The 68,935-nt window shown below is 45.8% G+C and overlaps 2 protein-coding genes across 3 annotated transcripts; one reads left to right on the plus strand and one right to left on the minus strand.

Annotated features, from left to right (window-relative positions):
• Positions 1–21,819: 21,819 nt before the first annotated feature.
• LOC144158582 (uncharacterized) lies at positions 21,820–33,412 on the minus strand. Of its 2 annotated transcripts, none has more exons than XM_077689566.1 (3): positions 33,354–33,412; positions 29,556–29,664; positions 21,820–25,405 (listed from the first exon to the last, which is right to left on the minus strand). In XM_077689566.1, the coding sequence occupies exon 3, from the start codon at positions 25,246–25,248 to the stop codon at positions 24,631–24,633; it is 618 nt and encodes a 205-aa protein (XP_077545692.1). In that variant the 5' UTR covers positions 25,249–25,405; positions 29,556–29,664; positions 33,354–33,412; the 3' UTR covers positions 21,820–24,630. The 2 variants fall into 2 exon arrangements, with proteins under 2 accessions (XP_077545692.1, XP_077545691.1); XM_077689565.1 differs by having other exon boundaries at positions 29,556–29,667.
• Positions 33,413–43,970: 10,558 nt separating this feature from the next.
• On the plus strand, positions 43,971–63,059 carry LOC144159849 (uncharacterized). Its single transcript, XM_077691513.1, has 6 exons — positions 43,971–44,011; positions 47,805–48,044; positions 50,509–50,589; positions 50,657–50,719; positions 59,069–59,129; positions 62,917–63,059. Exons 1-6 carry the CDS (start codon positions 43,971–43,973, stop codon positions 62,926–62,928), a joined length of 498 nt encoding a protein of 165 aa, XP_077547639.1. The 3' UTR covers positions 62,929–63,059.
• The last annotated feature ends 5,876 nt before the right edge of the window (positions 63,060–68,935 follow it).

The raw sequence follows: 68,935 nt of genomic DNA on the forward strand, positions 1-68,935 counted from the left end.
GCTTTATGTAATCTATGCAACTTTATTCGAAAACAACACTGTTGCCGCATACGAGCCGCATACGACAAACCCACGCGACCTGATTATGGGGTTTAACGAGCCAATGCTACACAGGCGATGAGGCACACCGCAGTGGAAGGCTCTGGATTAGTTTTGACCACCTGGGGATCTTTAACGCACACTAAAATCTCGAACACAGGCATTTTTGCATTTTGCCTCCATTAGAAAAGCGGCTGCCGCCGCCAGGAATCGAACTCACGTCCTTGGGCTCAGCTGCACAACGCCTTAGCCACCCACTGCGATGTAGTGTTTGCTTAAAATGTCAGAAGCACGCTTGTCATCATCGTAAAGTACGTGTGAAGAAACCTTCAGGGCTGCCAGACCACGCACGTGACACTGCACGTGGTCCAGCATTCGCTGGAGCCCGCCAACATTATTCGATGACACCACTGAAGGGAGCGATCGAAGCTGTACCAGATATTCCTGTAGAATCCGGCGTGTCACCAAAGTGTCGCAATAGAATTTCCACGGCGTCTGGGTAACGTCGGTTGCAGTCTGGCAATGGATGCAGCAGCGACCAAAGGTAATGAAACTTTTGTCTACTGTTAAGGCTGGGATTTTTGTGGATAGCTGCTTTAAAGGAGCCATGAAGAGAAAACACAAGTTTGGTTCATTCAAACGATTGCCTCGTTAGAATCATACTGACACCACTTTACATAAACTTCGCTCAAAAAGCTATGTAATTAGGAAAAAAGAGAATGGCCATGCGACTCACTAGCTCATTTTCCACAACAAAACCTATGATGTCATACCAGCCAGCTCTGGGATTGGTGGAGGCCGGCAAAAGCAAACGCAAATTAGGTAGAGCTTATAAGCTTGGTGAACGAGCTATTTGCGCTTAATTTTAGTGCACATTCTTTTTAAAGTAGTAATAATGGGCGGACAAACAGTGGAAGTTATGAAAGCACACAGAAGTACCGATGCGTACTGCTGTTGGTACTGTGCACACTATGCTTGGTGTAGCTGCACAGGACTGCGAGGCTTGACGACACTGGCCGATTGACGCAAGCAATGGTGTCTTATGCAACCATATCTGTCAAGCGAGCACTATGTTTCACGAAACGATTCTTTTCTCCCTGAACAAAAACAAGCCCGGTTTAAATGCGGTCAAAAACAAACCAAAGGCAGAAAATGGCCAGCAACTGTATGATGGTGCCATCTAGGTTCAATAACCGGTAAACAAGGCTTCCCAATCGGCTGCACAGAGGACGGCTCCTGTGATGTCTATGCAGACCACGAAAACGCACAATTTTGCGGGAAAATCAAAATTTTAACTTAATTTCTCAGTGAATAAAGCATCGTTCACATCCGGACAAGCGCTGGGGCACGATAAAACACGAAATCTTTCGAATAAAATAAACTTGTATTTGTCTTCATCACCAGCCTGTCTACGCCCACTGCAGGGCAAAGGCCTCTCTCATTATTCTCCAATTCCCCTGGTCCTGTGCCAACTGTGACCAATTTATCTCTGCAAACTTCTTGATCTCATCTGCCCATCTAACTTTGTCTTCGTATTTGTCTTCATGGCTCCTTTAAACTGCGTCCAAAAGCTGAGCCACTGGCACAACTCCCCACTAAATGTTTGGAGCTGCAGCATTGGGAGCTTCATGGAGCTTCCATGGAGATGACACTCGTCACTCTGAGAATACACTACAGAAAGTGCTGGGGCTGTCGATTCCGGCAGCCGTTGACCATTCCATAGCGATCTCTTGTTGTTGTAATATGTATTTATTAATCATTAATCCTAATTACACTCCGTTCTCTTCTTAGCCTTTAGCTAGCCCAGCATGCCTTCGGTGGCGTCATCGTACCTCATAATTACAGCAGACTCTCGATAGACAGAACTTCAAGGGACCGAAAAAATTAGTTCCGTTTAACAGGAGTTCCGTTTACCGAGACAGATGTGTAAAAGTGCACATTTGTGTGCGTATGCACTCTTCATACCATTTCATGGAACTCTAAGCAGTAGGAGGTGAATGTAGCTGATAGTTTTTTATAAAGCAAGAAAACTAAAAAAAGGTTTAGGCACAGCATTTACAAAGTTGATTTGGCAACAATTAGTCGCTGTGCACTACAAAATGCATCAATTATCTTTATTTGAGTCCTTCAAACAGCGTCTTCACGGAGGTTAGAGGCCTCAACTTCGCGATTATTACGAGCCACCGAATGTAGAATACGGCAACGCGGTAATGAAGTGCGAATAGCACCACGATGGCACAAACAAGGCAGAAGGAGCTAAGCCCTGTAACCTGACCGCCTTGAACCGAGACCAAACGACTGGAACAAGAACTGCGATGTTGCATTCGTTGCGCTAACACGGCTGACCACTAATGAGACGAGGCTTACGAGACCAATGAGGTCAAAAAAACATGGAAGAAAAACTAAAACAAAAACAAAACAGCCGGAATCGTAGAAAGCTGATTCTCATCCCGATGGGTTTCATAAGAAGTTCCATTTCTAGTTCCGTTTACACGGTGGCGCGGAAATTTTAGTTCTGATTACCAAGAGTTTTTTGGCGTTATCTGAATACAAAACCAACCAACTTACAGGCGACTGTTCCGTTTAAGCGGCAATTCCGTTTAAGCGATTTCCGTTTATCGAGATTCTACTGTATGTCAAACTCGTCGTCAGGTAAACATTTTTTACCTCGGCATTCAGCTTGCTCAACTCATTGTTATTGGACTGCAGCCACTCTATGAGTGAGCCTGAACTTTCCACATCAGGAGTATCCAACACCGTCTTTGCTTCATTTAAAAGCCTTGTGTTTAGTTGCTGACAAGCTGTTCTTTACTTTCAGCTAAAGCATTCTTCTTTCCGGATTATAACAATGCCTTCTCCACATTGTGGTCACCAACGTTGGTCTTACCGACTGGACACGATAGGCCGGTTCAGTATCCCCGACTTCTTCCTTCTCGGCTTTCCAGGCACCATCCTCGACTTCCTTGTTCAGACTAAGGCTGCCCCCTTGGTCCGTCCTTCTCTTCATCTGGGTTATCTCTGTGTATCCGACAACTTAAGATGCAACAAGCGGCATGCCTGAAAGAATCCTCAGTACCACATAGATTCATAACTTTGTCTGAGCTGACACCCCGATATAACTAACGTTTTTGCGGTAGGTTTGAAGGCAATAGCTTGGAATCATAGGTTCATAAGCTAAGAACAAGCTATGTGCAATATGGTGAGAATAATGTGCCCAGGAAATCTGTGTTTAAAAGCCACATTTGCCGCCTTACACATCACAGGCAGTGCAAACAAACATTAAAAATGGAAACTGAACGTCCTAAAATATTAGAAATAATTGGTGGCAGGACAAGTCCAGCTAAACAAAATCAATAAGTGACACAAAACAAACAGGTGCTTAAGATGTACTATCGGAGAGTAACACAAGACAAACAGCTGCCAACAATGTACGCCCGTCCAATTTTTTTACCAATATCACCGGAGCATCGACCGTTCGGTCGATCAGCGCCTCGTGATGGAGTGATACGGCAAACTCGGCGAAAGTGGCCGCATGCGCACTAAGCAAAGGCCGCTGCTGCCGTCATTTTTGCTAGGCTGTTCGAAGAGCAGACAGCTGCCCCATTTTTTGTTATTCGCTTATCACACTGCCTGCCATACTCGAAATTTTTCTTCAAGACCGGGCACGTGGCGCCAACAGAAACCAGAGTAATCAGAAACCAGGCTTTCAGCTAACATAAAATTGTTTTTGCGAGACTGGTTGCTTCACAAAATTCACACCCTTATGCACCAAACGAGTACTTTGCAATGGAGAGCTCCAGTCTAAGCATGCTCAGAGAACATGTAACTATGCAGTGGTACCCAATTATTTGATATGCATCAAAATTTTTTGTGCATGCCTCAACAAGTCTTTGGCTGTATGCTAGGGGCACATGGTGGACACTGTAAGAACTGATGTGAAAATTGTGAAAACGGTATCGGATGAGCAGCATTTAAGGGGTCATTTCAGCAGTTCTTTTCACTAAAAAATTCAATGACGAGAAGTGTAACAGTGTTAATGTGTCAGCATTCTTTGGCAAGTCGGCCCTTAATGAAAAAAAGGGGCAGTACGTAATACATGCTATGTAAACACATAATCAGGCAAATTAACATGCGTAATTATGATAGACTCGTACCTTCAGACCCGGTAGGAATAAAAAGCGTGACGTAATGCACTAATTGGGCATTTAAAAAAGGCTTTGGAACCCCACATTTTGTTGTCACACTGCTTATATTTCCCCTTATTAGATGTCTTTCTAGCAATGCGTTTGTGCTTAGTGAAGCCGGTTTTACAGGGCTGGATTTAAATAGCTCAATTGGTATTTGTTTGGTAACGCATGAGACAAATACAGAGAAACTTAGTGGGAAGCGCCGATTAATATTAGACAATACAGGTCCACTGTTGACATGTCGACCTTTTGGGTACAGCTTGAAACACATCGGCAATGAAAGCAATACAGCTGTTCGTCATCTAGAACAGTCAACGTCAGGCACGGCACCTGCCCACTGAATGCCTCTATCCCACAAAAAAAAGAAGCGTTCGCACAAGATAACAATGCTGCGCACCACTTTTTCAGGAGTTACGAAGCACAGCACGATATTTGGCTTTCCACAACTGCCGGTAAGAGGATCACCCACCAACAGTTGCTTGACAGAGCTGGCACACTACATTCCAATTCCCGGACAGAAAGCAGGCAGCTTACCAGCAGTCAAATTACATGCCTGAAGCACCAGAAACTGGAACGACACAGCGGTTCCCACCGCAGGCATGCCACCGCAGCTGACCGCAGCCGAAAGCCTCGTAGCACGCATTTTAACGCAAGCCGCAGTTTCGCAAAAAGCTACTAATACATTGTTATTAGTAACTTCATGCAATTTAAAAGGGAAACAAAAGCATATTCAAAACTGGACAATTGTGCAATATATTTTAATTAAACAAGTGTGCTTGCTACAATACGAAAAAGAGCGGCGCCGGCGTCGGCATTATCTTTTAATTTAGGAAGTACAACACGCTATTTTTCGTCTTAAAGGCATTGTTAAAGGCATTATTCAACGTATTCAACTCGTGGGAACCTTGTACGCTTGATTAGCCTGAGATGATAAGCTTTGTTTGATGCTTGCAGAGAGGATACACGAACACAGTGTCACTCCGCCTTGGTCGGTAAGAAAACCATAAGGTAAGCGGCGATGCGTTTGGGCATACGAAACATGCTCGCTCAGGCGTCGAGCACACCGTGATGCGTAAATAAAAAGCAAAAAAGAAGCGAACACATCAAGTCACGCAGTAAATTCTTTGACGATGAAATGGACGATCGCAGGTTCGGAAAGTTGGGCTGGGAATCTCGCACGGTTTCTCAGCATCTCACAATACAACGGCTTATGAAGCACACGGCACACTTTCATCACAGTCCACCACCCACCCAACCCAGCGAGGGGTTATGTGGTAGCACAGCTGGCACAGCTCAGCGAAACTTTACGGCGCAGCAGCTACAGCATACACAGTGTACGACATTTTTCTTCGCTCAGCGGATCGGCTAGACTAGAGCGTGACTTTGCAATGGATGCGGGTGTGGATTTGAAAATTTTTCGGTGCCTAACGTAATCATCTCAAAAGCGCATATGTTCTCGTTTACAGTTTAGGAGTTCTACAGGTAAATCGTCAAATTTATTTGGGGCAGATGCTGCCACTGCAAAGCGTGCAGCGGATGTGACGGCGCCGCGCCGTCGACGTCAGAGATGTCAGCGGCCCCGAGGGCCACGCCCCCGTTGGAAAGTAGACGAAACGTAATAGCGCATACCCGCCACCTAGCTTCGATTTCGCCATCCCAAGTGCGTGGGGTACCTGGATTAAGCAGTTCAAAGACTATGCATACGCTACAGGACTGCACTGAGCTAGAGATGAGGTCCGGGTATGAACACTTTACTGCATGGGCGCTCAAGCTCGACGCACGCTAGCATCTTTGAACTTGTCTGCTTCTCGTAGACGGTGCCCCCAGTATATGACCCGTCTGGAGGGAATCAGCCAGTCGCCTTTTCCTGTCCTGTTCACTCTTTCCCTTTCCTATTTTCTTTCCTAACGCTGTACTGTCGTCTTTTCTCTTCCACATTTCTCCATTCTTCTCGAGGCGGCAGGGTTAACCCTGTGCGAGGACGTCACCTTAGCTTCCGACCATAGGGTTATAGTGGCAAGGTACAGTAACGTGTGCTTCAAAGCCATGTTCCATTGTTGGGCTCGGTGGTGGGCGACTGGCTTTGCCACCGAATTGGTTCTATGGCTATTTTCTCAACTCCCGCAAAACACCCTGATCGACCTCCTAAAAGGGGTCGCACTCTGCACCCAACCACCTCAGGCAGCTTTGAGTTGTACACTCGACCGACGAAAAACCTATCACTGACCTGTCAGTCTTCTTAATTGCAAAGTGTACTGAAAACATTGTTGGCAAAGACTACAACGCCAAAAAGATGCCCTCTGGTTATGCGAAAAAACCGAAGCGAGAACCTCATGAAGCAAGAACAAATTGCCAACTTGACCGTCACCGTTACGCCACACCGCACACTAAACACTACAAGGTGCTGTGTCTGACAAGGAACTCCTCCATGAGACAGATGATGATCTCCTGGAGGGCATGACCAAGGCGTTGTTGGCGTCCAAAGAATTATTATGAGAAGAGATGGAGCTGAGATCAAGACCCGACACATCATCCTAATATTTGCTAGCTCTATGCTGCCCGAGACAGTACAGGCAGCTTTTAGATGTCGTGTACGCGCCTACATTCCAAACCCGAGGCAATGCTTTAAATGTCAACACTGCGGTCATGGAACTCTAGCTTGCCGTGGCAAGCTCACCTGCGCGAAATGTGGCGAAAATGATCACTCTTCTGATGACTGCGAAAACACAATCATGAATTGTCCGAACTGCAATGGCTCACACGCTGCATACTCACGATCTTGCCCATCTTTCAAGAAAGAAAAAGAGATCATTCAGATCAAAGAAACCGAAAATATGTTTCCCTTAGGCACACCAAAAGGACAAGATGTTTTCGGCTGCATCCTATGCAGATGCCGCCCGCCGGGGTTTCGGCGACGTTTGGTCAGTACTGCAACACAATGCAGCCTAGCTGATGTGTCGCTGTCATTAACCCCATCTGAGCAGCCAGCAGCTCCTGCCTCTACAGTGGTTCGTCGTCTTGCTGAGCTGCCATCCACAGCCGAGCACCCCACCGCAACTTCTGCGGAGCCCGTGGAGGACGTGGTGACGGGCGCTGTTGGGACTAGTCCGGCCTCTTCCAGTCCAGCACCATTGGCGCTTATGACAGCCGAGGGCTTTGAGAGCATGAACACAGGGGGCCCTATATACACATGCTCCTTCCCTTCCCGCACCGCAATGGGAAGGGAAGGAGCATGGTAGATGGCAGGCACGATGGCAGATAAAAAGGGGATACAACATTGATACAACCTAGTTTGCTGACGACCGCGGCAAGTGAGGGCGCGACTGGCGAGCAAAAGCCGCGATTAAGTCATGGAGAGGCAACGGCGTGGAGAGGCAACGGCGTGCTGGGCTTACCTGGTGCGCCGTAGCAGACGCGGGAACGGAATAATAAAAAACAACCCTGAAATCTGTTGCGGATGGCACGACAACCATTGCACCCGTACTGGATCGCACGCGTGCCGCATGGTCACTCATCCCGACACAGTACAGCGCGCGGAGCGACTATGCCTCTCGGCAGAAAAGGGTCGACACGGTCGCTCCGTATACCATCGTAAGAGCTTGCGAGTGAAAATACGAGCTACTAGAAAGATTCGAAACATTGCGCGAACAGTCCAGGTGCGCCAGCTTTGCGCTATGGCGCGAATTTTTGAACGCACAGTGGAGAACGTACGGGTACGTCGGTACGTTCGGGCACCGCCGAGGGGAAATGCAAAAAACGTTCATGCACGTCAGTGACAGCAAAAGGGTTAGGGAGCCGCGTATCGGCAAACCGTTTTTACCGTTTCGCTTCGGTCTAAACTGTCATTCTGTTAACCAATATTCTTGCTCAGGTTTCTTGCTCCCACATATGATCCCAATATTCTTGCTCCCATATCGTCCAACATGACTGATACGAACTCCCTGACTTGACGGCCGATGGCTTAAATTGTGCATTTGCTACATGACCAGTTTATTGAAGAAATTTTGAGTACTGGGCTATTATTACCAACTCATCTTTTACTATGAATGTGCGAAAGTAGAGAGTGAAATGCAGTGCTGTGCCATGGAGCTTCACTTACACCCAGAGGAACTGTTATCTGCCAAGAAAGAAGACTGGTAATGACAGGTCGATTGGATATGGCTGACTGTAGAAGTTGTAACAGGAACCCAAGCAGCAGAAATTTCGAAGCCCAAGCATGCCAAATCATCAGTGGCCAATGTGTCCGACCTTGGCAAAACCTCGGCTGCCATTATTGGCTAGTGCCTGGTGTTGCGTGCGGGAAGGCCGACCTGAGCAGAACTCCGTCGACTCCGACATACGTGTGGTAGCGTGGTTTGAAGCGACAGGCCAGCCAATGTTGCAGCCGTGAAGAAGTCTAGAAGCCGTAAGCAAAACGTAACTGCTTACCTCATAGCGAGAGGTGAGCCGAAGCCAAAGAACAATGCCCCGACGGACGAGGTTACAGTACAGGACTCCAGCAGAGTGACAGCATTGATTCACTGCTCAAACAAGAATGAAAATACAGGCTTGGGCGGGGTCTATTTATAACCAAAGCGCTAACGGTCAAAACAGCGTTCCCTCTAGATTGTGCACACGCCACGAACGTCACAGACACACACAACGCTCTTTCCAGAGTTCGTGAGCAGTCGGTAGTAGCAGCACACGCCGAGTCCGAGAGAGGGGAGAGAGGACTCCGCTGCGGACGCGGGGCTTCCGTGTCCTTGGGGTGCGCTGAAGAAGCTTGCCTCGTCGGCAACCACCGAAGTTTGAAATGCGCCGAAAGATAGGCGCCAGAGACCCAGGCTTGTCGAGACGTGAAAGCATGAGTCACCGACCCGGGGGTGCCTGCTCGAAAGGCGCACGTAGTGGAGGCGTCGCCGCACAGCCGAGGAGAGTTTAAACAAAGCCCAACGGCGGGCTCAATCGTAACACTGAGAAAGGTGACAAGCTAACAATTGGCCAAGCTCTGGAAGGCCAATATTGGACAACGCTTGGCAAAGTATGTTGCCATGATAATGCCTACGGATGGACCCCACGCTATTTCATGCACATTTTTGGCTTTGTGGCCAGTCGTTATGGCTAATGCCTATTTTATGAGTTGCCTCCGGCGCGATTTCTCCTTTATACATGCCATTATACAGGAAATTTAGCAAGTGCGCATTATTTATTGAAAGCGCACTCGATGAATGTTTTCCTGTACAATGGCATGTATAAAACAGAAATCGGACCGCGAGGCACAATAAACTGCATCAACTTTGCGAAGCAATACGTGACTTGCCAAAAATAATTGAGCAACACAACACATCATGTCTCTTTGCTTACTTTTTTATTATAAACACCAAATTTACGAGAAACCTGTCTTAACAGTTGCAAGAATAATTGTTCAAAATACAAACACGAAAGCAGACACAAACACAATAGTCGAGAAAAATAAAAAAAGCGCTGCTCGTAAAGCGCGAACAGATAAATGCTTCGTTTAACTGTTTCAGGTGCCTACAAAACCGAAGCATTCAGGTAAATGAAAACAAAGACCCTCCTCCCCGGTAATTCGCCGACCTGCCAAGATCACAATGTAGTTCAACGGCATTATAGAATAGTCCAGCTTGGAAGGCTTGTTCTCTCTGCTGCATCCGCCACTTGTCCACGGGAAACACGTTTACGTTGTAGCGCCTGTAATAAGTAAAAAAAAAAAGCGTTCACTAAAATGGTAAAAACACCCTGTTTACTAAATACAGCACTTAACCCCATCCTTAATGCATACACGTGCAAAAATATTCAGCCTAATTAGCATGTTAGCACTCCCTGTGAAACATGAAACGTACTGCACTATCTATTTTTCAAAACTGCGTTTTACGGTAGCAGTTACTTGGGTCGTTCTTGAGAAAACAGCCCGAAATTTCACCGGAAATCGTCCTCACACTTATCGCAATCGCGCAAGCTAATATGAAAAAAAAGTCCAATAGACAAAGCAATACGCCAGCGGTTTCGTGAAATTTGGTTGAGGCTACTGTAGTCACATAATTAATTAATCGCGACTGAAATGTTGTGCCGTAAACGTTTCACTAGCGTAAGTTTTGTTTTCTAACGACGCGGGATCAGACTAGAAGGCAACGCACTACACAATGGGTTCGGAACGCACGAACGTCCCCCCTTTTTTTGCAAGACATATATATGCCAACTTGGAGGTAGATGAACAGCCTTGTAACCTTTAATGCGCTAAATTTTTAAGTGGTAACCAAATAAAGGACCATTAAAACGACGCTACAAACCTGATTGGGTATTAAACTGGTTACAGCGTTGCTGTCGCCTTCGCTCACTTCTGCCTCGTCGGACGCGCCAGATGCGAGCGAAACCGATGAAGCCCAGCGGCGGTGTAATTACTTTGTCGCTCGACAATATCTTTACGTTGCTCAAGAAAATGATGAAACGAAAGCTTAAATATTACTAGAGTTTATTGAGGCCAGCTTAATAAATCCGTAACTGTTATACTGCACACTAGTCTTGTTTAAACGCATGCTGAACGTCGTGTACCTGCAGTGGGTGCACGGCCGCTTGTTCGGAAAAGACAAAGCCGGAAAGAGGATAGTTATAAGTGGCGTCCCACAAATGGAAGCACCTGTATGTGACCACTTAATTCTTCGCAAGGACCAACACTAAGCAGCACTCACACGCGCCAATTGTTATAAACGACAGCTGAAGTTTTGGCGGGAACGAGTGCGAGCTCTCCCGTACCGCGCAAGGAAAAATTAAATGGTGTTTCACGTTTTCAGCAGCCGGCCGCAGCAGGCAAACGATGTTATTCCACTAGTCAGGTATACTTCAAACACAGCCACTGACACAAAAACGCACATCACAGACACGTACAGGACAACTACGGCGGTTTCAACGCCACAAAAGAGACGGAGACGTCGCAGCGACGCGACCGCCCGCCCGCCGAGCCGCCGAGAAAAAGAACGCGCAAAGGCACAACGCTCAAGTTGTCCGACGGACACCGTTGCGTTAGAACACACAAATGACCCATTCCTAGAGAACGTGTAACACTATCTCGCACGCTATTTTGAATACGCTGTACTTTAATTTGAGTGGGCTTTGTTTCGTGGCACGGAGCTGTGGCTCTTTCGGCAACTACTTTTTGCTGCGTTGTGGCCAGTTCACCGCTCCAACCGTCGCCGCCACGGGCTCGGCAAGCGCAAGGCCAAAATGCGCTTTAATCCGCCTGCTGAAGCTTGACCTCCGATGCGCTGTCCGTGTGACGTTACTTCCGGTCGCCATTTGCGTGGCGCTCAATCATTCTTTCAGCCGAGTTACCGATGAGTGGCCGATAGCAGGGAAGCCAATGGGGACCCATTGGTTTTCCTACCATTGGCAATCCGCCTCTGCTGCTTGGGATGTTGGTTGTTAAAGCCGGAGTGTTTTATAAATCATTTAGAGACTGAAGGGATGGACTACAAACATAAACAGGCATTTATGAATGAGTTTTCGACCACACATGCTTTTGCCTTCGTGGTCAAGTGGTTAAGGTATAACGTCGTATAAGTCTCCCTTTTCACTTCATGAGCTTAAGTTTGCTCTTGCCACTTGTAGGCCTTCAGCTCCAGGCGCAAACAACATTGCGTACACAATGATTCAACACTTACATGCAGACAGAACTGAAACACGGCTTTATTTATATAACAAAGTACGGCTTTCGGGGCAGCTTCCAAAGTCTTTGAGGGAGGCCATTGCAGTGGCTTTTCTGAAAGAAGGGAAGGACCCGTCTTCCCCTCAAGTTATCGACCCTTTGCCCTGACCAGCTACCTGTGCAAGCTTCTCGAGAAGATGACCAATAGGAGACTTGTGTAATATTGTAGTTTATTGTGTAGTTTATTGAGGTATGGCTCCAGGGCGGGAAGATCCACGAACGACCAACTCGTGGCACTTAAATCGTACATCAAGGATGCCTTCGTGCGTAAACAGTTTTCTGTAACACCGTTTTTTGACCATGAGAAGGCCTATCACCGCTTGGCTATACAGGATCCTTAATGACGTGAAAGCATTCGGTGTTCCTGGCATTATGTTAAACACCGTTGCTAGTTACGGGTCGGAGAGAACCTTTCATGTGAGAGATGGTAGTGCACTCTCAGGGTTCACGTGCTTGAAAACGACATATTGCAAGGTAAAGTTTCAATCTGTACTCCGTTCATAGATAAAATGAACTCTTGGAAAGGCACTGCCACCTACAATTACTTATTCCATGTGTGTTGACGTCTAGATATCTTTTAAATAATCCAGAGCAGCTATACGAAATCTCATTCCATGTTAGAAAAAAGGAGCTGAATCTTTAAAGCTGTGCAAATTTTGGCCTCCTGGCTTAACTATTAAAAAGTATTTTCCAAGAGCATCTCCCCTTGACAGTTCCTTTCTGCAAGCGCATTTCTAGCCGCGACCGAAGTTCACGCATGACGATTATGTTCAGCACAGCGTGGCACACGCGTTTTTGCTTGCCCTTCTGCGGCTAGTAGACTTAGACACCCTGATTAGTGGATTGCAGCTTGATAGGACTTGTATCAGAGTAAACATTGACAAAAAAATCCTCAAACCTGTATTGTTTGCACAAAAGCCATCAAATGTAATGTATGACAGAAACCCAGAAAAGCAACCCAGACTAAGCACCTAGCGCGCACCTAAGATACGATGGCGGTGACCAAGGCATCCTCGGCAGAACAGAATGCTGCGAACGCGTGAAGCGGCGCAGCAGGAAATCGACCACCACAACCGACCGTTCAACTGCTGATTCATCTATGTCAGAAGACACGAGTTCAGTAGGGAGCCACAACCCATGCATTTTGCACCCGGAAACGTACATACGCTGCCACGTGGGTCACTGAACGAGAGACCATCAAAATGTATTCTTGTGATGCCAGCCTTCTCTTAACACAAATGGTGCCTGTTTAGAACTGCTGTCAATTGACACCGTGGTTTTAATTGTTCTTGCAGATGCAGAGGTTCAGGTGGAGATCACTGGGGCGTATTTGCTAGCTCTGAAAATGAAAGGCTGACCTGCCAGCTCCGCACCATAGAGCAGCAAAAAGGCCAGCAAGAGGCTGTATCGCACTCGCCAGACACCGACAGCCAGAGGTTGGCTAGTGAAGTGTGCCTTCTAACGGGAAAAAAAAGATGGCTTTGAGGTGAAAGAGGCATTACTCCGACAAGATGATGCTAATGTTTTTTTGCAGGCATAGCCAACTTTGCGCTCCTTTTAGTAATTTTTCAGCTTGTCGAAGTTGCAGTCAGGCACACACCTTAAAATGGCTTGGCGAAATTATAGGAGTTGTTTTTTTTAGGAAGCTGAAATGAAACCTCCTTCTCAAGGACCTTGTCTACAAATTTAGAGACTTACATTCTACTATAAGCCGGATCGTGGAAAGGCGGCTTCTTTGTTCCGTATGGCGACGTAAGTCGCAAATATTGTGGCCAGCGCGGAGAGAGCTGCAGAGGACAATGCCACAGGCATTTGTGGACTTTTGGCAGCACGGTGGCCATAATAGTGCACTGCTTTGAGATGAAGCGTGAACGGCCACCATCTTTGCTGCCAAGGAGCGAGACATGGTCTCAATACAAAGGCAGCAACAGCGCAAAATTCTTAATAGGCTTGAGCCCCAACGCTCAATAACATGCATATCAGAAGGGAAGGGAGGAAGAACAAGTTACAAGCATATCACAGAGCAGTGTGGTCTGCTTGACAAGCTCACGGATGGCGACGTCGTGCTAGCAGACAGGGGTTTCGACATAGCAGACTGCGTCGGCCTGTACTGTGCCACGCTTCATATCCCAGCCTCTACCAAAGGCAAAAGTCAGTTCCCGGCGTTAGAAGCTGCCAAAACCCGCAAACTTGCCAGGAATATACGTATGCACGTTGGATGAGTTATTGGTCTGGTCCGATTTGATTAGATTGGAAAACGTTTATTTGACCTGCAGTAAAGCGCGCGCGCGCTTTAGGCGGCCTACGTCGCCTTCTTGGCGCTCCAGCAAGTGTCTCGACTCGCCTTTTCAGGTTCGCCGAGTCCCTTCCCTTGCTATAGCCCCTCGAAGACCCGCTGGATGGCCTTGAGTCGTGTTTCTTGGTCTGCGGTCCGCCCGTGTTGCCCATTCGAGCGACGGCAGGAACATTCGTCTTTGCGCTTCATCCGGATGCTTGCAATCCCACAGAATGTTTTCCATGGTGGCTCTTTCATCGCGGCATACCTTGCAGTTGTCGTTTGGGTACGTGTCCTGGTACATCTTGTGTAGTAGTGCTGGGTTCGGTAGCGTTCAATTGTTTGTAGTTGTCTGGAGAGGACATCCGGCCTCCTGTTCAGGCTCTTGTGTTGGTCGTAGTAGTTCTCTTCCTGCCAGTCTGTATATTTTGGTTATTTCTTCGTATCCTGTCATTCTGTCTTTGTTGATGTACCACAGCTCTGGGCATTCCTCTCGGATGCGGTCCGTTAGCTATCACGCCCGAGCATTTGCCGTTTCGTTGTGGTTTGTGTTTTTCTCCGATACTTTTCCGGTGTGTGCTGGTATCCACCAGATTCTGACGTCTGACGTTTTTTTTTCTGTTTCTTGCGTCTCTAGGATGTTTGCGGCCGTAGGGCTGATCCTTCCTTTGGCATAGTTCTTGTCTGCTAGTTTTGAGTCACTGATGACTGTCCTTCAGTCTTGATCAGCAAGGGCGAAGGCAATGGATATTTATTCGGCTTCTTCAGCCTTCTTACAGTCCACGCTGGCTACTGTTCTTGTGTTCCCTTCGTTGTCCATCACTACCATGGCATAGCTGTCTCTTCTGGCGTACTCCGCCGCGTCCACATATCTGACATGTTTATTCGTTGCGGGTGTATCCACCATGGCTTTCGCTCTGGCTTGCCTTCTGCCCGCATTATGTTCTGGATGCATGTTCCGGGGTAGAGGGTCCACCCCTGATGCATCTTCTGGCTTTGTCCGGTATTTATCATTTGGGACCTTGCTGCCTGTGATACGTGATGTTTAGATTTTCCAGTATTTTTCTTCCGGCCTTTGTTGCAGTGAGTCTCTCCAGTTGGACTGCACGCTGAGCTTTGTTGGGACTGGCCTTCCGAGCGCTGGTACACTGTTGGGACTGGGCCCTCTCGCCACAGCCACCATTGTGGCGATTGGCCATCCGAGCGCAGTCACTGGTGTACCGGCGTTCAGGGATTTATACACCCCCCCTAACACCCCCCCCTCCCAGAAGGACTTCGACACCTCCTCAAAAAGATTCCACAACCACAAGCACCGTGCGTAGGGATTTATACAACAACAACACTCCCCCCCAAACGTCCCACCGACACCCCCCCAAAATCTAAATTCTGCATGAACTCCTGCCGGCGTTGCCTTGCTCCGTCCGCTATCAACGCGGCGCAGAGAAGAGCGATGAAGTTCTCGAGCCGAGGAAAAGTTGAAGCAACATTTACATACAATATGTACAAGGATAACAACAGCGTTACATGACAAGCACAAAGGCGACAGCACCTGTCCACTCGGTGCCTCCGAAAAGTGCCGCCTCGCTGTGCTAGAGTGTACTTCTAGTGCACTCTAGCTGTGCCTCCGGGGGAGTTTTTATACCACCGGGAGTCCGTTGCGGCCCCGAGAAGTTTGAATCGCTCCAATCAGGACTCTCGCTGGCCGAAGTTTGAAATTCAACGAATGGAGGCGAAGCGGTTGCGTCAGCCCAGCAGCCACGATGAGGAAAGAGAAGGCGACGCCGTCGCCATCTCCATGAAGCCGTCTCCAAGCATGTGGCCGCATGACGGCCACCGGTCGTTTACCGGATACATGATTCGGCTGAGCCGACACGACAGGAAAAGGTGAGGCGACTCTGCGGCGGTGCAAGTTTGGGCCTGTCGGCCGCGGGCGGTTTGGTCTGGTTTGGAGAAGGCGTGAATCGACCCCGCTGTTGGCGCATCGCCCCGTGCAACGAAATTGGTGCCGGGCGCTCTGGCACAACGACCCACAGAGCTTGCACTTCGGCGTGCATGTTTCACCGCAGCCTCTGCATACCCGCTCATTTGGTGTTGGGCACACATCTTTCCGATGTCCTAGCCGGACGTGTTGGGGGCACACGTCTACTGACTTGCGATAAAGCTGAAACTTGATGAGGGTGTTCCATAGTTGGAACTCGCCTCCACTGAAGGCTACGATGACCGTTGTGGACGTTCCGATGCGTTTTCCGTCTACGTCTCTCGGCGTTTCGCTTTGCGGGACGCCTCCAATCACTTTTTTGACTGTGTCGTGCGGGTCATGCGATATGCACTCACCTTGTGAGGGTTTCCCCTGACGACGATGCCTTGAATACTTTCATAGCATCTTGCATTCTCTTCTTCCAGCATACTGATGACGATGATGTTTTGTAACGCGTTTATCCACGTAGTGTCTTCCTTTCAAGCCTCCTCAGTGATCCCGGCTTCCACGTGTGTGGCGGCCATTACAACTAGTCCCGTCTTCGCCACGTGTATTCCACCTCGTGGTCAGACTACAATCTTGGTTTCCTCCCTTGGCATCGCCGGCATCCTCGCTGCTTTGATTGCCGAGATCGTCGTATTTCGTGCCTGTTTTTTTTCCCGTTGCACGTCTGTCATTCCCTACGTTGGTGGCTGCCGTCTTCTGCCAACGCCTCGCCTGTCGCTGGCCTGCTCGACACACAGGCGTCACTTTGCCTCCATCAGTGAAGCAGCCACCGAGGCTGTGATCGAACCCGCGTCCTTGGGCTTAGCAACACAACGCCTTAGCCACTGAGCCACAGCAGTGCGTGAAGTGTCCATAGATGTCAATGCAAAAAAAATCCTGCTATTTCAAATGCGAGTAGGTTCCACCATGGATAATGGAACTTATACCTACTGCACTCGCGGCTTGCCGCCTGCGAAACAACCGAAAAAACACACCCGCTGCACGACTTCTGGAACTGAGAAAGCAGGTGAAATTGGGTAAAACCAATCTGAAACCCCCATAGCACATGTTATAGAACCCGAAATCTTTGCGAACTACACTGATGTGTACGCGAATGCAGTGGTATGTGGTGTTCTGAGAAGTGGGACATACTTCTCAGGTCATATGTCCAGAACACATTGCTGCCAGTGTCGGCAAGGAAGACAGGGCGAGGGCATAGCACCAGTGCAGCTGGCTGCTCGAATTGAATGGTCAAGTGGTATGCCGTCTGGGGTCACACTTGTCTGGTACTTAGAGTTTCTAGGTGTGGGACCTTTTTACAAAAACAAGGAAATTCAAAAAGTTTCCACGAATCCGGTGGGGACTTCGCTGCGGGGAAGTGGAGCACTCATGCAGCCGGATTTCTCCTATAAAGTCGCAGCGAAGGATGGGCTATGTCGTTTCATATGACCTGCAAGTACCGTGAATGAAATTTTGCTTGGTTAGACTTGCACTCTGGTCGGGCTACCAGCAGCAGCATACTGTCACATAGCGAGGACGACACAGGTTTCTTCATGAAACAAAGGCTTATTGGAGTGAAACCCGCCGCGGTAGCTCAGTGGAGGCGTTGCGCTGCTGAGCACGAGGTCGCGGGTTCGATTCCCGGCCGCTTTTCTGATGGAGGCGAAAAGCAAAAACGCGTGTGTGTACGAGATTTCGGCGCACGTTAAAGATCCCCAGGTGGTAAAAATTAATCCGGAGCCCTCAACTACGGCGCGCCTCATCTCCTGTGTTGCATTGGCGCGCTAAACCCTACAATCAATCAATATTGGAGTGAACTTGTGTTCCCCTAAGAACTTAAAAAACTACACAAGTGGCTGCAGAGCAGTCAACATGACCTGTGCAGACTGGTCTAGGAAAAATCATATGCCGCGGTAACTGTGAAGTGGACATGTACCTTTCGACGCGATTGTTTCTTGACCATGGATTTACTTCAAGAACACTGGAGATCAAAGATTATTCCAGGCTAGTGCCGTCAGGGCGAAAAACTCTCCCTATCAAACTAAGATAGCTGGCTTACCACATGCAACATTACTTCTTGATCACAGAAGTACACAGCACAAACCAGTGCTCTACCATTGAGTGTCACACTTGAAGCATAAAACAATCATCATCATCATCAGCCTATCCACGCCCACTGCAGGAATGCCTCTCCCATAGATCTCCAATTATCCCGGTCCTGCCCTGACTGCGACCAATTTAATCCAGCAAACTTCTTGATTTCATTTTCCAATCTAACTTTCTGCCGCCCCCTGCCACGCTTGCCTTCTCTAGGGATCCACTAAGTTGCCCCTAATGACCAACAGTTATCTGGCCTTCGCACTACGTGCCCTGCCCACACCAATTTCTTATTAATTTCTGCTACTATGTCCTTAACACGCGTTTGTTCCCTCACTCACTCCGCTCTCTTCTTGTCCCTTAATGTTACACCTATCATCTTCCATCCCACTGCTCACTGAGTTGCCTTCAATTTAAGTTGAACCCTTTTAGTGAGCCCCCAACATTCTGCCACGTACGTCAGTACCGGTAAGATGCAGCTGTTATATGCTTTGCTCTTCAGGGACAATAGTAGGCTGCCATTCATTATCTGACTATTCCTGCCGAATGCACTCCACCCCATCTTTATCCTTCTAATTATCTCTGCCTAATGGTTGGGATCTGGTGTCACAACTTGGCCAAAGATATTCACTTACCACTTCCACTGCCTCGCCATTTATCTCAAACCGCTGGGCTCTCACCAGGTTATTAAGCATTACTTTAGTTTTCTGTATATTAATTTTCAGGCCTAACATTGTACTCTGATTGTCCAGTGCGGTTATCATGCTTTGCAATTCGTCGCGTGTTCCTTAGCAAGGCAACATCAGCAGCAAATCTGAGGTTACTGAGGTATTGATTGATTTATTGTAGGGTTTAACACGCTGACGCAACGCAGACGATGAGGCGCGCCGTAGTGGAGGGCTCCGGATTAATTTTGACCACCTGGGGATCTTTAACGTGCGCCGAAATCTCGTACACACGGGTGTTTTTGGTTTTCGCCTCCATCAGAAAAGCGGCCGGGAATCGAACCCGCGACCTCGTGCTCAGCAGCGCGACGCCATAGCCACTGAGCCACCGCGGCGGGTACTGAGGTATTCTCAATTAACCATCACACCCACCTGTTGCCAATCCAATGTTCTGAATACCTCTTGAAAACATGCTGTGAATAACATTGGATAGATTGTGTCTCCCTGTCTGCGCCCTTATAGGTATTTTACGGCTCTCCTTATGGAAGACAATGGTAGTTGTGGGCCAATTTAAGATATTCTCTAGTACTCATACGTAATGCTCGTCTCCACCCTGATTCCGCAATGCCTGAATAACTGCCGAGGTTTCAAATGAATCAAATGCTTTCTCATAATCTTTGAAGTCTATATAGGGGTTGAGTATACTCCGTACATTTCTCTATCACCTGATTGATCATGTGAATATGGTGCGTTGTTGAATAGCCTCTACAAAACCCTGCTTGCTCATGAGGATGACTGAAATCTAAGGTTTCTGTTAGCGATTACCTTGGTAAGTACCTTGTTGACGACTGAGAGCAAGCAGATTGGCCTGTAATTTTTCAAGTCCTTCATGTCACCTTTCTTAAGGATTAGGAGGATGTCCGCTTTCTTCCAAGATTCCATTACAGTCGCGGTCATTAGGCGTTGCGTATACAGGTTTGCCAGTTTTTCAAGTACAATTTGGCCGCAATTCTTCAAGAAGTCTGCTGTTATCTGACCCTTACCAGGTGCTTTGCCCCCTTGCATTTCTGTCAAAGCCTTCTTTACTTCTTCTGTCGTTACTCGTGGGATGTCTACCTCCTGTGAACTACTTCCTCGTTCAGTATTAACCTGAATGTCGTGGCTACTAAAACTATTTTCTCCCAATTTGTGATAACATTGCCTTGCCCATGTTTAAGTGCGTACATCTGATTTTTCCCCATGCCTACACGCATTTTCCGTTTTCAGGCTGCCTCCGTTCTTTACAGCATGCTCAATCCTCTCCATATTATAGTTTCGTATGTCAGCTGTCTTGCGCTTATTAACTTCGGAAGATCCGCTAGTTTTATTCTGTGAGCTGAGGTGGACATTATCATGCTTTGCCGTTTCCCATTAAATCTTTCAACTCCTGCCAGCCATGATGACCAGCTAGTTGAACGCTTCTATGAAGATGTGGAATTGGCAATGGCTAAAGTAAAAACACAGTATACCGTAGTTATAGGAGTCTTCAATGCAAAAGAAGGCAAGAGGCTGGAGACAAGGCAGTTGGGAACTATGGTCTGGGTTGTAGAGATAAAAGAGGGGAGTTATTAGTAGAGTTCGAAGACTGGAATAATGTACACATCATAAATACCTTCTTCTGCAAACGGGAGAGGCAGAATTGGACATAGAGGAGCCCGAATCGGTAGCATAAAAATGAAATAGACTTAATGCTATGCGATAACCCTGGCTTTGTGCAGGATGTGGAAGTGCTCGGAAGGGTGAGGTGTAGTGACCAGCGTATGGTAAGATCTCGAATTAGGCCAGATTTGAAGAGGGGGCCTAGTATAAAAGAAGTGTATCAATGAGCTAACAGTAAGGTGGAAAGTTGAAGAATTCAGGATCGCGCTGCGGAACTGATATTCAGCTCTAACCGATGAAACAGTTTACGACACAGGAAGCCAGCGGCAATCCTACAGGCATTATCACGGAGTGTGCAGTAGAAGTCAGTGGTACGATCGCTGGTAAACTTTCCCAGGAGACGATAATATAGTATAGACAGTCTATGAGCATTGATGCCATGTGTTGGCACAGCACGGTGGCTTCCACTGGTGTGACGAGCATCAACAGGTATTCCAAGCCACCTCAAGTGGCAACAAGATACAGTCCAAAGAAGCAAATTCCCACAGTGCTAAAAGCATACACGTAAATATGAAAAAAAAACAGTTCAGGAAAAGAACAAAGGAAACCAGTAACATACCTTGAACTGAAGTAATCTTTCAAAGAGCTACTCGCGCAATATCAATTTTCTGTGAAGTCAGGTTGTTTAAGAAAATAAGCAATGTACAGTGGAGCACTTGTGTATTGTGATTTCTCTTTCGTGTATTAGCCAACATTGTGACGACCATGTACTTTAAAAAGCAAGATGACGACACAAACGGCTATGGTACTTACAGTTTCGGCCAGATGTTTGTTACTTTCTTTATCTTAGCTCTAATCAAAATTGCAATAAGTGAAGAATTTTGAGCAGCTGCAGTCGTCACAATAACGTTTAAGTAGGGAAATAAAATGGTGTGTAACATTATATGAATGTTTCTTCTGTAAAAGACAAAAATTATAAATATTTGATGCTGATGTCATGCCTCAAGCAAGGTCACCGTAGCTGCACTTAAATATAAAGCACTGTAAAACACATTGTTACTTTCAATATTGTTCCACCCAGACCACTCCCACACCTTCAGAAACTTTAGCTCTAGAGGAGCTTATGTAGTTATTGCAGGACAAGGTCTCATCAAAAATTACACCCGTTGCTTTGGCTGAGCTTATAATTTCTATTTTTAGGTTCAAAAGCACGATTGATGTTCAGGTGTTGGCTTGTTGCACAAAGCACAATGCATTTTTTTGGTTTTTACCTCTTGATTTCATGAAGCACAAATGACTAATACATGACTAATACCAGCAACCAAAAGTCATTTTAGTTTTAGCACAATTAGGTTTCAAAATGTACAGCTGGCATTCGGGAAGTAGCTTGTCACAAAAAGAATTATCTTTGTGACCTGATGAACAAGGCAGTATGCCTGACCTTGGAACAAAATGGCATCGCTAAGCAAATCACGCCAGTGTACCAGAGCATGAAGATCCTGTGATCAACTCGACTCTAAAAAAAATATGCAATACTTGCATGCTATGCTGCACAGTGGCAATCTGGTGTGGCCAAGGTACTCATACAATTAGAAACATGCATAACAGAACCGACAGCTTTTATTTGTCAAGCTCTTTGTTGTGTTACATGCATGACCACAATTTTCACAATAAAGAAACCTGTGGAAGCAGGTGACAAGAAGCCACTATACCGCATGAGCCATAGGTGACTATGTACTGTCATCCCATTGGGAGTTCTAGAGGCACCATAACAGATGGCTTAGTAGTCCCGGCATTTATGGCCTATAAGGTAGCTATCGACTGCTTGCACACATTTGAACTCCTGCATGTCAGGAAATATTGTACACATACAAATGACTAGTATAAATCTTTCCAGAATAGGGCATAGCCAGACGAAAAAAATGAATTAGAATGAGATGGACAGAATTGTGCGTTTTTTCTTGCACAGGTACATAGCCAACTCTTGCGAAAGCTACATTATCACAGCATTTCGAAAACTATATATACTTGTGGCTGGTGGATTCAAGATCAGAAGGGACCCTGAACATAATGTTTGTTCTCGTTATGTGCAAGTGTTTAGAGCACCAGTGTGTTGTCATCTGGTTACTGGAAAATCAGGGGTAGCAGGTCTTGGTGGTGACACAGATGCCATGAGCAGAGCTGAATTTGGTGCAACTCCCTAAAAAACTACTGCTCAGTGCATCAACCACAAACTAATTCTCACAACCCTAACATCTTGCTGCCCACGCAAATCAGTAGTATAGTATCGAGGCTTTAAATTTGAGATTTTGTTTTCCCGTTCAAGTGCGCTTTGATAGCTGGTGCCATTTACTGAGTGGTAGAGACACTTACTCTTTTTGATTTCTTTTTTGTGCTTAGTGATTTTTTAACGCACCAATGGTGTCATGTGATGGGTGCTCGGGTGATAGGAAGATGGCGTAGGCATTGTGCACTACGGTGCCGCAAAAACACCCAATTTTTAGTGACTTGGACAATGGTACGCATGACTTTTGAATTACACTAGGAGCAGTGACTCCAAAGACTGTTTTGTCATCGGATTTCAGCACCAAGAGCAATAATGGGTGCAAGGGGCCCTCCACCGGATACCCCCATTCAATGCAAGACCGAGAAATTGCAAAAATACCGAAACTGTAAATTGTGCTATACACAAAAAAGAGCGGAGCAGAAAAACAATGTTTACTGCATTGCATGTGCGGCCAACCTGTGCTTCGAGGAACTGCTTTGCAGTGGCGGGAAACCCACTAGTGCTAATCTTTTTGTAAATCAAGAAAGTTTACAGCTAGGTGTTTAATATTTCCAAGCGTTTTGTACTGGTAGTATAGCTACAAAAAGCATCTTAGATTTTGTCTCCTCTTTCTTTGTGGAGCAATACGGATGTTTATAATCATTTATCTTAGATTTTGTCTGTTCTTTCTTTGTGGAGCAATACGGATGTTTACGATCATTTTTTGTGTTTGTCCAAGTCTTTTTTGTACAGCTTTTTTTCCCTTTTCTTTTGCAAATAAGAATTCTTGTTTGAAACAATTACCCCCAGTGCAAAGAACATTTACTTTCATACAATTCAATACCATACACTGATATGTTGCATATTTTTAGACTAGAAAAAATTGTTTGCTAGATTACCGAAAATCACTGCTTTTCCCGTGTGCAGGAGAGTGCTAATTAGGGCCTTGAGAGTTGCATAACAATTGCCACTCAAGTTAACTGTTCTGTGGTGTGGTAAAAGTCAGCGGTCACTGCAGTTAATGCACTGATCATGTCTTTAGCTGGTTACTTTTTATAACAATTTAAATTCACATCAAAATTATTCAGAACAATATGTGCATTGTAAAGTAAAATTGCGATTTGCAAATTTTTTAGTTATCAGATTTATAATTGCATCTCAGAGACAAAACACCAAAAAAATTATGCCACTTCTTGGGAAACATTTCCGACATATTATGAAGTGTACCTTTCGCTGCTATGCATTTTTTTGTGCTTAAGAAGTGAACATTTGTCAGCAAAGCACTTTCGACACATGCAATAGGCACAGGGGCCCCCCTAGAGTGCTATCTTTTACAACAAGCCAGGTCACATCTATAACAAAGCTCTTTTGAGACGCTACACCCATATGGCTTCATAAGTGAGTGCATTCTTTCTTGTTTGACCACGTCGGATTTTCTAGTAAAACTTTTGAGGATCTACAAACGTCGTGTTTCTCCAGACTCCCTTTTTTTCATTTAAAACCCGGTTTCTCTTAGCTCTAAAGGTTTACTGACACTTCTACTTGTGCAGGGCCTCTCACTGCAGTGCATTATTTCACAGTTAACGAGCTAGGACATTGCAATAAAGCTTGTCTGAAAGCTGCTACACTGATAAACTCGACACTAGGGCGCAATCTTTCATGGATGTCCAGGTAGGCACTTCAAGTAAAGGTAAAGGATAAGCTACACTTGTGGGGCCCTTCAACAGAGTGCACTCTTTTATCAAAAAACCAGGTCTCTTCTGGCAAAGCTTTTCTTACAGGTGCTGCACACATAGGGCTATTCACCACAGTGCAATATTTCATGAGCAATAAGTCTGGATCTTTTTGTAAAGCTCTTATTACATGTGCTACACACAAAGCGCCTCTCACTGAAGTGCAATCTTTCATGAGCAACCATGTTGCCTTTTAGAGTAAAGCTCTTCTGACAGATGCTACATGCATAGGGCCTTAGACCAGAGTGTAATTTTTCATGAACAGCCAGGTGACACTTTTGAGTGAAGCTTTTTTGACAGATGCTACAGATATAGGGCCTCTCTCCCGAGTGAACTTTTTCATGAGGAACCAGGTGGGCTCGTTGAGTAAAGGCCTTTTGACAGATGTTACACACATATGGCCTTTCACTAGAGTGCAATTTTTTATGCCTGTCAAGGTTACTTTTTTGAGTAAAACTTTTCTGACAGACGCTACACACATAGAGTCTCACACCAGAGTGTGATCTTTCATGTGTAACCAGATGGCATTTTTGAGAAAAGCTCTTCTGACAAACACTACACACATAAGGCTTTTCACCAGAGTGCAATCTTTCATGCCTGACCATGTGAGACTTGTGAGTGAAGGTCCTATTACAAATGCTACACATGTGGATAACCTTGCCGGTGTGCTGTCTCATGTGCATGTCCAGGCTGCATTTTTTATGGAAGCCTTGTTTACAAAGAGTGCAGACGAAGGGTGCCTTGTTGCAAGGGGGACACACTGTTGCATAACCGGTCTGGGGGTCGCGTTGTGCACAGGGCAAGCAGGAATGCAGCTTCTCTCCAAAATGGATATGTTTGCTGTAAGCGGAAAAAATCTTTAGTGGGAGAAATGAGAAACATTAGAAACACTGTGCGGGAATAGTAAAGAAAAAAGGCTAGATCACATCTTTACTTTAAAAAATGCATAGTGTTCACACAAACACGGTCACTATGTAGAGACCATTGAGGGGACAAGCTGCCTGACAATTTCCAAACTAACAATCTAAAAAAGCCCCCGCAGTTGGTTCTTTCTGCATAGATCACTCACAAAATTTATCATTTGTATTCTTATCATACTAAACTTAGCTCTAACTACCTTATTACCAACAGGCTTGTGAGTAGCAAAAACTATCTTTTTAGGTGAATAATAGTGCTTAAAATACAGTTGAACGGAAATATATAATCAGAAGTATGACGAATTGTTTTTTATTGATGCACAAAACAAACTCTCCAACATAGTAACTGAAAAAGTCTAACATAAGTATCCTAACATTTTTTGTAAGAGTATAAGTGAGATTTATGCTGCACTTCAAAAAAACTTCAGTAAAGCGCTAAAATATCTCTACTGCACCTGCATCTATAGCTCACCTGTTATAGGGGAGACAACTAGTCTCTGGAACTTGTAGCACAACATACACAGTACCCAGACAGTCCTCGTCTGCCACTGTGCGAACACTAACGCCATGCATTAAAAAAATATATTTTCTCACTAAATTACTTCAGGACCTGTTAATACATTAATACATGTGTTAATAACTTGTGCACACACTTTTGACAGGTTGTGGTTGGAAATGTACAACTACATTGGCCGGTTTGGAGATTGATAAAAAACGCCATCTTATGTGTATCTGACAAAATATAGCTCATAAGAATCCCGAGTAAAAACACAGCTGTGGCATAAATTTCCATTCAAATTTAGTGCAGCCGAAAACAAAAAGTTATGAGGAACCTATGCTTTTCAATTTGATGACAGAAAGCATAATCATCACATCTCCTGTTCAGCTGTGAAGCCATATATGTGAGTGGGTATGTTGACGTTTCAGCCAATGAAGGCTAGAAGCAAAAGAAGGTGGTGACATTCACTGTGCTGGCATTTTGGAGGCCTAAGGCATCACAGTGGTCCATCCACTCAGTAACCACAGCCACAAGCTGAGCATGTGTAAGTAAAAAGTATAGGTCTTTGGTGTTTAGACACACCACAAAATCACACAGTTTAGAAGGCGATACCATTGAAGATAGTTGGATACCTCAGTACAGTTGCACTGAAATTAACCTCTGCAGCAACTCACTTGGAGCACAGTGCCAAGAGCACTTCTTAGATATATGATGCAAGATGGCAAGCCCTCCTTATATGTATTGGTACTGGAAAACACTTGTAGGTTACCGCATTGTCTGATTTCATTAGCCCACTTCAGACAGCTTGAGTGCTTTCTTACTTCTCTGTGAAACCAGTTTAGCCCGGGGTTTTCATTCACACACTTACAAATTGCAATATCACACAGTGCCTCGAACACTTTTGAGGAAAACCATGAAACCATGCTGCCACAAGAAACTCGGTTCAGTTTTGGGGGGGAAATCACGTGTTTTGTTGGCAGGTTTGTCTGAGGACTCGGTAAATGACTTTTGGAGGTATCAACTCAAGTAAGGCTACGCCAAAGAGTCATAGAAAAAGGCAGCCAAAAAACAGTTGTCTGCTGTGTACTCAACCACCGGAGCATCAACCATCCACTCTGGAGAGAACAGAGAGGTGGTGATGCAGACCCCCTCACCACCCACACCTGCCTTCACGCAATGCCCCATGGGCAAAACGCCGGTACCATACGGTGAGTACCAGCAGCTAAAGAGGTGTGTGGCAGTGTGCATGTGTGATGGAAAGCCAAGTGCATTCCTTTCTGGTTGGCCTGGGTAGTGCAGACATGGGTCCCTCACCACACCATTTGTGGTGTGGATGATGTTGGATTTGACTTTCATTCCTCGCCTTTTTGGGGTGCCCATGAACTTACCACTACCCAATCTAACAACTGATGCGTGAGGCAGCGAGTGGTAGCAAACAAGCCTGTATTAGGGTTGGCATTAGAGAGTCTCAGATCGATTTTGCTGCTGTGCGCACATGTGGTATCCACTGGGGGCTAGTCTTTAATTGAAGGCACACCATGTGCAGCCATACACAGAGGTGTTCCATCTCGTGCATCCCGAGTGGGCGATAAATGGAGTATTCCCAGTCACACATGACTCGCCAGGTGACACTACGGAGGGTGGTTCTGCCACAGGCAACCGCCACCTCCATTGACATTGAACCGGCACTTCAACCAATAGGCAGGCTGACAAGACGACAATCCTCTGCCACTCTGGAGTTGTAACAGAAACAGTGAAAAGTCATGACATTCCGCCTTTTTGTCACCAGAATGACCTAATAATAACATCCTAGTGGGGCCCACTGGTATCTGGGATTCTCACAGGTGCGGGTAAACCTCTGCAGACTGCATCCACCACAAAGTCTGCACACTGGTGAGTGGCAGGTGAATACAAGTATCTATGATTCCGAGATTCTAAAGATGGTGGCAAAACATGCTGCATTGACCTGTTGGCTTTTGAGCACAGACTTATTGGGCTCTGCCGACACATTATCTCAGAAAGCTGACAGGTGGCATTCGTGTAAAACAACTCTCCTTGGCATCTCCCTGAGGTGCCACAAATGTCATTTGGATGGCATCTAGAACATGCCTTAGGTCAGACAGGGTGTTATTGAAATGATTGTACAAAGACCAAGCAACCTCAAAACTGGCACAGGGAGTCACCTTTCCATTCCTACCCAAGAATGCAGGTGCTCGTGTAGAAAAGCTTATTGAGGAGACTACTTGACAGTTTTGTTGCCAATGCAAGTGACTGAACTCAGTACTCACACCGTATCCTCTCACTTGTATGGCTTCACTTATTTGGTATTTTACTGCGAAGCAACATACCTCTACCGGGCAAGGGTTTTGTTGCAACCGTCAGCGCCAACAAATAACTCCCACGAACCAATAAAAGAAATAACTGGCCTGGCCAGGAATTAACCTGGACCTGAATAGAGTAATGAAGTGACAGCCCATCGTTTTACCGACTAAGCTACACCTACATGAGGAGACGGGGAGACAGACAAGAAACCCAACGATCACAGTGGCGTTTCTACCACGTGCGTTCATACAAACCCTCGCGTGAAGTGCAAACCACATAATCTATGATAACGGCTTCACATGGTTTGGATTAGCAGCAGACGGAACAGAGTCTGAAGTGGGGGAGGACACTCTTTGGCGGCGACGCATGCAACAAGAATGAGGGGGAGGCAGTGAGAGGGATGATGTCACAGCTGTGTGTGCCGCCCTCCTCACCCTTCGCAAGACACTCCTCTCTGTTTTCGATGCTATTTCGGTCATCACTTGTTGATTGATGATTGATTGCGGGGTTTAACGCGCCGACGCAACGCAGGCGATGAGGCGCGCCGTAGTGGAGGGCTCCGGATTAATTTTGACCACCTGGGGATCTTTAACGTGCGCCGAAATCTCGCACACACGGGCGTTTTTGCTTTTGGCCTCCATCAGAAAAGCGGCCGCCGCGGCCGGGAATCGAACCCGCGACCTCGTGCTCAGGGTCGTCACTTGTTTCACTTTTTGTAGAGCCATGTGTGTGAATTTACGTGATATCAAATGGGTAGTAGTTGTGGGTCTTGTTTACAGCTTCGCAGTCCAACCCCCTTCACAGCGTGAATTGGAGCCATTTTTTCTGTTTCCCTCTTTGCTCCTCCCCTTACTAAACACCCGTGGAACTAAGTTTCTGTTCCAAGTCACCGCAGTGTGCTGTTTCATTGTTACCAGTTTTTGATTCTTGTAAATGTGAATTATACAGCGCAAATCACCACTTTTGCCCCAACTCTAATATGTTGCAGCTTAAGATTGTTGCACGGATAAAACCTTTTGCCATTTTCGGTGTAAACAATCTTGGCTGTGATAATATTGATGCCCATATTAGGTGGAGGTCTATTAATTGAATCTGGTGTTACACAGGCTGTTTCCAATTGTACAGGAGCATTATTGGCACATTTGCTGCATGAGGCCTCGTGCATTCAGCCAAATGAGATTCTGTTTTAAGCCCAGGATCTGCACACTGTTTATATTCTACAATCAACAACACTGCAAGCATTGCAACCCACCTTGTGTGGTGGAAGCAGGTGTGAGGACAAGCTTTTCCTAAAATGTCATCACCACCTCCTGAATCAGGGAATTTCTCCAAGGCACCAGCTTCGGCTTTGTCCACATCCTGTACTGGAAAAAAAATGATGGTCCGCGCAGCTAAATACAATTATTGTTACACAATTCTCAGATATACCTTTCATTTTAACATTTGGGAAACAGGATATAAAACACAATGAATAAACACATGAATGAAATGAATGAAAACACATAATTTGTTACACAAAACAAACATGCTTACATTGGTTAAGTGGAAATTTCTCCTATGCTGCTATTTAGGATAGTTGTTTTGGTAGAAAAAATGGCTGTAACTAGAAGTGCACATTACGTTACAGTAGTCAGAGACTACCTTTTCATTTTTTTGTGACACAACACTAGAACAGTAACTGCAAACATGACTTCGGCTAATGCTATAGTGGGCAGAGAAATGCCGGGCATACACGAATACTTCATAACTCTATATGTAGTGGCTTTTGGAAATTGGGTGTCGGCTCCCAAAATTTTCAAACGCCAGCTCGAAATTCATGCAGGGAGTGGGAAAACTTCTGGTGCCATCGGCCATTTTGTGGCAGTAATGAGTTTTCATTTGCTGTTGAGTTCATAATTTTTTAACTAGAAAGTGATTGTGAAGGCCAGCCAGGAGTACCGCCTCCTTTTTTTTGCATTGCAACGTTGTATCTGTTAGCCCTTGGACCAATTTCTCTTGTTTCGTGAAGGCATTGCAAACCAATTAACCAATCACGGCTCCAGAATTTACTGCGTACCGAAAACTTTACTACTGGCCTTGCTAGTGGCTGTCTGGCATGCACTTGTTGCAGCAGGTTCACCATACTTATTTGATCAAATCTACTAATGGCGTGGGTCCCATCAGTGAGTAGAAACGGGTTGAACTGAACAGGCAAGCAATCTACAAGAAAAGCTACAGGAATGCTGAGACGGTAGACTAATTTCCAGCCTCTTCTTCCTTTGATCGGAGCACATTTGATAGGATAAGTAAATGCTGTGGGGTTCGATAACGTACCAAAATCGTACATAAAAACAAGACACCTTTCCAGGTTATAACGACAATGTCGTGGAGTGAAAGTACATGTCCGCATTTATGCATCCAATAATGTGCTGAAAATTTCTTGCTTCAAGTAGTTTCCCTCAACTTTTCCTGCTGCAACCCACAATTTTTACTCCATTGTTTCAGTGTTCCAGGTAAGTACTACATGTTTAACACTAATTTATGTCTGTTCTTCTCAAGGCAGCATAATACAATTTTCATCTTTGAGTGTAAGTGTTTAATAAAATCACAAAGAACATTGTGCATGCACGGGAAGCAGGAAGCAACACCACTACATAGAGTCGCATCATCCTAGTCGCAATTGTGAACACTGCCTCATCGCGTAACGCGCGTCGCCTGCAATCGCATGACATACACAGTCACAAATAGGAATCCACATATAGAGCTATGAGATCTAAATTCCACAGGGTTTCCACATTCCTAGACAAGATTTACTGCTTCCTTATCAACGAGGATTGGAGTTCTGCACGAGGAGGCAGCCAGGTATACAAGACAGCCATGAGCTTCACACCGGCACACACCACTTTGAGAGCCATCAATGTGTTCGAGGGTGATTTCACGAGAGAACAAACATGCGTGAACACAAGCATTTGTTTTTTTCCATATTATTATGAGTTATGCCCAAGCTAGAGACTTTGAAACAAAAAGTACGCCAAAATGACAAATACGCCAAAACAAATTTCGCATTATGCTGTGATAAAAAAATTAGAAAAAATTTGTGAAATCGTGAGACCAGGTGTTTTTTTCATTTTGACTTCTAAAGATGCATTCTAGAAAAAGTCATTCTATTTTAGTATCAACCGATTTTTGGATATATTTGTTTTCTAGACAAGTGATATTTTACAGATATGTTTACAAATATCTGATGAACACTCCGTATAACTTACAAGTTGGTCACAATTACAGACACAGAGATAGGAGTGTCAAAGTTAGTGAGAATTTAGTGTCTGAGGTGATTTCCCAATTTTGTTGTTCAGGGCAGAACGCAAGATTTGTTTCTGGTGTATTTTTTGCTTTCAAAGCGCCAAAGCAGGAAAAAACCGCAGTAACTGGAAATCGCGTGTCACCCACGCCACCTCTGAAATTTTTTCTTGCAAGGTGCGCGTGCTATAGGCAAATGAATTGCCGTTTTATGCTGTCCTATCGCTTGCGCATTACTGATAAAAATATGAGAAAAAAACAAAAATGCACGGGTCCACGCATGTCCATTCTCTCGTGGAATCACCCTCCAGCTTTTCTTTCTTCAGTAAACAAGTAATTGAAATGATTTTCTCAAGCACAAATAAGTATGCACAGACCATGATACCAGAAAAACTGGGGTATAGCAAAGCTGACGAATCATGAAAAGTAGTTACACCAGCAGAGATGCTAAATTTCATCAGCCTTCCTCTCTACATAAGAAGCGTAGACATACCACGTATTCACCTGCACTTGCGCGGCTCAAACTTGTTTTCTAGGCTGGTTAGGCAAAAATTATGTCAAGAAGGCATTAGCGGGCCTTTTTGTGTGTTCTGCACACCTCAGACACTGTGGCTGACACTACGAATAACTGCAATGTCTTTTTGAACTTCACCCAGAAAACTGTTTTTGCCAATCGCAAGCTGTGGTATAACACAAGTAATTTTCTTCCCTGTATAAGTACCCACATGAAGCATTTTATTATTACTAAGCATTTTGCTGATGAATGTAAATATTCTGAATATAAATAAATATTCTGTAATTCAAATTTTTTAAAGCCTTTTTTGTTCAGATGTAAGCCAATCTTTCACAATATTTTCATATTTTGCACAAGTTATTACTTTTGTAATTTACTGCTTTGAGTGGAAAATTACATAACCAAAAGGCATGTTTCTAGCTGTACCTTTATGCGCTTTATGCAGTTCTGCGGCAATCAATTTTTTTGCATAAAAATGCATACACAAACAAGCCAAAAAAATCTCTTCTCACCAAGGTTTAGAGGTAGTGCCACATAATTTTTTTTAACAAAATACTGCTCAAGTTAGGAATTTCTTTTTCACTCAGACTATTGGTAATCAACATACAAAGCTTTGATGCATTTACAAATGTTTGAAATGCATCAAATGCATCCTGTTCGAAATCACACTCCTATCCTTGAGGAACGTGGCATGTGCATAGAAACAGCAATGTCCTTTCCTTTGACAACCTTTAATTGCATCAAAATTCTGCACCTACTATTCACAAACACTGCCAATGTAGCTGCCACTTGTAAGGACCCATTCAGGAGAACCTGTGTTTTATTATATAGAATTTGTGGCCTTTGCAGCTGTTTTGTTCTCAGAAGGGCCCTCGCACTGCATTGATAGAACCACAGCAACTGTGTGGAACGTTGCTACGAATGAGGCTTCAGTAGTGTCCTATCATGCTTATGTCAGGCACTTCGAGGGTGCCTGTGTTTTCAGTGTTTTGTGTCAGCTTTACTGCTCAAGTCCACTTCCAGGTTTCTTAGAATGTGTCCAGCACAACACTAAATACTATCACAGGCATACTTCACACAACTGAAGTTCAAATATAAAAATATCTTCATGGCTTGTGGTTACCACCAAATGAAAAGCAAGGTGAAATGCTACAAAAATGATTCAGAACGCAGCTACCCATAACAATGCTTTTTTCAACCGTGCTGAATGATTTGTACTAGAACGCTCATGTGAGAATAAAACATCACAACCCTAACCTGGAAATTCCTCCTCTGTTTGGGAGCTTGCACTGATGAGGAATGTCAGAAAGCACTGCGTACCTGCAAAGAAAGTTCATGTTCAGCAACGCATACAGACCAGCAGTTACATTAAATAGGCCAGGTACCTATGGCATTGGTAGGAACAGTGGCTTGTGTGTTTCGGCTGCAGGATATATCATGGCTGGAGGCTGCCTCCTTATACATTGCTACGACACAGCCTTCTGGAAGCAATGTTGTTGCCTGCGGTATGCCTCCTGTAGGTATTGTGCCTTCTGAAAGCACAAAACACAACCACCAATAAAGATTTAGGCACTAAACAGCAAAAGGACAAGCAGTAACCCATTGACAGTGTTTCACTTCAGCTCCACTTACAGCAGATAACGGGTATGCAGACAATTTAATCCTTAGACATGGCTTTTGCAAACTGGTTGTTGAACAGAGTAGCCACCTTTCCTTTAAATAAAAAACCACGAATGCACCATGCATGCATTTTTCTGTCCCTTCTGTGCTAGACATGATTCCATGTGCTATCACACTATCACTGTGTGCCCGCATACTTTAAAAATTCGAACAAGCGCCCCCCCCCCCCTAAATCCAAAGCTAATGTCAAATTTCTGTGTCGTTCTGGGAAAGCACCTCGCCTTCGCTCCATAGTGCCCGCACCCCGAAAGTCCACCACACTTAGGCAATACTGGCATGCCATGGCCAGACTATAGTCCAATCCAATTTAATCGCGGTTAGCCTAGGCAGGCGAAGAAGATGAACGAGACACGGTGTTTGATGAAGTTTGAGAAGCGATGGGGATCGTCTACCCCAAGGTAGCCTGGCGGACCAGCGGTAGTCAAAGGGACTGCGGGTACACCAATCCTCTGAAGACTCTGCGCTGCAGTGGCAGTCGCCCGGACTGCGAGAGTGCTACCCCAAGCAGCGCTCATGCTTCCAGCCAACCAGCTCCTTTGGGAGAATCAATGTTACCGTCATCACGGCGCCGTGGCTGTGCTCCGATGTTGGGGCTGCACCGCATCAACGATAGCAACCGCCAGCGGTAGTCGCCTTCGATGGGAGCTTCTGCTCAACGCCGCCACCGCAAAAGCTGTGAGAACTTTCCTTGTGAGATTCCTAGCGGGCTTGGTCTCAAACTCTCCTTGCTGCTAGAGTGGTTTTACGTGCTACGCCTGATTTCTAGACTTCTTTATCAGTTTTTTTCTCCTTCCTTTCCCATCCTTTTGTTTTTTGGCATAAAGACTCCTTTTTGCATAATGGTCACCTGCCTCATTACTCTTGAGCTGCTTCAACTACCGCCCTGAACCTGCCATAACAACACAAAAGGCGATAATCACAAATAAATAAACTCCACTTGTAATTTTTTTTTCATAAGCATGTAGTGGCCGTTAATAGGTTTAGTCCACAGCAGATTATGATTTGAGAGTGACAGAGAACCGCCCTGGGCGATATGCGGTGCTTCAGCATCAGTAAACGTCTTGACATGTGATGGAAACGCTTGTATTTTAAATCCTTCCATTTTCTGAAATTCTATTTTTATAGTCCTAACCAGGCACACATCACCATCAAGTTCGTCCAGTTAGCAATATTGTGGTAGAGGTGCAGGGTAAGCCTGTGCATTTCGAACCAAGCCAACTTGTGGACTAACATGATTTTCACCTGAAGATGACACCAGTGCACAAGTCACTACATCGAGGTCTACAGCCAGAATTTGGCCTGCTGGTGACACCGCTCCATTACGACAACCATGACAGCTTGTCAAACCAACCAGTGCAGTGGAGCCTTCTTACCACTGGTTGTTCATCTGCAATGTATACCAGGGTTGTTTTACGGTGATACCTTGAACAATGTCAAGGAGTAGCTCAATTATTTTGATTGATTGATTGTAGGGTTTAACGCCCCGACACAATGCAGGCGATGAGGCGCGCCGTAGTGGAGGACTCCGGATTAATTTCAGCCACCTGGAGATCTTTAACTTGCGCCAAAATCTCGTACACACGAGTGTTTTTGCTTTTCGCCTCCACCAGAAAAGCAGCCGCGGCGGCCGGGAATCGAACCTGCGTCCTAGCTCAATCGTTTCAATCGCGTTGCAGTACACAACAAGCGGTCTAATGAATGTAAGCTGTAAATGTTTACTTCTCACTTGAAGATTCAGCAAGAACGTGGTTCAAAAGGCACGAGTGTTCATTGACAAGATGGTTAGTTTCAATGGCAATTGTTTGGCACCTCACTAGTAGTGAGAAAAAGGAAAGGTCAAACTTTCTCTACAATCGAGGGGTCAGAAACCAAATGAGAGTGTTTCTATGTTCGTGAAGACACGACGCACCTGTTCAGGTGAGCTGGCTTTGGTATGAGCGAAGCAAAAAAGGTGTGCCACTGGATGCATAGTATGAAGGAAGAGCTCTTCGCCAACCTTGTACATAGCCCACCAACCACAATTGCCAACTTTGATCTTGAAGACATCTCCAGTGCGGCCACTGCAGCATGCACCTGACACCCGTACCATGCGGTACGGGTGTCAGGCCAGTGTGGCTGCCTGTGCTTCTGGAATCAACTATGAACAGACCCTTTGGGAGCTCACGCAGGGCATCGTGCATGAAGAATTGCAGATACTACAGCAGGGTGAATGCTGAGCAACATTCGCTGCCATTACCGACGTCGTCCGCAATGAAGTTCGACGAGCAATAACGCCTATGGCATTAGCCGATGTTAAAAGCCCTGTTCCAATGTACCAGGATGTGCACTGCATACCGGCTAACACAGTTGGACGTCACACTCACACAGATGGGCTGCACTTGCCGACCTCAGCATTGCCCCAGGTTCTGCCTGCTATTACACAGCCGTTCAAGTGCATGTCGAACCCAGCCAAATGGTATTAACCAAGATGCCTTGAACGGAAAGAGACTGCGGCACACATCTGACAATTAGCCCATCTGCTACCATTGCACGGAAGCAAGTCACTTGTTCCATCACTGCCCTCGCTGCCTAATGGGACTTTGTGGCTTCTCACCAAATGCTCCCCGGCCACGCTATGGGGAGTGACCCCAAGAAATCGAAGAGTACCTTTCTGCCCATGAGCGGTCATCAACTTCGCTCGCAACTCATCAGCTACAATCACCTTCACCTCGCGGGTATTCGTTGCCCAGCCGTCCCAGCTCTCTTCAATCCACAGGAACTGTTCCCAAGCCAATGCCAAGGAAACTGGACCCAGCGACCTCCGGAGGTGAGGCCGCTGCACAACAAGTTCAAGAACATCCATCAATGCAACAAAATCCATGTGACGACCACTGAACTTCAACGTGTTCAAGGAGAACAAACTCCTTTCTTCCGACATGTTGGTCTCGGGGACATCGACAGTCACCCCGTAACTGTTTTCGTTGATACCGGCACTGATTGTTCTGTCATCAGCTGGCCACTCGCGTCCAAGCTTCATAAAGTCATGATGCCATGGTGTGGGCCACAAATCAGCACAGCTGTTGGCCACGTTGTGGAGTTTAATGGAGTGTGCAACGCCTGGATTCCAATTTGAGATTCAACCTTTCCCAGCTGTTTTAGTGTGCTGCGGGAAGGCTCAAAACAACCAAAACTCCGATGGCAGCCAAATACTCTGGCCAATACTCCAATTGTACCTCAAGAGGGAATACAGTGCCATGATCAACTTGCGGGAGGTTACATTTTCGAGCCTCGGCAAGACGACGGGAGGGACCTGTCCAGACCTGCACTGCATATTTGTGAAGAGAGCGCTGCCTAACTCCCCAAACCAGCCTGTTCGTTACTGTCGAGTGTGAGAAACCACCTGTCAGTTGGAGTATTGCTGAACAAAAAATTTCACCGCTGCTTGCCTGACAGCTCTGTGCAGCCCGGGGCCTTGTTGACGTCAGCAAGCGAAAGACAGAAATACTTCTCGCAAATTTCAGCACGAATCACTAGCATTTATCGCACAGGACAGCAGTCACATACCTTAGCACAGAAAGTGACGAGAACATGCCATACAGCCTAGAAGTGTTGTCCGTGCAGAACGAATCACAAAAGGTTTCCAAGAGTGACATAAACCCTCACCTGACAACGTCACAACACCAACAGCTTTGCAGTGTTTTCGACTTGTTGAGCAAATGCTTTGCTGTAACGTCCAAAGCTTAATAAACAACAATAACTAAGCACCACATCATCAGCGACGAAGACAAGTGACCCATCAACCAACACTCTTAGAGTTTCGTTAAAAGACCGTACAGCTATTCATCTCCAATTGAAAGATACGCTCCAAGACGACGTTATCTAGCTATAGACAAGTCCATGGCTAGATGAATCGCTACTTTGTTCACTAGAAGGTTCTGTGTCAGGCAAGCAATGTAAACTACAAAGTTCTTCTTGAGGGAACTGTGCTGTGCATCCCCTCGCACCACAACACAGTCCGTCATTCATGTCGCAAGAATGAAGTTGTACTCCACCTGTTCAGCTGCAAGTTGAACTGCTGTGTTTGCTGTGTGGTCCTCTGGACGATGAATCGGGAGATGCTTTGAGACTATGCATTCACAGGGGGAGGGTTTAATGCTGCACGTGTTATTTCAAACCCTGCGCAGGGCATTAGTCCCTGCTTGGGTATGTGCCTCCCTTGAAACGTTGACTGCGAGAAAAGAGAAAGTTAGTGCTAATGCCGCAGCTCTTTTTTTGTTAGTCTTCATCACCAGATTAGATGCAGTCTATACTGGCGCAGTAAATACAGTTTCCTCACCTTTATCTTAACAATATAAAAAACAAACACGTGTCGCTGTAGCTAAGCAGTTATTCCACATTTTCCAATTTTCCAAAAATTCAAATTATAGCGGTTCAACATGCTACAGCTGAGTTACGGCCCAAATTTGCACCTTAGTGGTGGGCCCCGAATTATTTCAACCACCTGGGGATCTTCGATGTGTGCCAAAATCTCGACACGTTGTTGCTTTTCATCTCAAACTTAAAAGCGGCCACTGTGGCTAGGACCGAACCTACATCCTTGGTCTCAACAGTGTTTTCCCACATTTTACCAGAGACGTGACAGGCACAAAGTGACGATTGGCTGACGAGTGACTACAGATTTCGTGGCATATGGGCAAGAAAAACCTCCTGCGGCCCTTGACAAGATAGCCCAACGTTCTTGAATTGCCATCATTGCTAGTTAACACAGCATGTCTAGATGACGGAAACTATGCGAGTCACTCACAATGTAACATTTGCTACGTGTTCCGCATGTTTTGCACATGCGAATCAGTATGGAGGGACGGTTCTGTTGTTAAATGGTGACCACATGCGGCGGCTTTCGCGAGCGACGGGAAAAATTTACGCAGTGCCTATTCTGTGGACCAGTCCACAGGATAGTGTTCAGCTTTATTCTGTGGACCAGTCCACAGGATAGTGTTCAGCTTTATTCAGTGGACCAGACCACAGAATAATGTTCAGCTTTACCCTGTGGACCATTTGAGGCGGCGCTTGGCGGTGCTGTTCGGCGCGGTCGTGTCGTGCAACATTTTTTTTTTTTTAGATACTTATTTCAGTTTCGTAACTGCGCCGACTGTGCCTTCCCGGGTGGGCGCTCTGGTCGCGAGTTGGAGGGACTTTAGGCGGCTGCGTTGACGGCGTGCGCCGGTCCGCTGAGCTCTAAGTTGCGGTGTGTAGTTGCGTGTCTGCTCTACAAGTTTCTTTTCGCTTGCGTTTGTCTTTACCCTTGTGCGAGAACTTTGCCTCTTCAGTGCATTCGGTTGTACGACCGCGGACGAAAACGTTTCGTGACTCCGTAAACACGATGTTTTCTTTCATGTGCTGTCTTGGCGCCCCGACCTACCTCACAGCCGGCTGTACGAGCGGTTAATAATAATAGGAATCTTTATTTACAGGAACAGTACATATAATTTCCCAGCCCACTTAAGCAGCTGACGCTTGTGAGATGGCTGAGCACATGCATTGTGCATGGGGCACATGCTTATGTCTTTTACAAAATGAACGAGGAGGAAATCTCTTGCTAAAAAGCTTTTAATAAAACCAAGCAGCCTAATGAAGAAAAACCGAAAAATTCTTAATGCTATCACCGTCGGCAGGCGCGCATGCGTGTTCTGCCCCTTTCGTTTACCGCCGGTGCAACTACACGGTGCTCCTATGCGGTTCGGCCACAGCTCCCATGCTCCAGTTACTTCTGTCGGCACCTACTTCTTTTTAGGGGCCGAGCCGCTTAGGGCCTGGGGCTGGCATCTCCCGTCGTCGTAATCGTCCTCTCATGTCACGGTGCTACAACACCCGGACACTCGTTTACGCCTCGCGCTAGAGCGCTTCGTAACGCGTAATTAATATGCAGTGCCCGGAGATTACGTCGTTACCAATTTTAGAAGAATTGTCTTCTTTCGATGTGTATGATAGTTTTTGACCACCAAAGTTCGGTGAGCGGGTTTTAAACCGAAACTGATGTGTTTTAAACCAGCGTCGTAGTCATTCACGTGCCTGTTTGTTCTATATGCAATAAAGAAAAAAAAAGCATAGTAAAAAAAAGAAAAACACAGAGACTCTCCTCCTCGAGCTAGAACGCTTCGTGCTTCGAAGACAAGAGACTTTTACAGCAAAGCTGTATCTCTATTCCCACCCCCCCCCCTCCCCGACGGTTTCAACTCCGTTAATCAGAACAGCATTCCCCTTTACGCACAGCAAGCGATGCAGGTAGCGTAATGTCGTCGTCAGGCATTTAGTACACAGCATAACAGAACACACGAAATCAACAAAGACTTCCGAAGCTGCGAGCCCTACGTTCCACACCACGACGACCACGATGCGGCGAAATGCGGCCGAGTTCACGTTCACAAAAATTAGGCGGGCAAAGAAACGTCTTCAACTCCCGATGACATGATGCCGACCGTTTTAACGCTACAGGACGCTCAGTTGGTGCCGTATTTGTCTCACGCGAACTTTGTAATATGTAGTCGCAATGTTTATTATAGAACAACAAGCTTGGCGTGGCTTCAGTTGACTTCGGGGCAGGCTTGCTAAAAAAATATTGCAGTACGTTCAAAATCTGCATCAAAAATATGTGTTACTAGATTTATAGCCTAGGTTTTTTGTAAACCCGATCACAAACCTGTGGACAAACCACGCAGAAAACGCTAAGTTAAGTTGGCCGCACAACCGCGCGCTGAAGAAGCAAGGTTCTCGCACGCGAAAAGAAGAAACTTGTAGAGCAGACACGCATGCACTACACACCGCAACTTAGAGCTCAGCGGACCGGCGCACACCGTCAACGCTGCCGCCGACACCGCGCAACACGCGACCGGAGCGCCCGCCCTGGAAGGCGCAGTTACGAAATTGAAATAGGTATCTAAAAAAAAAAAAAATGTTGCACGACACGACCGCGCCGAACAGAGAGAAGTGATTGGATGGAAGAAAGGAAAGGAAAGTGCACTGGGGATATTATTGAGCTCAGTAGGGAGCTCACGAACAGCACCGCCAAGCGCCGCCTCAAATGGTCCACAGGATAAAGCTGAACATTATTCTGTGGTCTGGTCCACAGATTAAAGCTGAACACTATCCTGTGGACTGGTCCACAGAATAAAGCTGAACACTATCCTGTGGACTGGTCCACAGAATAGGCACTGCGAAAAATTTATGTCAATAGGTGCAGTCCACAAGCAATGGGGGCGACAGCGACAAGGGAAACAGATTATACACTGCGCCAGGGGTGTCAGCTTGGTCGTGGCTCATATCGAGTGGAAGCTGGGGTTTGAGAATTTAAAAAGATGTTTAATTAACCGAAAAAACTGGGATTACGTATGTTGACAGAGGAGCACTCAAAAGAAAACGTCTGACGCGCTGCTCGGTCGTGGGGCGACTCTCTCTCGGGCGAACAGCACACACATGCACCACGCGAGAGTCCAAAGCTCGCACCATACACGCTCGGTGGTGTAAACATCCGGCCGCGGTCGCTGCGGCGGTGGTGGTTTCAAGTGCTTCGTGATCCGAGCCTGGTCCCCTCGGCAGGCCGCCGGTGTCTGCTTTCGTTTTCGCCTCTCGGCGCAAGCATTCTCGGCGCGAGAATTATCCGATGCTTCGGAGACGGCTGACAGGGGCGACAGCAGCGGGCCGTCGCCGTCACTAGCGCCTGTCCGGCCAGCAGCAGCCCACAAGCGGGACGCAGTCATCAGCGAAAGCGACAAAGGCCGCCGGCGGCACTGTGTAAATTTTTTCGCTGGTCGCTGTCGCCACACTGCCTGTTGACTGCACCCATTGACATAGTTTCTCGCGTCGCTGACCAAAGCCACTGCATGTGGTCGCCATGCTTCGTATCGCTCACCAAAATCGCTGCACGCGGTTGCCCCAGTGTTCTATCGTCGCTACATTTAAGGTGGACTCGGCTGATACTTTCACGTACGCTGAATGATGTTACGGCGATCACTTCCTCCTCCTCCGAACGCTGGCTCCGAGTAGTAACTGGAGGAGGTTTCATGACCATGGGTCGCGCAGAATAACGTAACATGGGTGGTCCACGGGAGAGGGTTCGAACGCTATCGGGGTCGTTACTCCTCAACCAGGACAGGAGTCAGCGCCTGCTACTCAGACTGCAAAACAACTGCAGGCAAACGGTTGAGAGTCAAGACGTGCGAAGGCAAACACACCTTTTCAGACGGGCCAAGCGGGGACTTGCTTCAGCAGCAGCGTGACGAGACCCCCAGGCGTCTCAAGGCGAACCCGCACAACGCTTTGAAGGAAAGTTTGACATCCACTTAAACTTTCCTTCACAGAAACTTACTCCACCTTGGGGATTTCCCCTAAATCTGGCCGCACAACGCTTTATCGTTATCCGCGCACTGACGTGAGTTACTTATCTGAACTGCTGCTTCCCGTGCAGAAACACTGCACGCAACAACGCAGTGCAGAGTAGAACCAGTAGAACGAAAGCGCTGCAGGAAATGCAAGAATCGTACGACGCTGGGCACTAGACAGCCGTCTAGGAAGAGTGGCGCTGCATTCGTACGTTGCAGTAGCGGGAGACGGTTTCATAACTCTCCCTTATAATGACGTCCGGCGGCATGTTGGCCATACGCCTGCAGCGCCGTTGACCACAGACGGGACTCCACCATGAAGGTGTTGGACGTTATACCGGTTATACTTGATTGGAGCGTTTACATTTCGTGCAAACCACAGGTATGTTCTTGTTCTATGGTGTTTGATGTGCATATGTGCGTAAAAGTCGACCTCTAGAGAACACGCAATTCAGAAAAGTAGCAAAGTAGCTCATGACTGTGGCTAAGCGATCGCGGAAGAACGTTGTGCGTGCCTCCTAAAACACCGGCGATTGCTTGAACTGCTGCTGCTGCCAGAACGTCTCTGTGCGCCTCGCATCTCCTGCTAGAAAGGTGCGTGTGTGCCTCGGATGCCTCTGGGTCTGTGTTGCCGCCAATACTCGGCCACACTTGTCCGGAAACGTGTATTGTTGGAAGTAGCGACCTATCGCCAGCCCCCCGCAAGCGCCGTCAGAGCCCGTGGCGCGCTCCACCCCAATTCTCCTCCCCAAAGTGCCCCTTTTGGGAAATTTTCCGCGCAAATAACACCTACTACAGTTATTTGAAGCCGCCTTTAGACGCCAAGTTATTCAGCGCTTTTGGCGGTGTCGGCCACATGCAGCGATTTTTGTGAGCAACGCAAAAAACGTAACTCAGTGGGCGCAGTGCGGGCGACAGAGACAAGCGAAATGCACGGCCGCCGGGAGCTGTGACAGCGACGAGCCTTTGCCTTCATTTGCGTCTCGCCGGCCAGACGAAGCCCAAAAGCAAGCTACAGCGACGGAGGCCCCCCGGCGGCAGTGTATTAATTTTTTCGCTCGTCGCTGTTGCCGACACTACCGCTTTACTGCCCCCTTTGAGTTTCCATTTACGCTTCGCACGCAAAATCGCAGCAAGCGAATAGAGTCTCGTGAATAACCCGTGAAGTTCTCGTGGCGTGGGAAGGCTGGTGGGTGCGATTTAAAGCATCAAGGCTGAAAACTTGCTTGTCTCTGGTCAGTTCAGCGGGCATCTCTAATAAAGCCGAACTCAAGAACTGGGAGCGCATGTTCTTTGCTCTAAACTTGCTTCCTCAGAATCTTTACAAAGCGGTGTTCTTGTTAAAGCATGCACAAATGCCCTTACTGACAACATTGAGCAGTTGCTTCGTAACTCCAACATTGGCTTAGAAGTGAACGTGGTCTTGTTTAGAGCCCTGTAAGTAATGTATACACATTGATCGCAGAGAAATCCCTTGTAAGCATCATCAGGCATGCCCAGTTTAACAGAACACAACGTGCAGACGTCAAAGCTGCTGTCAGAAATAAATGCGTAGCCTTTGATACGTGCAGTACTGCCTGCTGGTAGCCACTGGAGTTACCAGTGAGATCAGTGGACGGCACTGCAGCAGCTGGCATGTGAGTTATTGCAGATGCTTTCATGGGTCGGGAGGCAAGGTTCGACATAGAGGCCTTCATGGTGACAGGCACGGCCAACGCATATTTTTGAAATTATTGTCAGACGATACCCAATAAAGTTTTGATCGTGCATTTGGCGCGGTTTTTTGGCACAGACTTCCATTATCAGTGCCGGGAAGTTCATGCACGCATGCGGAAACATGCGAAATGCCGAGGACTCGTGTGGCCTGACAGTTTGCAAGTCAGTTTTAAGAGAGTAGTCACTGGCAGTAGTATTCACGCATTAGCTTGCTTTTTCACACCCAGAAACATGACTGCAACGTACGCTGCCTGACAAGTAAAGAAGTAAATCAAACAAAAGATTTCACATGCCTCACTGTTGCAGCACTGTCCCCTAATCTCGCTGGTGACACGGGCAACTATCAACAGGCTGTGCTAAATGTATCGGCCGACGACCGTGCGTTTTTACATTCAAGGGACCCCTCTTTGAGTAGTGCAAGTAAACCTGTTCGACGTTTAGATTACACTGCCAGGAATACCTGAGCCAGATTTTACACGTGCACTGAAAGATTCAGAAAAATCAACCGCGCTCCGTTCAGTTTTCATCATTATGCACCCCTGGCATGGCCTAAATGATGTCGTTGCGGCCATGGCTGCCCTATTGGCTGTCACTGGTCAACTTCACGGCTTATTTCTCGCTTTTCCTATAACGATCCGCCGTCGTCGGTGCTGTGTATCAACCTCATCCATGCCTGAACCTGTATGCACAGTTTTGGCATTTTTTTCATTTTTTGAGTGCGCGTGGAGTTTGAGTGACGAACTTTCAACGAGATGACTCGACAACAAACGGCTATTGCTTCAAAAAAACGCCCTACCAGCCTGAGTGCACCCTTGCGAGCAGGCAGCCATGCCTGCTTTTTTTGTGGTACCAGACTGGAAATAGGCTGCTCCACGTTGCTGAGAAAAAGAGGAAACTCCCCGGCCTGTGATATATCTAAGGCCGCGAGCCGCCCCCCTCTCCGGGAGAAAGTGCGCGGCTTTCGTCGCGTTGTCCGCAATCGAGTTGAGAGAGAACAATTATGCGCGATTTCTCATTGTGCGTAGTTTCTTTGATAGTGAAAGGATTTTTATAATTATTGCGGTAGGAGATTGCTGGGACAATAGACTTTGCCCAAGAATACATTCTGAGTAGTAGATGGTAAGTGCTGCAGGGTCCCTTTAACAGTTCTGACCTCTGTACAGTCCCACCTGAGGCAACTCCAGACACCACAGAAGATGACGGGGCTGTAGGTTCACTGGCTGCTGTATTAAAGCACAGCTGCAAGAGTGGGAAATGTTTGGGGCAGATCTTGTGTTTTGTAAGTGCATAGACGACGTTTGTGTTTTGGCTTGCCAGGCCCCAAGTGATCAATGAATAACTCCTCCCTGGACAGCAGTGATCTCGGAAAATTGATGAAAGGGGCCAATATCACTTTTGCACCACCATGTTGTGCACTGTATTAAGGAGAATTCCCAAGAATTTACACTCCCACAAAAACAGGAACTAGGGCTCGAATCGCTTACATCCGCATCGTCTGTAGAAGGGTACAATCATCACGTCAAATTTCCTTTGAGCAACACAATTCCTACTTAACCGCATGCAAGTCAGTCCTGTCAGAATTGGTGGAAAAAGTTCGGAAGTCTTTAAGAGGGTCCTGAACAGGATTTCAAGTGCTAAATTAACAAGCGCAGTCATTAGGTTGGGTGTTCAACGTCATCTGTGCCAAGTATAACTTTTTTATGTGCAGCGCAAAGCTCACGTTTTCATTGCAAAGTTTGTCGCCCCTTTCCAACCCTTTCCTGTGTGTTTTTGGATTCCTCATATTTAAATTCATGTGCGTAACGAAGCAGAAATCCTGCTATTGGATGGCTTTTTTTTTGTGCACTTCTGGCTAAAAGAAGCATCGTCTGCTCAGTATCGGCAAGTTGCAGCGGCACCTATGGTTAAGTAGCACTTCCTGCAATACGCTTACCGGCTATCGTGTTCAGCTATATTTACCTTTTTTACTCGATTACCATGTTTCTCGTTACAAGACATGGCTGCACATTGTCAAAACACACGTGCACCTTGCTTGAGTGTGCTGCTTGTTTGCACTGTGCCTTCCCAGGAAGGCCGTTCATTGCGGCTGATGAGTGGTCCAAACCGTACATTTCCTGCAGGGGTTGTCTGCCACGAAAAAATATTTTTGAAGTAAGATGGCAAGTTGGGCTAGTTGGTGCAGATTAAGATTCATGGTGAAAAACAGCGCAAGGAACACAGGGACAAAAATGAAGAGTGGACGATACACAGCGCCGATGCGTCGTCCACTCTTCCTTTTTGTCGCTGCGTTCCTTGTGCTGTTTTTCACCACGAATCTTAATATCTTTTCGACATGTCGCCAGTTGGAATTATTGCTAAACTGCAAAACAAGTTTCGCCACCAGGGGAGCACATGTGAGACAGCACTTTTCGAATAAACTGTGCATGCTACATGAAAGAGAACAAGATGTACTGTCCTCCCCGTGTGGCTGAGAAGCATTCTTAACCAGTGCATTTGTGATCATCAGTTCTCTACCACTATAAACTGTCTTTTCGACGGGCTGTACTGCCAATAGGAACCACTGCTGCGTGCTGTCAAGGGTGTGCAGAAACACAAATAGTTCAAAATGTCACCTTTGAGGGGCGAAGCATCATTGAAGGAAACGCTCTGCGCCATCAACAGTGAGAGAGTAGAAAACGCGCGGCAGTGACACTATGTTTTTGAATTGTAATTTCTCAGCAATAGTCATTGTTTGATGAGATTTCTTGAAGGAAGTAATTACATTGCTTTATTTTGTTATATGTAGATGCATTTATTGGTGGAGAGCATTTCAGGACCCCTTTAAAGGCAAATTGCTCTCAAGTTTCACCCTGGCTAAATGCCTTCGAAATGTGTAGTAGGTGCCATGAGAACTACTGCGACGCGACCGGTAGCTCTGTGCAATGCGTGGTTATTCAGTTTCAGGCACTCAAAATAATGCCCTTGCAGATGACAAAGCACCTGCCGGCGTGTCGCGCAAACAGCCATTTAGCGGAAGTGACATGCCAGCCGTCCATGCCGATTGGCCTTCCTCGCAGCGGGAAAATTCAGGAAACTGGTATTTCGCGCCGGGACGACACGCTTTCATGGTTCCGAAGAGGCTTCGTTAACCGTACGGTTCTCTCCTTTTCGAGTGTCGTCGCGACATCATGCCAAAGCGGTGTGATGCTGTTGGAGCGCACGAATAGTGTTGCGTTTGCGGGACAAGCGCTCGCTTTTCCGCGCGCCTCCCACACCCCTGCACGCGTGCGCTCACACTCTCCTCCTGGTTGGCCGAGCCGGCCGCATCGGCCGGTCCGCACAGCTCGCGCCGTCAGGCCAGGCCGTCTGGCCGCTCGCGCCGACGGCTGATACGTCACTTCCGCCTGCCTGTAATGGCCGCGTTTTGCCCAGTTTTTGCGGCGTAATTACACACATTTTAGGCGTCATACTTCGTACGTCGCGGTCTTTTTAGTCATGCTATGCAGGAACAGTGATTTCGCGTGGTCGAAATTTCCCGTGCAGTTGGCCTTTAACGCCATGAAGTACAACTTGGTTTCATTTGAAAGGACTGGCCTTTTGTGATACCCTCAGCTGAATTGGAGCCATGATAGATGCTTGTTTACCAGAAAAACACAACAAATGTTGTAAAAGTTTTAAATTGTGCTACGGTGATGAAACTGTGATGAGTGGCTCGGAGGGGGCACGGTCAAAATAGTGGAACAAGATTTCACATCGGGTGAGACACCAAGCGGCCGCTGCGAGCAAAAGCTGCGAACCCGGGAAGCGCAGGGCGACCGAGGCAGGGCACGGTTGGATTGGGCATTCCCACGTCAGACGTCCGGTCATCGTGCCGTCCGTTGCAAGACCGTCGCCATCGGTCACCAAGGCTAGCTGCCGTTTGGGTGCGGCTCGGGCACGAGTGATCACAAGGCACTGCCACGTCGTTCTATTCCAGCTCGAGCCACGGTTCCTGCTGCTGTGAGACCGACGTTCGTGGTGCGTCAGCGACCCCATGCTCCTGCTCGGACCGCCGGTTTGCTGAGTCCTGGCCACGACTTCCGGGCCTGGCCTGCTTGGTCGCGGCGGTGTTCCGGAGCGTCTCTCACCAGCTCGCTGGTGACCTGTCCGTGAAGCGGCCGGCCAAGTTCTGCGACCCTCACCCTCGACGACCACTGCGCTCCAACAAGACGTACCTGTGAGCTGTGCTTAACGTAACTGCTTTGCGGGCCTAGTGCCAGCCAGTGCTGCGGAAAGCTAACTGAACCCGCTTTGTGAACATTTCTTTTTGAGTTACCGTCATTTTCTTTGAGTGGCTGAATATGTTGTAAATACACTTCGTCCTGTGTGTGCGTCCGGCATTCCTCTCACTGAGTTCTGCACGATTGTAGCGTAACAGAAACATCATCAGAAAGGACATAATGTAGGCCAGCTATAAAAACATGGTTATTAGTGTGTTAACTGCATGTTATCATTCAGTTGATATAACCAAGCAGAACTAGAGGCCCCACTACAGTCACACAGTCATGTTTCTTCTCGGGGCTTAAGTTAGTGGCTGCCTATTGCGCGAACTAGTTTCAGTGATGTCGGAGAGAAATAGCTGGAAAGTGGCTGGATAGTTCGTACGGCTTCATGTTTCCTCTTAATTATCAGAAATTATGTGCTCTCAAGCACCTAAGCGTCTGTGTGAAACAAAAAAGATGAAAAGCTCACTAGTTTTGACAGTACAAGCCATGTACAAATGCAAGGAATTGCTTTAGTGTTCTTTTATGATGGCTGGCTCCACCCACAGGTTGCAACATACTGTGTGGTCGCATTTGCATGGCTGCAACAGAATCGCAGCACACCCAGCTTTTCTGACTCTCGAAGTCATGTTAGGAGCTCGGTGCAGTTGGAAGTGGCAGTGAAGCCACAGCATCCACAGGCTTGGACGCGTTCTTACCACTGCACTAGCTTTCTACGGTGCACTTCTGTGCAGTGCAGCCATGTAAATCTGGTCTATGGCAGACCACACATTGGGGACGCCCTTTCAAATTCACGCGCGTGAAACTCAGAAAAATAACTATGATTGGTGCAAGGCCGTCACAGAGTGGCAATCTTTTTAATTGTTGTGGGCACACTGCACGGTACTATCCTAGCTGCCCTTTTTTCACTGCGAGGCCGTCATAGAGCAGCAGTCATTTTATCTGCTGAAATGGCCACACTGCACAGCACTATCGTAGTTGCCCTTTCCTTCATCTGGGTGAAGCAGAGGCTCTTCTATCAGCAAGCATACTTTATCGTTTACTGACAGGACAAGCACTGGGAAGGTCTCAGCAAGCTCCTACACTGCACTCACACGACCTTTGCACCTTGCAGATGACATGTTTCATTCGACGTTTTTTGTTGTTGTTGGGGCATGTGTATATGTGTGGATGCACGGTGTTTTCGTTTGGAGCAAAACGATAAACACGGGTGGCATTTGTTCCAGTTCATTTGTTGTGCGGGCTGCACATTCTTGATGCTTTGCTTGTGCAAACATGTGTTCATGGTTGCACTGTTACGTTGATCACGTTAAGCAAGTACTGCTGCTGTTTCGTTGGTACTTGGTTCCAAGGTGCATAAGAGTTTTGGTGCATTTTCCTGGGAAAAAGTCTAGCGCCTTAGAATAAATTACACGTATGCTTAGGAGAATGCATAGAACGCATATAATACATTTCTTGCTAAACTTTTCTGGATAAATTGGATGTGTCCGATAAAAGTCTGGCATTTCCGAATATGCATTTTTTTAATCATGTACGTTTTGGCTAAGAATATTTTATTCGTATTCGAAATTTGGAATATTCGCACACCCCTAGCATTTTCTTTGTGTCAGTTTCTTTGCACACGTTTTTCCGCTTTTATCAAAACCAACTTACCACCATGCTCAAAATGTAATGTGGCACACTGAAGTATAAGTGCATAAACCCGCTTTTAAAGTACATAATAGTAATGGGATACCAAAGCGTAGAAACAAATTTGGTTGTATCTTGATTACAGTGCCATGAATGCAAATATACCATTCATGGCAACGGTAGTTTCCTTTTTTTTGCGGAAAATACCAAAAGCTTCAGAAGAGGTATTGCCCCTGCATTCATTTTCCTGTACTGTGATTTCTGACGTCACGAATCTTGTGTATTTATGCATGAGAATAATGCAGCTTGCTGAAGTGTTTGTCTGAAAAGAACGCTTGCGCTGTGCTTGAGAAATTTTGTTTTGTTTCATGTCATGTGTTTGTTTCGAAAAACCATTGAGGGCAGCTGCGTCAATCCACGCTTCAACATTTGAAGATTCATGGCGTCACAAATATCGTGGTGCGGAAAAGTCAATGCAGGGGTGATACCTGTTTTAATGCTTTTAGCATTTTCTGCTTAAATAAGCAACTGCTTTTGCCATGAGTGATATATTTGCATTCATGCAATAGGCTAATAGCGGAAAACTTGTTTCTACACTTTAGCTTCCCTTTAACATGAATCAAGTGACACAAAGTTTGAATTGCGAAGCAAATCTCTAGTCCCGAACATATGGTGTGATTGTTAAAATGTTGACTGGTGGTTGTGCTTTTTCTTCTCTTCCAGAAGGCACTAAAATGCTGACGAGTGCACCACTTGCAACATCATTGATTTTGGGGGGCTCCATTACAGCAATGCCCACGGATGGAGCCCGCAACAGCTATGTGTTTTGGAGCCAAGGAACACAGGCGACAATTATCACCAGTTCCACAAGTACGACCTCGATTTTTCTTAGTTTTAGTCAGCATGCATTTATGGTAACAAATTTATTTTTTTTTAGGTTCACAGTGTGCTCTTTGGCTAACCAAGAGTGTGAGCTCCCAAACGGAAGAAGAATTTCCAGGTTAGAATGTGGCATTCCTTTATTCATAAGAGCTTTCTGGTATGAGCGGCCAACGCAACTGAAGAAAGCAATTCTTACCAAACGCATTATGAGCCACTTCTGTGCAGTTTGTGCATAGTGTTGTAATTGCCATGAGTTTAATTAGTGTATTGAATTCAAATTACACTAAGCATGTCGATTTTGCGTGATATAAGAAACAGTCTGTTGGTAAACACCTCAACTGGCCTAGCTAATATGCTGTGATTTAGAAGGCACATTTTGTAGGCATCTCAGGCCAGAAATGACAGTTCACATGCTATCAGCAGACATTTTCATTTTTGTAGATGTTTTTAGTGTCTTACAGCAGGGCGGTGGTCTTGGTGTATTTAACACAAAGTGTAGTTCTGCTTTCTTTGCAGTAATGATAAAAGAATTCAACTTCCCAGTGCAGAATTTGCAAAGACTGGCTGGACTGTACAATCTGTGTCTGTGTGTATTTGTCATGTGTTACTTCTGAGTTTCCATTTCATCTTATGAAAGGATGCTCAGGAAGAACTTAAACTTTCGCCTGATGTTTTCTTTTTCTCTACAGAAAAAAGTGTGTTAGTTCTATGTGGTGCACAAAGGTAGTATGTTCATTGAGTTTCACCAGATTGCCTCTACAGTAATAAACGGAGGTTCTGATGGAGGTCAAAAACAAAAGCATCCAGGTATCAAGATTTTGGCGCCCATTGTAGCTCCCAGGTGGTCACTAATAATCTGGAGCCTTCCCCTGAGGCACACCTCATGGCCTAGGTGTATCTTCGGCATGTGAAACTCCACAATCAATCAATTAATGTAGCTAACGTTTGGGTTTGGGCTAGCTGTTTCATCATGAAACAGTGAAAGAGCACTTAAACGAAGACAGTAAAAGCAGACACAGACACAAGCACTGACTATCAACTGTGCAATGTTTATTGCTTGCGGAAATATAACGGAGAAAATACAATGACGTCACACCCGTGCGTAACTACAGAAACACAAACAAATGTACAAAAATGCAGGCGCATCTGCTGAGCCATCCTCATTAGAACGAGCGTCTAAAAGAGCATGCATACTCCCTCAAAGTCAGCACAGGAAGCAACCTGGCAATGCACTGGAAGGCCTGTAAGTGCTCCCCACGTTTGGAAGACATTAAGGTGCTCAAAAGGTTTCGTGATACACGCGCACGCGAAATCTACGAGCTGTGGCAGACAGCTGAGCAAGGCGAAGATTGCGTGAGGACCCCTTTGGTAGCCTTGTATAAGAAGGAACTTGGGTACTTCAGCATGTGATTGGAGTGAGCACGGCATAGCAGATGCGCCTGCATTTTGTACATTTCTTTTTTTTTTCACGAATGAGTGTGACGTCATTATATTTTTCTCTTTATATTTCCACAAGCAATAAATATTGCTCAGTTGATAGTCGGCGCTCGTGTCTTTGTCTTTTACTGTCTTTGTTTAAGCTTTGTTTCACTGTTTTACAATTAATGCAGGTAATGGGAATGCAAGTTTTTCTATTGATATACATGCAGAGGCAGTGGTCTATTCAAAATTTGTAGGACTCTAGCTGCAAGATATAAATTGTTCAGAGAGTGCAGTAAAAACGTTATATAGAAATTCCTTGGAAGCTGTAAGTTGGTTTAAATGCTTCGAAGACGAACGGCTAGTGGTTATCAAAGACTTCTTTAATGGTGCACTGTGTTTGCATCTCTTTCTTTGCTTTTGTTTCTTCATCTTTTGATGTCAATTGATCTCACGGGCGAACTGACCATAACTTATGCTGCAGCTTTCCCAGAGTCAGCGCTCTCCTCTGCGTGCACCAGGCTAATTCTTATTCCTTCTCTGGCACCATGTTGTGTTTGTGCAGTGCCAATGCACTTGGCTCCTGCTCTAAAGACCCTGGTTGAAGTCCCGCACGAACCCAAATGTGTTAATTTATTCCTTCTCTCTTTGCCTTGGAAGTTATTTTGGTATCATTCGTGTTGACGCCGATGGTCACTTTTTGCATATGATGAGACACCTAAGGCTTTCTTTCGCCTTAAGGGGACTCGCCTAATGACGTTCCTATGGGACTTATTAATCGTGACCCACAAGCTTAACAAGCATGTGTGCCAATACGAAAAGTTTTACAAGCCCATCTAAATGTTCCTATCGGCCTAGTAAAATTTAAGTGTCTAGTTAGGCCGAAAATTTGACTGACCAGTTACATTAAAGTAGCATTTTTGTGTGTGCTAAATTTAAGGAAACCCTAACGCCATCTCACAAACACATCATTGTTTGGGCGTTTTCTATTCCAAGTTTACAGAAATAGAGGGTTTTAATTTATTTTTACTATCAAATGTATCTATGCTAGTTGACTTCTATTCTGTGATATCTATGGCATCTAGTTGACATCTGTTCTAAGCAAGTTAACTTGTGCTGGCTTAGAAGTACTACATTTAAAGCACTTAAAAATCCCAGCAGACAAACGGAATGCTTTAGCAACTTACCATGGTGTGAGGCAATGCAACCCTGGCGTAGGCATTTATACCTACGAGGGAAGGTGCCACTGTACAGGGAAAAAGCAGCAGCTGTACAGTATCAAACTACTCTCCCATATACGTGTAGGAGGGACACAATGCTCTGTGATGTGAACGAAGATATCGCACGTGTAATTCGGCATGCCACTGTTGTGCGGAACCAAAAAATTGGTCCAAGCCATTTATATGATGGCAGAGTACAGAGCGAAGCTGTTTCAGTTTCATTGGGTTCCACAAACTCACGAAACAAGACACGATTGACTGAGGCACAGTCAAAAGGAGTGCACAAAACTGTGTTTTCTTGCCATCTGATGGTGTACACAATTGGTAGCATGACCAGTCGGCGCCCAATGCCACACCCCTTCCTCCTCCTCTGCATTTCCGTTGCTGCTATGTTGTGCCTTCACACTCCTTTTTTTGCGAGCGGGTACATTGAAATGCCAACGCCACAGTTTGTACACTGCGCTCTCGGCTGCCTCCTTGCCTTGCCTTAACGCAGTGACGAGCATTAACGCCTCATGTTCTCCACCTTCATACCTTCTTTCTAATTCTGTGGCCCCATTAGTCTGCCGGGGCCAACAGCACTGTCTCCTCTCTTTTCCACACCTCGGCTGCTACCCCGCCATGCCCTCCTTCCTACCCAGTTTTCTGTTAAAGGAATGCAAGCGAAGAATGCATACAGGGGCTAGAAGTAAACAGCTGTGCTAGACAGGGGCTAGATGTTAACAGAAGTAAGCACGTAGGCATGGTTTTGCAGTGCTTTGCAGCTGCCGAGCTCTAGATGTGCACGTTCTGGGGACAGAAGTCCTTAGCCCATGCCTCTGTGGGTGGTTGCATTTTCGCAAATCCAGTGTTGGATATTGGGTTGACATATGATCCTCTAGAATTACCACATGACAATTGCATGCCTAACTGCAATTATTAAAAAGTTAACAAGTGCTAGTTAAATGTTTCCCTAAAGAGCAATTGCAACTCATTATTTTATTGCATTTGCCACGGCCTCTGACCACCTTGCATAAGAAAAACAATTTTACCTCTGCAACCCTATTTTTTAAAAATTGCTGGGTCTTCTGAAACACCCTGTATGCATTATTTCTTAGTGGCTCCGCATCAGCTGTAGCTTAGTCGTATGAAAAGACTACGCAAATAAATTTTGCTTTGCAGGTTTGAATTATGGGAGTTTTTTTTCTGAATGGGTTGACTGTTGGCATTGTGTAAATGCCCCTTTTATGACCCTGTGGCTAGTACAAGGAGGGCACAGGCGAGTTCAGAAGGTGCGCAAGAAATGCCTCCTGCTTAAAGACCAACTGCACTCAAATTTTACCTCGGCCAAATTTACTTTGAGCGTATAGTACATACTGCAAAACCAACTAGGATATGACTCGTAGCCCCATGAAATGTGTGGTTAATTAATTAGAAGCATTTAAAATAGCTCTGTTGCAGGCGATGCTGCACCTGCCGGCAGTGTCGCTGATAGCAATGCAAGAAGGGAGCCCGACAGCCGGTCGACCGTTCACTGGGCTGGTCACAGGCAACTGCCGGAGCGGGCGACGTGAGCTGGGCCTGTGCCCTCGTTCGCGTGCCAGTGGCTTCTTTATTACAATCAGCACACTCCTCCCGCTGCCGAGTTGCACAGGTTCAGTGAGAGGAATTAGCTGGTAGGCAGTAGCCGATCACAAAAATGAACTAGTGTGGGATGTACAAACAGACAGTCAGAGGCAGTGGTTCGACTACAGTTCAGTGAGAGCTCAGTGACGAAAGTGCAGAAGCCTAAGGCACGGAAAAGTACTTGTAGAGGTGGCCCCAAAGTCAACCTCCGTTGCACGTACTTGGGCATTCCCAGAGTTAAAATAACAAAGCAAAATTTATTGCAGAGAACTTGGTGCTGGTGCCTCGCTTGTGGTGCTGCACTGGAGGGACGAGGCATTCATGTATGACATCACATGAAACAGCAGGATGGCGGTTGACTTAATCGCTGCTGCAAACACCGCTTGCGGCATCTTGGGCTTGGGCATCGGCTGTGCCATATGAATGATGTCTGATGGAAGACCCGAGCGACAAAAGGTGAAGGAAGTTCTCTGACGCAGCGGCTGGGAAGAGGACTGGTGGGGCCATGCTGCTGTCCGTGGGCAAATTGTTATGCTTTGAAGGCATGATGCTTCTCGTGCCCCGTGCTCTGCGTGCCGGCGTTCGAGGCGTGATGTCACCATCAGCTGTTCCTGACGCATACTCATTTAGCTGCAATTTCTGCATGGGATTCTCTTGCCTACTGGCTTACATGCTGACCTCCTCAGTGCTGTCGGCAGTGAATTAGAACAATTGTGTACTTGAGGCTGGCGTGCAGCACTACCGAGAGCCGGCGAAGGGCACACAGTGTCCTTGGTCTCCAGGGACCCGGGCATAACATTCGACGATGTCGCAAACGTGGGTGGTGTCTGACTTCTTGGATCTCAACTTTGTGTCGAGCGCATCTGCCCACAACTCTCCGGAATACCTTCTCTGGCTGGGGAACATTTTGATTTGCTTGGCCGGTTCCGCCCCTGTGGAGGACGCGGCAGCCGTTGGGTGGAACAGCCGAAACTTGTTAGAGGATGTCCGTGCGGTCTTCAGTCACCGGCCATGACATCCCTAGCTGTCTATGTAGAAGGCTTTGAGGCCCTGCTACCTGGCCTTGAAGTAGATCCGGCCGCAGTTGCAGTTCTGTTGCTGACAGCACTGGTGCCCTGCACCATACAACTGAACTCTGTTTCGGAGGCAACAAGATAGGGAGTCAAACGCCAGACTCTTCCAGACGAGACCTTCCAGTAACAGTCAGCGCAGATCAAGACGCTAATTCAGTCCTGCGAGTACATGTCGAGACCGCAGGATTCCAGCGATTGGAGAACCTTGACGTGGATAGGCGGATTTGTAACGACGCAGCTTTCTGACGCTTCTACAGCATCGATTGTTACGGCCTGGTCGTCATGCTGACTCTTCAGTGTCACCGAGACTACATTTGCACAGCAAAGTTTCCGCTGGACAGGTGTTGCCAAACGTGATAGGGGAGAGCCGCTTAGCTCCCTTGATGGGACAGGCCAAGGCGCCCAAAACTTTGCGGCGAATGGATGTGCGCTGGCAGTTGGTGTCAAGAATAGCGCACAGCAGCAGCTGACCAGTGGGTCCATTCCCTCAGGCGCGTGCGGTCTGCAGGTATATTGGTGTGAACAGGGTGGCGCTGACCAACGTGATAGTAATTGCAAGTGCCGTCCTAAAAACTTGCACTTTGCTGATGGACCTAGGGCCATGGCACCACCCAATTCCCTTTAGTTCTACCTCATCTTCTAACTAATGATGGTGATAGTGCACTATCTACACCAGTTGTCTTCCTCTTTTCTCAACATCCTCTGCCCGCGACAATGTTTCCTATGCAATGCCACAAAATTAATGACTGCAAATCCAACATGCTGGTTGCGATTCTTTGAGCCTATTGGTTGGTCTTCATTAATCTGCCGCTTCCTTTTCCATCAGTGCTTCGGGGAGTAGTGCCGCTTCCTAGTCATAGTCTTGTTCAATACTGGCAACGAAAGTTCAACAGAATTCTGTTTTGGGGGTAAGAGTGAAATAGCGGGCTGTCTTTGGTCCACGTGTATTAGGCTGTAGGTCTGACTGAACTTCATCATTCGGTTTTTATTTCTGTCGGTAAGGGGGGCACTAGTTGACACAAAGCTCCTTTGCGCGAAATGGCCTCTGTGTAGTTGGAAATGTCCTGTAGGTTGTTTTTGTGCCTCAGGTTGTTCGGTAAGATGTTGTATTGCGGTTCTGTGCCTAAGCTTCGGTGTTTTATCACGATTTAATGGTGTTCATGATGGCGCCCATTAAACCCACAGGAGGCATAACTGCATGATCGTTCTCTTCAGTCACTTGCTCTAGAAACCCTGCTGGAAGTCTATCGAATCCTTTGTTTTGCCGTGGTGTGAACTGACTTTGTGACCCCAGCAGAACAGAAGAGGCAGTGTCGACATCACATAGGGATAGTTGGGTGGTCGTCTCAGATGGTTCTATTAGCACTTTTTTGGCTAAGGCTACTGGAATATGACAGGAAACTGGATAGATCAGTAGTGGGCTCCATGACGTTTGGAAAAAGGCAACCTTCGGAGTGATCTCATGAGTTCTCCATGATACCTTTCCTTTTTTTTGGGTTTGTCGCCACTTTGCTGACATAGCCACCTTTTGATAATTTTTCTTGAAGCAACAGATTAGTCCAAAGAACTACTCCGAGACATAAATAAGTACAATTCTTCATATTTCTTTGTGTAGTCTTACAAATCCAATAAATTTCTTATCTGATTATCAAGCTGTGCGAGGATGATTTGTTTTTGCTGTGCAGATGATTCACAAAGCAATTTCAGCATACTCATTTTTGCAGATGGTTGTTCCAAGGCGCAGTCTGCTGTGTTGGCGAGGTTCAAAATCTGTGCCCGGAGGGCTTACTTGAGTCGCTGCAGTCATGCCAGGGCATCCATGTGTCCAAGTTTCAAATGGTTGGTGTGTAGCGTCAAGCAGCCGGCCATGGCAGGCGCCGTCCGAAGGCAACACCTCCTGCATCTGGGGATTAAAATGCTTCCCAGTCCCCGCGTGTTTTGAAGTCTTGGTGCGCCATCATCTGGAGTCCGCTGCGCCATTCCTCCTGGGTTTTGGCACCAAATGTTGAGGAACTGGCCCCAGGGCCGTGACACTGCTCAAAACGCCTTTAATTCCACTTCGTCTTCTTTTAGATAATGATGGTGATAGTGCGTTATCTACACCAGTTGTCTTCCTCTTTCCTCGACAGGCAGATCGTGCAAACAGCCATGAAACAAAAGTGACACTGCGACCGGTCGTGCTTTTTTTTATGTCGAGGAGAACCGGTCAAGCTCCGTTGGGCGTTCTCCTTCAAGGGCTGCGGCGAGGGTGAAGTGTTGCATGCAGGTTGACTCAGGCTGGCTGGCCACATGCGGCCACTGGTTTGCCGGCTGGGCCAGCTGCCACGTTTCTTCTGCCTGGGCGGAATTTCGGTTTCAAAATCTGCCACCGATACACGTATTTCAGCTGCATTATTTTGTTTCTTGCAGTATTTTTAGGGAGACTATACGAAAATAACATTTTCAAGAGGTTGAAATTTTGAGTGCAGTGGGTGTGTAAGCATCTCTGATGGCGCATAGGGCGATCAGCCAATATGTACACCTTGGCGTAGCCTTTGCCAGTGCATGGAAAGATACTTTGCCGCTAGAGGCGGTGCTAGGAAGTTGCTATAGTTGATTTCTGTGGTTGACATGGCAATAGCGGGTCATGCCGACCTCTGAAGTACAGCTAATACGTGATCAGAGATATTGTTGGAAGCCATGACTTTGTTTAAGACAACCGAAACCAAAACTGGTTTGAACTCCGAAAATAAAAAAAAAGCGGCAGTCTGTCACATGTGCCTGTTAATGATAGTGTGAAAGTTTTTTTTAAGAAAAAACATTTACACACGCCCTAGTGTGTGTGCATGAACCTCTAAATCTTGTACATTGCCCAATGATATCGCAAGAGCTTGTGCCACTGCTGTATTTGTGGCCACCTTGGGCATCGCATGGTATTTATTCTTTCAGGGTTCTTAATTAAATGTTGCTGTAGCGACCAGATAATTCCATAGGCATCACCAGTTCTGATTTGGAGTCAACGAAGTGTACTGCATTTAAGTAAACAACCCGTGTGAGGATGGTATAGTACTGTGCCTTTAGATGTTGTGAGCTTTCATTTTTTCAGTTCTGAATGTGGAGATGCCCAAAGCTGCGTCCTTAAAGTATTTTTTGCTTCATGTTATTTTGCAGAGATCGCAGTGGATGCTGGTCCTCACACCTGCTCCTGCTGGCCCCTTGCTGGCAGCACGAGGTGAGTTGATTTCGATTCCGTCATGATCCCATAGTCTGCAGAGGGATGTTACTTAGCGTCGGGGTAAAGTTAGTAGCCTCAGGGCTCACACAGACTGTTTTTTTAATCCTGTATTGGATACTGTAAACCCATTTTCCAAACTGATCTGGCTCTTTAAAGGGGCCACACTGATGTAATTTGCATTCCCCTATATGCCTTGAGCGCGCCACTGAAATCCCCCTAGCGGCCCATTTAGAAAGCAGCCGCAGCAGGCTCCGGCCTGCTCCCCATCATCGCCGCTGCTCTTGCGTCACGTTCACGGCAGATTTACTGCTTGTATGCATTGGGAATGCTCATTTATGTGGAGCAGTCACTGTGTTTGCAAATGTGGTGCATTTACGAGAGTCTAAATGTTTCTGATGCAGTCTTAGTGTGGTACATGTTGTCTGTATAAGAGCCACGTGTGTCACAGGCTGGCGTGGCGGAACTGGCATATGCATGGAGCTGGTTGTAATTCCACTGCCCTGAAATTTACTAACAGTGTCTCCGTAAGCAGCGTTTCTTCAGATGGCCATGCTATGGCTATACACTGCGATGCAAATCGGTTTTGCATGTGTGCTTACATAATCTAGCGGAGCACTCATACCTGACACCAAGCCAGTTATGCTTGCCAGTATCATACCTCAGGTATTGATCACTACCCTGGGCAAGCCTATATGGCATAAATTTCTCGAAGAGTCTGTAAAAGAAGTACGACGGATAATGCAAAATTATGTTCGCGAGTCAGCACGTCAAAAAATTTATGCTGGGTCATCTTTTTGTGAGGTGAGCGCTCGCAAAAATTCATGTTATGCTCATGTGACATGTGAGCTGCGCGGAAACGGGCGTATAGGGAAATCTGCATCAGCGACCAAACTCTTCTTTGAAACATTATCATATGACACAGGGAGCCTGCAGATTCTAGCAAAAACTGAAATTAGGAGGCCTTATCATATACCACGCTCTTCCAACTGCCTTTTATCACTTGTGGACTGCGTACTCTGTATTCTTCAAAAAATGCGTTCACCAAGTTATCAGCCGTTTGTTGAAGTCGAAAAACAAAAGGAAAGTGAACATGTGATTACTAAAATGTTCTTGCCTCGATTTTGCTCTGCATTTGAAAACAACGACAATTAAGCGATGCCCTCCCCCCGGCGTCTTGCGAAATAGCAGTGCATTTCACATCTAGTTGGTCTGGTGAGTCCTATCTGGCCTAAGTTGAGATGAACTTCTTTTGCATTTCCAAAGCTTACTGGGTTTTTTCGTTCCAGTACAAGCTATACTGTTTCTTCGAACTTGGAGACCATTTATTTTTCTGTGGTTTCAATAACCCATTTTGGTTCTAGCCATAAGGCATGAGTGGGCACATGCCTAATAACACACAGCCTTTTAATGGAATTAACATTTTCGCAAGGGTTGTATTCTCATAAAAGGCACAAGTTATTGTAATCACATCCCCGAAATATTTTTCTATGACGTACATATTCGAAACAAAGCCACATTTGTTGTCCGCGTTGCAAAACGAAACCAACCTCTCTCTGTGCTAATATCAGTTTTAAGCAAGGTGACTGTACAATTCGCTTGTGCCTGGCGTGTTCGGAGGTGACAGTGGTGATATGCTGCTGCCGTTGCCGACGCACGTAAGAGTGGCCAAGAAGCGCGCAGAACTGCCTCCTTGGGTAGCTTTTGTTGGCGTTCGTGCACTCTACCAAGCTGCAATCAAGCCGCAGCTGTTTTTTGAAGGGCGCTAAATGTACTATTTGCTTACAGACATCACCGTAACAAGTTGTTTAGGGTGTGGAAAGGCAAATAGAAGTGAAAGAGACCTGAAACACTGCATGAGCCCCTATCAGCCACACAACGCTCGTCGCGTAAATGCTACAGATAAGCTGCAGCAGGCAGCGCAGCGATCCTAAACTCAAGGTGTATACAACCTTTTTTTTAACCCTTTCTGGGCCATTGGCATATATGTATGTCCCCTGCGAACACCTCCAAATTGGTCCATGATGTATGTGTAAGTCATCGATTGTATGTTTAAAAAGCGTTTTGTTTTTCAATCATGTCTCTTACTTGGCATGTGCTGGCACACTGCGGAAATACGTGACATTTCTTTCATACGCCAATGGCTTTTTTCCTTTTTTTATGCTTTACGTGGTTACGCATACGTGGTTACACATGTACAGGAGGCTCTACTGATGCAGCTGCGCAATCACCTCAAACTCGGTGGTAATGATACCCTCTCTAGTTCTGTTTTTTCTGACATGCTGCTCAGACACTGCATTTGCACTTACAGTGTGCACGTTTCTTTCCATGTCGGTACTTGTATTTGTGGCGGTGCAGTTGTTACAGAAGCTTTCTTTGGCTACACTTTTTGACTGATATTTGCACAAGCCCTCCCATTCTTGTGGTCGACTGTCGTAGTATCAGTGTCAGTTAAACTCCATGTATCAGATGTGAAATTAAACAATGCCACTGTGATGGCTGCTACATCAAAACAGTAAAAAAGAAAGTTGAGCAACATGTCAAAATCCAACAAGTTAATAAGGCTTGTACTGTACACTGCTTTGAACATTTCTGGTAATTATATGGGCTGGTTAACAGAGAGGCATATTACCACCTCAACCTTGCTTTTTTTTCTTGAAAGCTCTTCAGGAAGGGATTCAAGCTATTTAGGGAGTGCTGAAAGAGATCATACTGCCTTGTTTAGAGCAAAGGGATTCTCTGAATGACCTTGTGGAGTTGTTGAAGTTTCCATGACAGGAGCTCTGAATCTGGCAGGACCTAAAAAACGCAATATTTTTTCTGGAGTTTTCTTGAAGTTATGTTCGCATTAATTGTGTGAAAACAAAAATCTTCATTTTGTCCAATGTACTATGTTTCCCAATTCCACTAACATGCGAGATTTTTCATTTCTCGCAGCATTTATATTAACTGAAAGTCTTGCAACATGGTTGGTATATGTTATGGTGTCCCCCATTTTGTCGAGATCTAGTGCTGAGTTGGCCAGTCCAGTTGTACATTCCGCATGCACTTGCCACAGGTTTTACCTTATAATGAATCGGAAAGATATCTTTATAATTGTGACTTTATTGTCAACACACTGAATATGTGTACTCAGGTTTGCCCCATTTTATGCTATGAATACAGGAACTAAGGGGTTTTAGTGCAGTCAGGTGAAAATTAATGTTTTGCAGCACATGTGCTTGTCAACTTTAGGGCATTAGGCTTGTTTAAAGTTTTCTATAAGCTTACTTGTACTGTGAGTTGCAAAAAATGTGCTGATCACGTATTATTCCTGGAATTTCTGTAACAGCACATTTTTGTTACATTTTGTGCGTGAGTGAAGTTTCAAAATTTTTAAGCCTTTCATAACTAACTTAAATAGTGGTAAATGAATTCCTAATTGTGTGATTGCATAGGGCCATGCATTTTAGGAGCTCTTATTTGATTAGAATACTTAGTTGGCATTCTTCAGACATGGCTTATGATGGTCAAATTGGTCTTATTAGTAGAATAGAAAACTGTGCACTTCCACTTTTACCTGTGCATGTTTGACCTAAATAAAAATGCTGTGGAAAAAACATTTGGAATCCTAATTTTCCACACCCCTTCGTTCTCTGCTGTGTGCTCTGTGATGGTGTTCGCATGGATGCAATGCATTTTTTTGGCAAGAAAGCTGCTTCCTTTCCTAATGTAGTTGGCATTTAGCCTGTTGCGTTATTTTTCTATGGTTTCTTTTCTGATATGGTGTCTGGTTGTGCTTATTCAGGGGTTCTTCTAGTGACAGCAAAGAAATGCAATTTGATGGGACGCTTCATTCTTGCCTGTCCTGTCAACAAAACAACCAGAAAACCACTCCTGCTACGATGCTCTGCATCTCGACTGTTCGAAACAAATGTCGCTGTAAAAAATTCAGCCTCGACACCCATCTGAGAGTGCACACTGGCAACACATTTGTATGTAGCATCTGTCAGAAAAGCTTTACTCAAAAATGCAGCTTGGCCATTCATGAAAAGTTGCATGAAGGGAAGAAGCCCCATGTGTGTAGCATCTGTCAGAAGAGCTTTGCGACAAAATGCTACCTTGCTAAACATCAAAGATTGCACTCTGCTGGCGAGACACTCTATGTGTGTAGCATCTGTCAGAAGAGCTTTACTGCGAAACGCTACCTGGTTAAACATGAAAGAGTGCATTCTGGTGAGACGCTCTACAAGTGCAGCACCTGTCAGAAGGGCTTTATTAGAGGAGACGACCTGATTAAGCATGAAAGAGTGCACTCTGGCAAGAAGCCCTACATGTGTGACATATGTCACAGGAAGTTTAGTCAGCAAAGCCACCTAGTCAGTCATAAAAGGGTGCACTCGGGGGAGAGGCCCTACAGGTGTAGCATGTGTGAGAAAAGCTTTACTCAAAAAATCCATCTGGTCACTCATGAAAGAGTGCACTCGGGGGAGAGACCATACATGTGTAGCATCTGTCAGAAAACCTTTACTCAACAAAGCCACCTGATTGATCATGCAAGGTTGCACTCTGGTGAAAGACCTCATGTCTGCAACATCTGTCAAAAAAGCTTTGTTTCAAAGGGGAACCTTGTTAAGCATGAAAGATCGCACACACATGAAAAGCGTCATGGTTGCAGTGTCTGTCAAAAAAGATTTGTTAACAAACGGTCTCTTGTTAAACATGAAACTTTGCATAGCAGCGAAAAGTCTTGATCATAGTATCAGAAAACGCACACAAAGCACATTCAGTGCACCACCATAAATAACTACATTTGTGAAGAATGTTGCAGGCAGTCTGCTCACCTGCATGCAGATTGCCCCCTGATAAAGTGATTGCTGTAATAAAAATGCATGTCACAAAAACACTAAAAACATTTTGTCATACATGAGGTATTTAAAACCATTTCATCATACGTGTAACAATGCTAAAAAGCACTGTGTGAAATGTATTTTCAAAGGTTTTTATTGCCATATAGCCAGGTTTATCGTAAGAGATGTCAGTTCAGTTGTAAGTACTATGCCTGTGCCATAGTTCTGAAAAGTGTCGCTACTGTGGGTGTGTGTAAGGATGGACAATTGTACACTTCCTGAATGCTTTAGGTGTGCGGAACATGTAAAATAAATTGCCTCGTAATTTTATTTACCTTCTCGTGGAAAATAAGTACAAGTATTGAATTGACGCTGCAAAATATTTTAATGTTACGCTGTCATCTGGTTTAAAATGGGCCGCTCGTATTGATAGCGTCTGCTCTAGGCGCATAGGCTTAGCTTTTTTTGTATCAGAAACTTTACAGAGCACCTCAATGTAAAACTCACTGCATACAGCAGCCATATACGACCTATTACTGAGTATTGCAGCATAATCTGGAAACCTTATCAAGCGAACCTATCTTACAAACTTGAATGAATTCAGAACAAGGCCCTCTGGTTTGTTTATTGCAAATAGTTGAGGCATGGATGTGTTAGTATTGTACATGCAGGCGCACATCCCAACTTTAATGCTGGCGTTCGGTCGCTGATTTAAGGTTTATGTTCCTGCTTTATTAGGGCGGTTGGAAACTAGACAGGATCAAGTATCTCAAACTGCCTTATTATTCGAGTTGTGCAAACCACAGTAAATGTGTGCGGCCATTACATTTCCTGTTGCAACAGGCAAACATTTTTGTACCATGTCAAAATGTCTGATATGTCTGTTGACTTCATAATAGTGTTGATTATAAACTCTACATTAGGTGTGCTCTTCACCTTTCTGCATTCACTTGTACAACAGTAAAACAGTATGTTTCTGCAAAGTAAAGTTTGACATCCACCTCAATGCAGCGGGTACGGCCACAAAAGAAAGCTGTACAGCTTTCCTTGGTAGTTGTACGGCTGCATTGAGGTGGATGTCAAACTTTCTTTGGCAGATACTCCGCCTTGGGGATTTCGCCTAATTTTGGTCGATTAAAACAGTATATTCTTTATGTAGGCAGTCTGGCGAATATTGTCCGCTACTCTTGTATTTTATTTTGATGCGTACTCTGGTATGAGCCTGGCAAAGGCCCACAGTGTTGTGGTCTCTCTACCTCACAATGCCCTGACTGAAGAGCCCACTGGCTCTGCGCCGACGATGTACGCACACTTGCGCGTGGCACCCCATCACCCTTATCACCTAAAAGGAAGTGCGTACCTGTACTGTAAATTACATAACTGGGACGTTGGTGTAAAATAAACATCTTCCCTCCGTACCCTGGGCATATTCCTTTGTCGCCCCTACTCCACCTGCCCATTAGAAGCGGTGTTTAGTTGGCGCAACGGTGTTTCAGTATCGTGAGCGTGCTCAACTAGCTCGAACGGCGCCGAGATGAGCCGGCATTTCGGGGATAGAGGGGAAAAGCGCCGGGCAACGGCACAAACTAGCGATCACGCAATGGCTCAGGCGCCATGATCCCCACAGTGTCAATAAAGTATCATACAAAGATTGGAGTTTGTCATTTAAAAAAAAAAATGGACGTTGGGGACAAGGTGTGTTTGCAACAGCTGTCCAAAAAGGTTTGTAAAGATTGGAAACTTCAGCCATAAAAAAAATTGCGCACTTACAGAACACCAAAGGATTACTTCTGGAAAACAACCTGTTTCTATGCATAGAGATGCAGCCATCAGCTATTTATGGTTTGCAGTTTCAGAAGTGTATTTTTCAGACTTCAAAATTATACACGTGCAGCTAGAGTTTGACTTCCAAAGCGAATTAGGTTGAAAGTCTTAGGTCACTCATTAAATAAAAAAGCAAGAGTGTAACCCAAAAGTGATTTTACTGGAGGTGTTCCCTTGCTTAGGGCGTTCTGTCACGAGGCTTTCCATGGTGCAAGCTTGAGCCGGAAAGCCAGTGTCTGGCAGAGCTGCCTTTCGTTCAAGCACAACCCTTTTACGAAGCATTCTGCATCGCAAGCTGAAACTTGACCGTAACGATATAGTTCACAGCAGTGCACTGCAGCTGAATAGAGTGGAGCAACAAGCAGCAAAATTCACCATCCTCGTGAATTGTCTCATTACATGGCTGCATGAACCAGTAACACAACATACGGGAGATTGAAGCCAGTTAAAAGTATTATGGCAGACTGCAAAGCTAGAATTTTTCAGATTGCAAGGCCCTTCGATAACACAGTGGCAAAGCATATCTCGGGCCTTCAGCTGTACATTCTAACACACTCAAAAACATAAGTTCTATCCTAACCACAACACAAAAAGTAATGAAGTTTCCTCTAATTTTTGTTTGCTTTAAATATTGTCCCATTCTCAACCCGTAAGACGTCATGTCTAAGAATATTCACTTGTTTTTAGTAGCTCCGAAGCGAGTCCTTGCAATTGTTGCATAAAGACTGACCAGCCGCAGTAAAGCACACAGTTAACTCGCTTATCCAAATATTTCCATTGCAACAATAGCAATAGGAAAGAACTTGACAAGAATGAAGCTATTCTGTAAACCGCAGTGAAGTTTGAAGTTTATTTACATGAAGTTTATTTAAACGAAAATAGATACACAGGGACCCAACAATGTTGTCAAAGTGTCTTCATGAAGGCCATAAATTTGCATTGTATGTGATGCATGAGCAGTAGTCAAAGAATAGATGCCTTTGTAGTTGCTTTGAATCGGGATTTGTGATCATGTAACTATCATGAGCTCGCACCACTGACACACCACAATGAGGTTACCACGAGCAGATGCACTAAGCACGTGTGCAGGACAAGCTGAGCCTACATAGTATGTTTTGCTGTGATAATCGACCAGTAGTGCAAGTATTTTTAAGTTTGGCTAATCGGCTATTGCATGAAACTGGCTCTGCAACTTGTGCAAAAAACTCGCACATGAGTTGGCAGCCCCTTTTGACTTTTTTTACATTGCTGTATTTAATCACACGCTTGCCAAAAATGTCCAGCCAATCTCAGTGTTAGCGTATTGCGTATCGAAATGCGTTGTATAATAAATGTGTGCTTTAACCCTGATCATCAAAATTTCATATTTTCTTTCCTTGCACAATGAACATTTTTTGATGCTATCTGGAATTGTGCTTCGGACAAACTAATATCAGCATTGAATAGTGGGACCAAAGCACAACAGGAGAAATATGACACCTTTTAGTTGCGATGTTCCACCAAACTTACCCATTTTTGCTGAATGAATTTTCTTTTGCATGAGATTGTCGAGTTATATGCATGGTTCAGAGCATACTCAGTTTCGTCAAGCACCACGTATTGAATCGTAACTAATATGATAACTAAAGAATATGACAGCCCAGCAAACCATAGAACATTGTCTGGATGTCCATGTAATGCAACTTCCCCGACATTCAGTGTTAGAGGATATTCATGAATGTCCACTTTTTGTCCACAGGGTATCCATGCAATGTTTCTATGCCTCAGGATGGACATCCTGAAATACTTTCGTCTAGATATCCACAGGATATCCTTAAAATGGGTGGAAACTTTCTGTGGACATTTCCCAGATATCCTGACGACATAATGTCCATTTGACGCCATGCTGAGGCATCCTTACTACCTTACATTATATTACTATATATATTAATATTAGTAGTGATATGAAGTTTTATTGCAAAGAAAAATGGTGTTCGTTTCACAGTCATTTCAAGATCCACCAGATGAACCTTGCTGGAAGTCCAAGACCGAGAATAGTAAAAAAAACGTCACCAGTTAAACACTTGCTTACACGATTCTGCCTATTGAAAAAGTGACAGCTTAAGAAGCCTGCAATCAACTGGGCGGGTCGAATAGTTGACATGCGAATACACTATCAACAGGCGTGCATATCAATCACTTAACTGCACAGCAAAAATTAGACGAGGAAAAACATAGCAAGGATATCAGCTTTTGCTGATATTGAATAAAAACAGTGCCAAATAAACATTTGGATTCAACTTGAAGCGGTGAAAACTTAAGCAAAGACTAAACGTGAAAAGCAATAAACCCACAAAGGATTTCAAATTAAAGTTATCATGAAGTTACCATGAGTCATGAGTAAAAATAGAAGCTGGGAGAATACCAAAGAAAAAGGCTGGAAAGGCAGAGACAAAATTAGTATCTAGAGGCAATATTGCATGCTAAAATATTACACAAATGAAGGCACGTGCTTGGATTCATGTTCACGTGTTCTGTAAATTTGTGTCCGAGAAGTTCAGCAAACAGTGGAAATCTTGTGTTTGATCCAAAAAGCTTGTTTCTTCTGCAGGAGGAGCGCCAGCAAACTTCACAGGCAGCAGAATACGCGTTTGAATAACGGGAAAAGGAAGTTAGGTGCCTTTCTTGGAATGGCAGAATATGGAGAAAGTGCTAGGTGTCGTGCAAAAAAATGTATATCTTGGTTAGCTTCAGCCTATTGTTTACATTGTGATTGCTTCTTACCTGCTACTTGAGATGTTGAGGGGCGGCGATAATTTTTTGGGAGGTATTCACTGGCAGTCTTAGAAGAAAAGCTGTAAGAAAATGCCAAGCATGAAGTTAAACTCGCGAGTTGCATCAAAATCTCAGAGAAGAAATACCTTGAACAGGACTTATGAAGGGCTCCATAATATACGATGGTGGTAATTATCAATGGAAGATAGCCGGGTTCTTAAGCGGAAGCCAATCGGTGATGTGCGAACCTTGTGGTGCAGTCGCAGACAGGAACCGGCAACCTCCACACCTTCGCTTTTCCGTTTCGCGAGACGCCACGTCCTTCGAGCAGTTCAGTACAAGACAGTTGTCACAGCAGGCGAGCAGGAAGAGCGACTGAAAAACGTGGGAATACTCTCG

This window comes from Haemaphysalis longicornis, unplaced genomic scaffold, assembly GCF_048455015.1.
Source record: "Haemaphysalis longicornis isolate Haplotype H1 unplaced genomic scaffold, Haemaphysalis longicornis Haplotype H1 scaffold_10, whole genome shotgun sequence".
Lineage (NCBI taxonomy): Eukaryota > Metazoa > Arthropoda > Arachnida > Ixodida > Ixodidae > Haemaphysalis > Haemaphysalis longicornis.

Bases quoted from the DNA above. Each gene is read 5' to 3' on its own strand.
- LOC144158582 (XM_077689566.1), bottom strand. From the start codon at position 25,248: ATGCACATGAGACAGCACACCGGCAAGGTTATCCACATGTGTAGCATT.
- LOC144159849 (XM_077691513.1), top strand. From the start codon at position 43,971: ATGCGAAATGCCGAGGACTCGTGTGGCCTGACAGTTTGCAA. The intron at 44,012-47,804 runs GTCAGTTTTAAG...GTTCTATTCCAG, and splicing joins TGTGGCCTGACAGTTTGCAA to CTCGAGCCACGGTTCCTGCT. The intron at 48,045-50,508 runs GTGAGCTGTGCT...GCTCCATTACAG, and splicing joins CGCTCCAACAAGACGTACCT to CAATGCCCACGGATGGAGCC.